Source organism: Bactrocera oleae, chromosome 3 (assembly GCF_042242935.1).
Source record: "Bactrocera oleae isolate idBacOlea1 chromosome 3, idBacOlea1, whole genome shotgun sequence".
Classification (NCBI taxonomy): domain Eukaryota; kingdom Metazoa; phylum Arthropoda; class Insecta; order Diptera; family Tephritidae; genus Bactrocera; species Bactrocera oleae.
The window spans coordinates 61,000,682-61,052,523 of record NC_091537.1 but is presented as its reverse complement, the minus strand read 5'-3'; the positions used below and the strand labels follow the sequence as shown (position 1 = coordinate 61,052,523).

The 51,842-nt window shown below is 42.8% G+C and overlaps 1 protein-coding gene across 6 annotated transcripts; it reads left to right on the top strand.

Moving 5' to 3' along the window:
* Nucleotides 1–13,458: 13,458 nt before the first annotated feature.
* swm (Zinc finger protein swm) lies at nucleotides 13,459–19,617 on the top strand. 6 transcript variants are annotated; one of them, XM_036364865.2, is made up of 6 exons: nucleotides 13,459–13,638; nucleotides 13,983–14,184; nucleotides 14,245–14,608; nucleotides 14,670–17,144; nucleotides 17,241–17,369; nucleotides 18,360–19,617. In XM_036364865.2, the coding sequence occupies exons 2-6, from the start codon at nucleotides 14,126–14,128 to the stop codon at nucleotides 18,597–18,599; spliced, it is 3,267 nt and encodes a 1,088-aa protein (XP_036220758.1). In that variant the 5' UTR covers nucleotides 13,459–13,638; nucleotides 13,983–14,125; the 3' UTR covers nucleotides 18,600–19,617. The 6 variants fall into 6 exon arrangements, with proteins under 6 accessions (XP_036220758.1, XP_014096440.1, XP_036220753.1 ...); XM_014240965.3 differs by having other exon boundaries at nucleotides 13,459–13,789; nucleotides 13,986–14,184; XM_036364860.2 differs by having other exon boundaries at nucleotides 13,459–13,789.
* The last annotated feature ends 32,225 nt before the right edge of the window (nucleotides 19,618–51,842 follow it).

The following is a 51,842-nucleotide window of genomic DNA, read 5'->3' as shown; positions in this document are numbered from 1 at the left end:
ACGAGGTAACCGATCAACGATTTTTTGGTAATCAATGGATAACCAAACAAATAACCTATGAAACAGCTTTCTGTAACTTAAAGGTAACCATAGAAATAACCAAACAAATTATTTTAAGTCACAGATAGCTAACCAAACAAGTAACAAATGAAAAGGACGCTGTTAACCAAAGAGTAACAGATAGTTGAAAGCAATGAGAAAGAGCGAGTAAGATAATCACACTGACGAGTAGAAGTAACCTATCGTAACTAGTTCATTAATAACTGATAACCTATCGGTAACCAGTTACCTAACTTTTACCCGTATTGTAGGGTAGTTAATTCGGGCAATTTATCGTCGATTCTATTTTGTTCGCACACCCGTGTTGTTGTTGTAGTGGCAGAAAGCATTCTTGTAATAATTTCGAGGAATGGTGTCGAGTTGACAGTCCTTGGCCATAGGCCCCATTGCTGTGGGTGTTCGTCACAGTACTGTTACTCAGTTGTTGCCGGTTTGATTCGATTGGACCAAAATTGGTAGTCTCATTGCCTTCAGTAGTTTGGTTGGTAAGCATATGGTTTTGGTAGGCAATATTTTTTATCAGTTGATCTTAAAATTTGTTCGCTTAAAATTTAATACTTTCTTATTTGCTATTCATATTAACTAAGAATTAGTCTAGAATGGAAACCATCTGCTTTATGTGGGGAAACTGTTAGATCTAATTAAAACTAAAACTGTGAAATAAAGGTGAAAAGGGTCAATAATTTGATATATTCGCGCATTTCTTTAACTTCATACATTAAATAAAAGAAAAAGAGGCACATGGCCAAGTAAAAACTTTAGTTTTACTTAAAATAATTGTTCAAATTGTAATTTCCAACTGTTTTTAAAAGTATAACAATAAGATACCTAAAACCTCCGCAATAAGCGGACAAAACTTTAACATTTGTAGGTGTGTCAATTAACAACTTGTCATTGTTGTTATTGTAGCGGTTATCTAATCCCTACTTAGGTGATAAGGTTGTCATCGAAGTCATCTCACCGTGGGCCCAGGAAACCTGCTGTTTTGACGGGGTCGGACTTTATGGAGAGTGGTGTTAGATGAGTGGGATTCATTGAGCATGCAAAGAGGTGGTTACAGTTATGCGTTCACTCGTTCCGTGCAGGATATATACATATTTAGTATGTTGAAGTCGATTCCGGATAAGTAGGAGTTTAACCTGCTACAGTATCCAGAACGAAGTTGTGCAAGGGTCACTCTAGATTCTCGGGGCAACTCGAGCTGTCCATCTGCTAAGTGTGGTAGATTGACTCCAAGTGCGACAATTACAGAAAAGGAGTAGGTGAAGATGTTGATGGCTCCACTGTGAATGGCGGATGTTTGTTGCGTCCATAGTCCGGTCGGCGTACTGTTCTGCGAAAACATCCCAGCAGAAACTGCTTGGAGTGGAGTGCATTGTGTTCCTTGAAGGGAGCAAGCATGCCTCACTATGTAGGTGTTCGACAGGAGAGAAGAGGCATCCCGTAATTGTACGAAGAACAGTGTTCTGACACTCCTGAAGCTTCTTCGACCGCTCAGATAGTTCTTGACAAATTTTTGTAGGGATGAATGCTCGCCAGACCTCCAAAGATAAAATTTCGTAGCTTAATTTAATTGACCTCTAAGGTTTATTTGTATGTACATATTTGCCAAATGTGATCCCAATGTTTTGATCATAGGAAAATTTGGTAGTTTTGCAACAAATTTGTTAGGCATTTTAGTACCTATAGCTTTCCTCAAGTGGCAACATTGCTCACTTGTCCGTTTTTTGTACGCAATGACCTAATATTGCCTCCAGCTCAATTACAAGTTTGGTATGTTTTATTCATTGCAAACAAATTTAACAATCTTAATTTGGCTATTATCTCACCATATAAAAAGATATTCTAAATAAAGTCTATACATAAGGGATAGGTTGTATTAACATTTTTGTCAAAATTAGTCAATATTAATTTGTACTAAGATTAATGTATGTGAATCATGGTATAAGGGAGTAACAAATGTCACCATTCTCTCTTCCGGAATATATATAGAAATAAAAGACTTTTTATATTTATCTGTTACCACATCTGCATCAGCCATTTCTCCTAGTGATATAAGTAATCTTTACCTATCTTCGATTCGCTATTTTTTTACTTCTTGTTCTATCGGCATTAATACAAAAAACAACATTTTAGTAACTCCTTAGCAGAGAATGTAAAATATAGAGACGGTCCAACTAAGGACCAGCGTGTGAAATGTCAAAACCTAACAAATTACAATGAGCGTGTTTCACCACAGCTAGCTCGGAAGGAGAAATTTTAACAGTAGCGCGTAAACAGAGCTGAGCATTGAATGTAAATTATGCTCAGAAGTTTTGCATTAATATTACAGCCGGATGTTAGCCTTTTGGCTTATATTTTTATACGTTTATATGCAATCATATTCATTAATATGAATTTCATTATGCGAATTTTTATGAATGCATGCAAAACTGATAAGACTATTAAATTATGTAATTTTGAAAATAATATCTATAGTCAGTTTGGGCATTTAATATTATTATATAGTTTTTACATAAAATGCATTCCCAATAAATATTTTGTATGATAATTGTATATCTTTTATCATATTAACTTTAAATAGTCATATGTACATATATCTGACCATGCGCATTTCAATGTACGCATTCAGAAATTCAAATCATAATTTTATCACTTATCAATACACTATATGTGCGGGCATTGATTTATATGTCAACATATATATGTATGTATATATAACATTGCCGAATAGCCGAAGCCCAAATTTATAGTAAATCACACAACAACAACATTTTCATTCATGAACGCAGGCGTACTTTCAACAAGCAACCTCGCTTCATTCATAAAAACAGACACCCTCTCCTCTCCTCTCCTCGAGCATGCCTACAAGCGTCTTTTCGCGACGATGGCAAAAGCTAAAAATCATAAATTGAACAAATTTCTGACGTTCCCTCTAGAAGGGAAAAGTTGCAACCCCGCAAACCCACAAAACACAGAAAAAATTGACAAAACTGGCAACAAAGCATTTGTCGATTTAAAATATCTTACAATTATAAAATATTTTCAGTGACTCAGAAAAATCTGCGTCAATATGTATGCATGCTCATATATAAACATATATATTTACGATGATTTGTGGGCAAAGCTGTTGGAGCGACAAGGGAAGCGGTGACAATCGGCGTTCGTTAATTTTTTTTCGGCACAGCTCGGATTTTCTACCAACAACACAATGTCGTGACGCTTTGTTTTCAGTACCCCTTCCAAAAGTGATGAAACACGCTCATGGTTTTCAGTTCCCCAGCGAAAAGTGAAATATTTTGATAATGGTTCACAGTGCCTTCTCTATAATCTACATTCTCTGCCCTTAGTTTCGAGCTGGTGCATGTCTTACGATTTCGATAAACAATCATAATTTCTAAAGTAAAGTCCGAATTTCAGTCACGGTTACGAGAAGCCATGGAAGCAGATATATAATAATTAAACAAGTAAGGAAGGGCTAAGTTCGGATGTTACCGAACATTTTATACTCTCGCAAAGTCAAATGGTATACTCGTTTGAGATTTCTTTGTGCATTGGCTGATATTTTCGGTAGAAGGTCAACTATAGGCACTGGGGTCCACATATTTAGTACTTAGGGGCTTGAACAGTTTTGGTTCGATTTAGACAATTTTTGGTCACATGGTGGCATACTTTAAACGTATTATTCACGCAAAGTTTTACCCCGATATAATCATTGTTGATATGCATAGTGGAAAGTGAAAGAATCAGACGGAATGTAAAATGGTGTTATATGGGAAATAGGCGTGGTTGTAGTCCGATTTCTCCCATTTTCACACTGTAACATAGAAATATGAAAATAACGTTATGTACCGAATTTGGTTGAAATTAGTTAAGCAGATCTCAAGATATGGGTTTTCACCTAAAAGTGGGCTGTGCCACGCCCACTGTCTAATTTTGAACGCGGTTCCTATAAAATCATCTCATACCAACCCAGAGATAAAATTTAATGTCTCTGGCGTGTTTAGTGCTTGATTTATCGCGCTTTTAGTAGTTTTTAACAGTACCGTTATATGGGGAGTGGGCGGAGTTGCCACCCGATAGAAGTGCTAAAAACATTTGCTTCTAGTGAATTTTGTTATTATAGCATTAGCGGTTTAGGAGATATGCACATTAAACCTATTAGAGGCGGGACCACGCCCACTTTTTAAAAAAAAGTTTTAACTGCAGATGCCCCTCCCTAATGTGATCCTGTGTAGGAGCTTAGTTATGGCAATTTGTTTTTTTTTGATTAATAGCGTTTTGTGGGCAGTGGTCCGATTACGCCCATCTGCAATACCAACCGTCTCACGATACCAAGAAACATGTCTACCAAGTTTCATAAAGATATCTCAATTTTTACTCAAGTTAGAGCTTGCACGGACGGACAGACGGACAGACAGTCACCAGGATTTCAACTCGTCTCTTCATCCTGATCATTTATATATATATAACCCTATATCTAACTCGATTAGTTTTAGGTGATACAAACAACCGTTAGGTGAACAAAACTATTATACTCTGTAGCAATAGGTTGCGAGAGTATAATAATCGAACTCAATGTAGAGCTCGATATATCGTGTAAATCAGCTACAATATCGCTTATTATTATTTGATTACCAATTATTATAAAATTATTTATAGATCAGCGGAATAAGATTCTTCTTAATTAATTTATTAATATTATTTGGAATTCCAATTTTAGAGTGGTAAGCTTTGTTTATGCGAAATATTATATCTTACTTATTCTTGGACTTGATTATATTTGCTTCTTTATGTATTTATGGATGATGGATTTTATACCCAAATATCGAGTGGCGTATAAATATGTGGCAATCACAAATACAACTCTGCAAGAGTTATTTATAAAGCAGATATGGCAACATTTAACCTTCACTATCTTTCATGCTGACGTACCCCCATCTTTCCTTTTCATCACGCACCGCCCAGCTGTAAGCATGTCATCACTATTTTTGTATGTAATCACATTATATCATTTTTTGGAAAGTAAATAAGTCGAACATTATTGTGGACATCCTACAAATACATAGCAATCATGAACTTATTTTTCTGTTGTCTAGCACAATAAAATAATATTTCATCTTGATTAGTTTTCGCCAACCTTTTGGTACATTCATAAACCATGTTCATAATTCAATAACGCCACGCTTGCCATTGGACTCGTCCCAAACGAAGCATTGACAATTATTTGTTTTTATGTTATATATGGTGAAACACATTTGTTTTTGATTTGTAGTAGATTACAGAGATTCCGCATTTTGGTAGTTGCATGACTGCCTGCAAATCATATACTGCTACAACCGCATTTTATTTTTATTTATCTTTTCTGTTATCTATTCGCGACAAATTTTTCTCCTCCAAGAGGTTTTCATGCACGGGTTTGTATATCAATTTTTCTTCTTCATTCATATTATTGTAGGCCTCGCATTGATTGCACTAAATCCTATTTTGGCATGAAAAATGAGATATTGATCTTCCGTAAAGGCTCTATAAAATGAAATGTACGTAGAAAACGCTTGATTTGGTTTTTTTTCCAGTTTTGCAATAACGATTCATATTGGCCGATTGTTGATATCACTTAGCATACTGCAGTTAGCAGCTCCACAATGTGCATACAATTAGCAATAAATTGTACGAGGAAAATATTTCTTTTGAGTTATTCTCGTTAAAATATTATGCACATTTATATTAGCAATTGTTACAAGGAGGTTTTATTTATCTTTCATCGCTATTGATTTTTTTTTTTTCAAATTTACATATAGCTCTTCATTGTTTCTCTTTTTCTTAATAAAGTTTGATTTCCATTTTTCTGGTTGTTTCTTTCTTTTTTTTATTTCTTCGCTGGGCTAAGCATAATGAGCGCAGAACTTTCTGATTTCGCAGTTGATGTGATGAGTTGGACATCAGAAGAAAGATTTTTAACAGGTGGCGTGAAAGATATTGGACCAGGAGAATCTTCTTAGGAAAATATATCATAATTTTCCAACGCCCATCATACGATTTGGGGTAGCTCCGACATCACTCATAGAGGTAAGTCTTTACTTAATTTTATCTTACAAACTATACTTGAGATAGCAAATTGAGGTGAGAAACCTACATATATCGGACCCACCTCCAGAAACGTCCTAGACATAACACTCTATACCAGTAGAGATTAAATGATAGAGAACTGGAAGGTGCTAAGCACTCCGCCATTTTCTGACCATAGGAACATCTACTTCTACATTAGATTTGAAGCAAAGATCAGACACGAGGTTAGGAGAAACACAGACTGGGATCTCTGCAGGCAGATACTATTAGGCAAAAGATATAGATTTTACGTGTATAGTTCGCATGAAAAGCTTGAAAGGGGTGGGATTGTATTCACGAATGCACTTGATACAGCTTTTCATTACGCGTGCCCTACGCTGTGACTCTGTGGAGACTATACTCCATACACTAGTATTGAACATCGAAAGGGCTCTTGAATATAAGGAACACGTTCTTAGAAGGTTTCTGGACAATTTCAATGCATTCAATAACGTGTCTACGGAATCTATTCTGAATAGTATCGAGTCAGTAGGTGTTTATCCAGCAATTTTATGCTGGATTAGAAGGCTCTTGCTCTATAGTAGGATAAGAGCAGAATGAAACGATTCTTAATCACCAAGGAAATCTGTAGAGGCACTCCGCAGAGTGGAGTGCTATCTCCGCTCCTAGGACATTAGACAGCAAATACCTTGGGGTAGCAAATACTAAAAATACGTGAGTAGTCTTTGACAGCTACTGCTGTGGAAGCACAATTTGAGTGAAAGAGTATAAAAGGCCAGCAATGCCTAATATGAGTGTAGGCAGATGTTCAGCACAACCAGTAGTGGGGGCGACAGGCTTATGGAAATCTACCTGCCGAAAGCCAATAGAAAGGGTGAAAAGGCAAAAGGCTCTTCAACTACTGTTAACCCTGCCACCTTTAGACCTCTTCGTTGAAAACTGCATGGTAAAATCGTCAGTTCGTGTTTTGGAAAGTAGGAAAGTAGTGGAGAATATCGCCAGAAGCAAGCGGGGTCACAAAGGCTTCAAGATTGGAAAAGCCATGCATTGTCTAGACGACGATCTGGGCAGGAACATGGCAAGGAAAATCAAAATGCGATGGAAGGATCTACTTGGATGTAAAACTACAAAAGTCCTGTGTAAAATGGGAAACAATGAAGCTTTTCACGGTATGAGACACTGGAAGAGGTAAAGTGAGGTCACAGAGTCTATTGAAATTCATGTCAAGTCCAGGCATCCTAAAGAATGGCTAGTCCTCATGGGCCGCGTACCCGAACTCCATCTGGTATCGCAAAGGACCTAACCGGACTATGCGTGGCCAAATAAAAAATTATATTTTCATAATAGGGAAATAACAAGCAACATATGTGGTTTTTATAAGCAGAAACTAAAAAACATTTGACATATATTAGACTTATGAATATTAAATAAATTTTATGTATGTGATCTACCGTTGTTGTAAATGTACTTAAAGTTATTACATTTCTTATAGCATACGGCAGATTAAAGCTTTTTTACAGCCATCTCGACAGGCAATATACATACATATTGCAATGGATTTCTTGATAAATCGTCTACCTTGAAACTCACACTTGAGTTCGATCACTGGATTGTTAAATAATGGCTATACACTTATCTTTATTCAATTTTTTCCCAATCTAATGGCTATACACTTATCTTTATTTCTAATTCCAACAACTTAACACTTATTATTCGTTATTCAAGTTTACAACTTATTGCTTATAGCTCAATTGCTCTTTACACTTCAACATTGTAATTAGAATTGTGTTTGCTGCACAATCCGGCAGCCCTTATATAGCAGAACTTTAACAAAACTGCGTCTCTAGAACACTCTGGCAACTACGAATTCGCTGTCTAGTTGTTTCTGGCAATTTTTCGTCGGTTCTATCATCAGTGTTCGTCACAATACGAAGAATGCCCAGCAAATCATGGCTATCGAGACTCCAATACATTGAAAAAATTAGCGCGGAAACTAACACATACACACTGTGCAACGACGAACGATCACATGTACACCAGAGTTTCGGTTAGAATTGTCAATTGGAATTTAAGGCTTAACTTATAGAAACTTTAATTGAAATATCAGGTAGCGATGTTACCCGGTGATTTAACCGATAGAGTGTTTGTAAGGGTGGTTTAATCAATATTTGGACATGCCTCAAGTCTCAATGGAATAGCATTGAATTTTATGAGTAAAGAGCTCTAAAAAGTCGTGAATGATGATATTAATGATTGATATTGCCATATTTTTCGTATGTCGAGCATACCACCCTTTTCTCAACAATAATGTAAATATTTTTGATAAATATTAACTGTCAGGGATATTTCAAATTATTTTTCATATACGTGTTTTTATTTCTTTTTAAATATATTTAGGGGAAACTTTAGTATACCCTCCCACGATTTTAGTGTTAAGAGAGGTATGGTTAGATAGAGGATATTCTCCGGAAACTTATAGTTTTCGATATATTTGCATTTTAATTTGAAAATTTCACAAATTTTATCTTACAATTTCTCGATGTATAGTTAACTTTTATTTTATATTATGCACTTATTATACACTAACACTTCATTACAATGTTTTTACATATTTATTTTGTATTAAATAATTTAATATTTGCTTTAAATTAGCATTTTATTTTTACACAATTTTCGTTATATGCATAATAACAAATGGGTTCCATATTGACAGATAATAAGTGTTGCCATATCCAAACGAATGAAAGCAATCAAAATAAATAAAATACCCAATTACTCTCTACAAAATTAACTTATATTCACAATATTTACCAATTCAATGACAAAACGGATAAAAAAGAAAGGTTTCCCCACTTAGTTGTAACAATATCCGTTATAATCCGTTATAGAATATAGAGTTTAAAGATAGTGGTATACCCTCTTTGACATTACTTGTTTTTGATTAGATTTCTTATTTGCATTGGCGGCCTTCGGCCGCGCTTCAAAAAAATAACCCTGGTCGACCAACACCATGTTTTATTAAGAGAAGGGAACGAACAAAATTATGGTTAATGTATTTGTGGTATAATCTTCTATTATTCATTTTAATTCGTTTGCAATATATAAATAATGGATATGGCAACACTTATTATTAGTCAATATGAAACCCATTTGTTTATGTGCATATGATAAATTGTAAGATAAAATTTGTGAAATTTTCAACTTAAAATGCAAATATCTCTTCTGTCCAACCATACCCCCTCTTAATCCAGAATCGGGCGGCAGAAATTGCTTTCGAGCTGCAATACACTCAAACTTTTCTACTTCTTTCCACACACTTTTCAAACTTGAAAGCCAGCCGTCTTGATATTAATTTTCTCATTTAAGTCAAGTGGCAAGTTGACGATGAAGTTTGAACAGCTGATCACATAGTTTTGCAAACAAATTACATGCAATTGTCGGGAATATGAATATTTCAATATATTCGTGGATTGCTATCAAACTAGAAGTGTTTCAATCCATTATATTATTAATTCCGTGCAAAACTTTCACGAATTTTAAGTAGTTTCTATAACAACGGAATCTTGAAAGAATTCAATATTGTTACGGATTTCTCGATAAATCGTCTACCTGTAACTCACTCTAGAGTTCGATCACTGGATTTTTAAATAAAAGTCCCAATTTAATGGCTACGCACTTATCTTTATTTTTAATTCCAACAACTTAACACTTATTGCTCGTTATTCGAGCTTACAACTTCTTGCTTATGTCTCAATTATTCTTATCACGACAACACTCTAACTAGAACTGTCCTTGCTGCACAATCCGGCAGCCCTTATATAGTAAATCTGTAACAAAACATTGCTTCTAGAACATTCTGGCAACTACGAATTCGCGAACTAGTTGCTTCTGGCAGTTTATCGTTGATTCGAGTTTGTTCTATCATCCGTGTTCGTCACAATATTGTAACGGATTTCACGATAAATCGTCTACCTGTAACTCACTCTTGAGTTCGATCACTGGATTGTTAAATTAAAGTCCCAATTTATTGCTATGCACTAATTTTTAATTCTAATTATAACAACTTAACACTTATTGCACGATATTCGAGTTTACAACTTATTGCTTATAGCTTAATTGCTTTTTACACGGCAATACTCTAATTTGAACTGTCCCTGCTGCACAATCCGGCAGCCCTTATATAGTAAATTTTTAACATAAGTTCGCTACTAAAACATTCTGGCAACTACAAATTCGCTGTCTAGTTGCTTCTGGCAGTTTATCGTCAATTCTGATATGTTCTGATACTCGTGTTCGCCACACTGCCCTCTACCTAAGTCTGATCGTCCCGATTAGACATATTTTCGGTACCAAACGCTGCAAGCCGTTCCAGATGAACCGCCTTCATTTTATTCCTTGGTCTTCCAATGGTCTGTATGCGATACACTACATCATTGAGTTATTATTACACTGTAATTTGGGAGACAGCCCTTTCTTTCGTTGTGGGTTATTTAACAATACCCAATCGCCTTTAATAAAACCCTCAGAGTTTATTGCCTTGTCGTATTTTGCTTTCATCTTATCGCTCATAATTTTGGTGCGCTGTCTCACCATAGCATGTATAGCCTCATCTCGTCTTCTATGATGCTATTAAATTCCTTAGTATTCCTTCCTCCGTTGTCGTTAATTCCAAATTTTAAATCAATCGGTAGTCGAAGATCATTACAAAAATTACCCTTGCTGGAGTCTGCCCCGTTGTTTCATGCCATCAGGAACAAGGATATATGGCTATCCCAATCTTTCTGATACTTGTCCACAACTTTCCTCAAATGTTCTTCCAAAGTTCGATCGAATCGTTCTACCATGCCATCGGACTGTGGATGTAGTGCAGTTGTACGGGTTTTCCGGATAGCCAGCTTCTGGCATATCTCCTGTATTAGAGCTGATTCAAAATTTCTTTCTCTGGCCATTTGCTGAAATAGTCCATGACTACCAAAACATATTTGTTTCCTAATTTACTGATAGGAAATGGACCAGCTACATCTATGGCTACTCACTCAAACGGCGCACCTGATTTGACTCCTGGACCGCGGCTCTGTAGCAGCAATGCACTCGACACAATTGGCGATTCACTCCGTAACTCATTGACGACAACCAACCCAATAAAATCTTTGTTTTAATTTCTCCAATGTTTTAGTGATACCCACGTGTCCTCCACTTGGACCGTTGTGCAGCTCGTTGAGAACTTCAGGATTTCTTACTTTTGGAACAATCATCAGAGCTCGTGACTTTGCCCATTTTCGCTCTCCCATACGCGATGCAAGCAGCCAGACAATAACTTCAAACTATTCCATTGTGCCCAATAAGCCTTTGCGACTGGGCTTTCTGCAGCTATTTTTTCTCTTGTTAGATGTTTATTCATCTCCAATCCATGTATTACACTTTTCAAATCTGGATCCTCTTGCTGACATTTCCGTAGCTTCTCCGGATCCCAGTCTGATGTTATGCTCATTAATAGGAAATCTATTATGTCTTCTTTGGCCTCAGCTTTTCGTTTCCGTCCAACTGGATTATTAGGCTTGTTACAGTTGCGTGCAATATGGCCACTTTTTCTGCAGTTGAAGCATTTAAGCACACCATCATTTTTCTAATGCGCTTCCGTAGATTTTTCCAGCGCTTTCTGCTTGTTGTCAATTTTTTCAAGTAATTGGTTCACCCAAGTGTGTTCCTCTATTTCTACTTTGTGAGCTTTAAATGTTTGATTGCAAAGCAGAGATGCAGTTTCCTGTATCAGAGCATACGAAACGGTTTCTGCAAACGTTAATTTTGGACATGCTAATGCAGCGAATCGTGTAGTGTTATCTCGTATTCCATTGACGAAAGTCTGAATTTTCGTGTCCTCGATGTATTCCATGGATTTACGTGCATAAGCTAAGTGAGCTAACCTCTCAATCTCTGTAGAAAACTCCTAGAGAGACTCATTGGCTTTCTGGCGGCGATTTCGCAACTCGATTTGAAAGATCTGCTTCCTGTGCTCACTACCATACCGTCTTTCTAATGCACCCATCAACGTTTCATAACTACTCGCTTCGCAGTTTGGAATTGTCTGTAATATCTCCGCTGCAGATCCTTTTAATGCAACGTACAATGCAGCTACTATATCTTCAGCGATCCAATTATTTGAAGATGCCGTCTTTTCGAATTGAAGCTTAAAAACGTGGAACGGAACAGTGCTATCAAAGGATGGAGATTTTACCTTGGCAGAAGCTGTTGACACAATTTGCCGATTTAATTGTAGCTCGCGGAGACGATCCTTTTATTCATCCATTTCAGTTTTATATTTATCCTACTCTTCCGAAATCTGTGAGGACACTTCTGCTATTTGTGAGGTCACCTGTGCTGATATACGTGCATCTTGCCCTGCGAACTGATCCTCCAACTGTGAGGACACCTTTGTTAATATACGTGCATCTTGCGCTGCGAACTGCTATTGCAACCGCGTTTCTAACGAGGACAATTGGGATTGTTGTGTCAACATTTGTGATGACACCTCTGCTATTTGTTGGTTATACATGCATCCTGCTCTTTAAATTGTGTCGATACTTCTGTTGATATCTGCGTTGACATCTGAGACATACGTGTATTCTGCTCTTTCCCCATCTGCGATATTGCACCAAAAATCATGTTTATGTCCACCATCTTTGACGAGCATTGAGCCTCTTCCTTTTCTTCTATCTTTGTTGTCTCTTCCTCTAATTCCATGTGAAAGACATAATCGTCAACATTAATATTTACCGCCTCCATGGCCTCTCTCAACCGTGATTGTAATTCAGTTTTTAATCCATTTGTCACCAAACCACGTTGTTTCAGCTCCAGCTCCTTTTTCAGTTGTGGAATCTTCAGATCGTTAAACTTGGCCATTTTCAAATAATTATCTACTTGGGAATTTATTTGACAATCCCACTTCTGACACCAATTGTAACAGATTTCTCGATAAATCGTCTACCTGTAACTCACTCTTGAGTTCGATCACTGGATTGTTAAATTAAAGTCCCAATATACACTTATCTTTACTTTTATTTCCAACAACTTAACACTTATTGCTCGATATTCGAGTTTACAACTTATTGCTTATATCTTAATTGCTTTTTACACGGCAACACTCTAATTACAGCTGTCCCTGCTGTACAATCCGGCAGCCCTTATATAGTAAATTTTTAACAAAAGTAATAGTAAATTTGGGGACTTCTGGGAACTACGAATTCGCTGTCTAGTTGCTTCTGGCAGTTTATCGTCGATTCTGATTTGTTCTGGTATTTGTATTCGCCACCATATATATAATTAAATTTTGACAAGTAGTTTGTGTGATCAACTTGAAAGCAAGTTCTTGATCGTGTAACTGCAGCGTAACTGTGTATTATGAGTTTAGCGACAAATATCGAATAAATGCTATCAGGAACTAATGTATCGCCTGTAATCGTTGGTAAATTCGTTCGTGTAGTAAGTGTCCAACGAGGTTGTCTAGATTTGGTAGGAAATTGAATAAATTAAAATATCGAAAATATATAAAATTGTTCACAACAGGAAGTATAGAGTTAAAACTTAAAGCTGTGAAATCAGAAAAATAAATTTCTTCAGAAATTGTGGTCTATTAGTGAAATTTTCTGTATTATCGCATATGGTAAGGTAATAACGAGTAGTAAAATCCAGAAATTTTTCACTCGTTGATTTGTGCACGCAAAAGTTGGGATCTCGATAGGTACGACGAGTGGTCGCCTATGTATATGAAACTGCTACTCCACAAATAATTAAAATTTAATTGTTCAAATATATCTAGTGTTCTAATTTAATAGTAATAGTTTTGTGTGTTTTAGAAGAAAGCTGCTTAAATATCTTGAAAGAAAATAAAATATAACGAAAGTGGAAAGAAAAACTTTATTTATAGTGTACATTAAATATCATCAAACGAAGGCAAGGATATTAATTTATGAAAAAACTCTGAGTTAATAGTATAAAGATGATCGTAAAAAATCAGGAAGCTCTGAAAAGCTGGCTTGTTGTCGTATTGGAACCTTTGTAAGTATGAGTACTCATTACTGAATAAACAGTTTATATATTGTTTCCCTTTTATTACAGATGTGATGCGGATTCTTCTGCCCTTGCACGTTATGTGTTGGCGTTGCTTAAGAAAGATAAACCAGAAAAAGAATTAAAAAAATTAATGATAGAACAACTTGATGTTTTCCTTGGTGAGGAAACACGACCTTTTGTAGAGAGGCTATTCAGTGCCATTAACAGTGAAGACTATTTTACTGATATCTTACTACCAACACCAAAATTAAGCGGAGATAATTTTGTTGGGGAAGAAGTCGTTTCTGATATGATGGATACTAGAAATGTATGTATTGAAGGACCAAACAATACAGAACCTCAATTGAAAATTGATAACCTGCCGAATACCGTTTGTGCCGAGAATGTTCAAACACCACCATTAGATGACGTAAGTTCGAAATTTGCGACTATAATTTGTATTCTTTCCTAATCATTTTTGCTTTTTGCAGAATAAAGCAAAAGAACTCGGCAGCAGCAATACATCGGATAATTTAAAGGAGGATATAACTGGCCAGGTTGTTCATTACCCTGCCACAATTAAAAGTGAGACGCCATCATCTAATCCTGCACAACATTCTCAAGCTGGATCTAACAGTCATCATGTACGCAGTGCAAGCCCTCCTCTAAGAACTAATGCTGACAAAGAGAACCAACCGCGAGAGAGCCGGCGTCGTCGTTCTTCCCTTAGATCCCGTTCGCATTCACGTTCACGATCACGATCTAATGAAAGACATTCGCGGCGAAGTCGTTCTCGTGATCGCCGAATAAATGAACGTGAAAAAATGCAACGTCAATTTCGCAATAAATCTCCACCGACAATAGACTTACGACATGTAGGATCTCATGAGCGTAGGCGAGGTGCCGGTGGTAGTGGCACCGAACGTAGACGTATTGGCAACAGTAGCAACATGACAGGTTCAGATGAAAGATCACCCCGTTTTCTAGGAAACGGGGGAGAAGGTGCTGGCCGCAAAAACCGTCTGAATCGGTCAAATTCATGCAGTCGTTCACCTTCTCTTGAACGGGGAGGTAGAAATAAAGGGTCACCGAGTGTAGCACGAGTCGTTCGCGGGTCACCTGATCGTCATGTTCACCATACACATTCACAACATGAATCAGAAAAGCGGCAACGTTGCCGTGATTTTGATGAAAAAGGGTACTGTGTCCGAGGAGAAACATGTCCTTGGGACCATGGGATTAATCCCGTTGTATTTGAAGATATAAATAATACCGGGTTAATCGGAATGTCCCTTCCGGAATATAACCCAGATGCTCCTGATATATGGATGAGATCTTCTGGGTCAATGGTTTCTTCTAACCCGCTATTAACTGGTAGATCCGCAGTAAGTGGTGCTGTTAATGCCTCGGGTATTAATCCGTTCACTGGTGTAGCGAGGGGAGGGGGAATAATTCCGGTTTCTGGAGTTGGAGCAGCCGTTGGGTTCCCTCCAATTGGTACTGTTGCAGATAAACAAAACAACTCTGGTTCAATTTCGGCAGACTATAGTGGAAATACCAATGCCAGCTCCGGCTTTAGAGTTGCTACCCCGATGCTTTCTTTTCCTTTCAATGCTTCTGCCGTTTCAGCTCCACTTCAACGAGAACTAATTCCAATTCCAGTAGTTGATGCAGGTAATCTTGGATCGGGTGGAGATATAAGTCAAATGGCACAGGGTAAGCGTCGTTTTGATTTGGAAGACTCGGTGGCTATTGCTGAGGGGCCCGTGAAACGTAAGCTGCCACTTAACAGTCGTCTTGGTCCGCGTTTACCAAGTATCCAAAGTAACTGTTCTCTGGAGTTACGAAAGATACCGCGCGGCATGAATACAATCGCACATCTTAATAATCACTTTGCTAAATTTGGCAAAATTGTAAATATACAAATTTCTTATGATGGTGATCCCGAAGCAGCTATTGTAACGTTTTCAACACATGCCGAGGCAAATGTTGCTTACCGCAGTACGGAAGCTGTGCTTAACAATCGCTTTATAAAAGTATTTTGGCACAGTCAAGATGCAAATGCATTAATCAATGATATATCCCCTATAACTATGGGTAGTACACGAAAAAATAGTCAATATCATTTAAATAATGTCTCCGCTGTTCCTACTCCCTCAGCTGATTCAGCAAAAACAGCAAATGAAAATGTTGCAAATCCGAGCGTTACTTCGTCTGGAAGTATACCTGTATGTGATACATTGAACGCAACAAACGTTAACATACCTGTGGCTGCCGCTCATGTACCGCCAACATCTTTGCGATTAAAAAATAACGTATCACGTAGTCACAACACAGGTCCGACAAATGCCATAATACGTAAGAAACAAGAAGAGCAAGCTAAAGCTGTTGTACAACTCGCCAACGGACTACGGAAAAGAAAACAGGAACTGTTACAAAGTTACGTAAAACAAATGAAATCGGCTTTGGAAATAGTAGAACGCTGCGAACCAAATGACCCTCAACGTACTAAAACCCTTGACACCATAAAAGTTCTGCAAGAAACTATTGATAAGTTACGTAAGGAGATTGCCACAGAACAAGAACAAATCCAAGCACAAATTCAAAACCAGCATCCACCTCCACCAAAGAAAACTAAGGAACAACAAAAGAAAGAATTGCTGGATATAGAATTGGAACTAATAGCTCAACAACAGGAGGGAAATGATACTACAGCCATACAAAAACGCCTTGAAGAACTGCAGCGCAGTCTTGGTGTCGTTCCTGGTAATGCAGCCGTTGGTGTTGTACCACCTCACCCGTTACCAATGGGGGGCAAAGTTCCTCACTTCGCCTCTGGAAGAACAAATCCCCGATCTCGTCCATCATTTCCTGAGGGATCCACGCGCGTTGACCGCCGACCCAAAACTATAGTGGTTACCGGTTTTACTAGTGGGGAGGCTGATTTTGTGTTAGGCCACTTTAAGGTAAGTTAAAAAATTCGGAATTTACACTTAGAGCAAGTTAATGTAATACTGAACTTTTTTTTTAAATAAAGTAACAAATTACTATTTATTTTTTAGCATTTTGGAGAAATAACTAAACACGATGTGGATAAAGAAATACCCCAACTAATATTATCCTATGCTACTCGGATAAATGCGGAGCAGGCTGTATTGCGTGGAAAGGTTTTTAAAGATAAACGACTTCAGGTAAAAGTTATAACTTAGTAACTACCAAATTTTTATACTTGTTCCTAAACTTCAAAGTATTTGTTTTAGGCTTCAAAAGAAAACAGAAATATGTAAGAATAAGAAAATACGCTTTGATTCATTAGAATAGGTTAATATAAAATGAGAAAACGAAAATGTTAACTGTGCTATCTCGTTCTAAAAGGGAAACAAGTCTATTTTTGCCACCAAACATGGCAACCAAGAGAGTTTAAAGTAAAGTATGCACAAAAACACTTATTTTTCAACAGCGCCCAACGGCTTGCCACTTTCTTTAAATCGTCTGAAAATGGGCCCCGTCTTGCAATTCGGCATAAAATAAGCTCAATAATGAAGCTTAGTACAACACCCCTCTCCATGTAGTTGATATAGATCACAACTTATGAATCTCAGAAAACGGTGGCTAACCTCTTTTCGTCCAATAGCACACTCTTCGCCTTCTTCAGTGCAGGTTCTCTGGGGAAGTCCACTGTTGGTTCCTTGGGTCTCTGGTATATACCAGTACCGACAGTTTTCTCATGACCAATATTCCAGTAATATCGCGCTTTTTCAATAGGCGGAATGCAATCTGACAAATTGTGCCTTTTGATTATTGTCTGCAACTGTCTAACAGCCCTGCTTGTAATGTTTACGCCATATTCCTCCTACATTGCAGCTCGTATTTGTGAGGAAGTTGTAAAAGGATCTTTCACTTTGACGAGATCACTGCACGAAATTTGGCACAGATTATTGTTCAAGGCAGCGGTACAGTCTCCAAAGAAATTGTTTAGAGATGGCTATAGCATATAGCTGCCAATAAACTGACTGATCAATATCAAGTTCTTGTATGGAAACTTTTGTATTTGTGAAGGGTATTATAGCATGGGAGCAACCAAAGTTACCTTTTTTTTTTTTAATAATAATCCGTAATTTATATATTCACATCACTATTGAGATATATGGTTATTAAATATAAATGTTTTTGTTATTTAGATAACTTGGGCTCCGGTCATATCAACAGCATCGGTAACTACGGGAATTTTGATGACTGATAAGGTGTGCAAGCCAGAAGAAAAGTTGAATAGTCCTAATCCAATAAAATCAGCCGCAGCTCAAAATAGTAATGATAAACAGAGTAATGATTCTGATGTCGGTGGAGAAACATTGCCAGAATTGCGGCTTGAGGACGAAGAGGAAGATGAGGAATCTGAGGATAGGTCATGGCGACGCTGATCGCAAAACAGTGCGAAGTCTATAGTACGATTTTGGTTTATTGTTTACTTTGTTTAAATAATGGGCATGTGTCACAAACACATACCAGTAAATAGAAAACTTAGCGCATAACTTGTTTGCATGAATTATGTTAAATATTGAAATATTTGTATTGTGACATGCATCCTGGTGTAGTGAAGAAAAAATTTGGAATGCACTGAAGGGACAGTAGTGCTATATTTTGTCTTCACTAATCATTTACAGAACTTCTGTATTTGAAAGATTTTAAATGTTTATAATTTTACTGTGATGCATGTACATAAAATTGAGCATTAAATAATATGAACGAAGCAAAATTAACAATGGGTATATGTATAAAAAAAAGTATATATGTACAAATGCTGCTTTTAGATTTAGCTACCATATTACTAGAAATCCTGTAATACTTATTAAAGTTAAATAAAAATAATATGCAGTAGTGATAGAATAAAAATATCTATAATATTTGTGTATTTTTTTAAGTGAGATTCGCATATATATCGCAATTGTACCAATTAAACTTTCTATTGTTACTAGATTTCTTGTAATTTACTATTTCTCATGCAATTAGATTAGTTAAGATTCTTATGTTGAATTAAAAAACGTCTGAAAATAAAATATTAAGTTAAAAAAGGTTACAAATACAAAATCTTTTTAATATTAATATATAAATAATCAAAATTAGTTATTAAATTGATTATAATGAAGCTACAAGCCAGTTGCACATATTTATTAAAAAACAAGATATATTTAGGCAATTCACAAGCTTCGTCTTATGTCGTATTTCAATAGTCTTAAAAAAAATACTTGTGACCACCCCTTAATTGTTGTATATTGTGTAATATTTCTACACTTCACCAGCTGGTTGTGGAAAATTAAGAATACAAAAATGCCACGAGCAAATGACAAAAATAAAATTACAGCTTCTTTATGTTGAAACGTCGGCAGCGTTTAAGTTTATATTGCAATAAAATCATTGCCAACGACAGAAACAACAAAATATTTTTATATTTCACCTTTCTTTAACTTAATTTACCTGAATATCGTGGCTTTCTTCCATATTATTAAAGAAATTGATGAAATTTATTAATTTTTTTAATTTTAGACACTAAACGTCAACAATAAAAAAGTGAACAGATACAACGGATAGAACGCACACTCAAAAAACATACCTCGCCGTGTTGTAAGTGTTGATATGACAGTCATAAAAAAATAAGACAATATGACACCTTGTGAATACTCTAATTATCTTAATAAAATATGATTAAATGTCCTAATTAAAACGAGTAAACGAAATAGGACCCCAATTACGTCCTCAATTACAAATATTGACTTTGGTACTAAGGGTTCATAAGGTTAAACCCAGATTTTAAAACTTTTTTGGTAAATATACATTGCATAAATTATCAACCTCTGCCAAGCATTTGAGTGTATTAAAGGGTTAGGTGTAGTCAGAGAAATGAAAAATTTTCAATTTTTTATAAAAGTATAAACATAGCATCATGAAATAAAGTTATGACTTGACTTGTCAGAATTTTTAAAAACAATATTTAAAAATATTAAAAGTAATGGTTGGTTGTTTTGATCTAGTTCCAACCGAAGCTCCTTGCGGTGACCATCACTAATCTTCATCTAAATATAAATAAAATTCGTTTTTCTAATATACCTATAATCTAGCGCCTGATCTCAGCTTTCTTTTAATTAACGAAATGGCGGTCTCTAGATCTTTGTAAAAAAGTCGACAGTTAATTGCATTGTATAAATCTTTAATTGTATATAAAAAATCGAAATTAAAAAATCCTTCAATTACGCCCTATCGGTTTTCGAGCTAAAGTGGTCACCAGTTCAATAAAAAAATTTTTGAGAAAAACGCATTTTAAGTTAATTATCGAATAACTCGAAAAATATTTTTCGGACGTACTTCAAGTTTCAAAGAATATTTCTAATATATTATTCTTTTAGAAAATGCAACAAAAAACCTTCTTTTTTTTTAATTCTGACTAATCCTAATACTAAAGACAGACATATGTTTTCCGTACTACAATAAAACGAGAGAAAAGATAACGTTTATTATACAGAAGATTCGCGATGCAGAGGATGTAAAAATATTTCACTTTTCGAAGGGGTACTGAAAACGATGAGTGTGTTTCACCACCGAAAGTTATTTGCGTGTTTCACTACAATTTAACATCAGTGGACTCGAATTTTTAGTGTTAAATGAGAAAAATAATGCTTTTTCCCATGTTAAGAAATGTACGCTTAGATTTCTTTATTTACAATGCGCAAACGACTCTGCATATAATTTTATATATGTATGTTCAAATTGACCTATTTCAAGATGAATTCCATTAAATCTCTGGAAATATACATACATATGTATAATAAAGTAAGTTTTGTATTATTACCTGAATATGTAGTTAATATAGGTTTGATAAGTTATATATCTATTTGCTTTGGGCATTAAAAGTTTTTATAACATCTTAAAAGATCAAGCGGGGGCTCATATGTACATATATGTTTTGGTTTTTTTTTTGTTTTTTTATAACAGAAGGGGGGATCTTCAGAAAGATACTGCCACTAATGACAGCATGCACGATTCATACCGTACGCTTAGTGCACCTCTTTCGAGACCACGCCCGGTCCATATTATTTAATATGCCGAACTCGCGCAGCGGTACGCCTACGTGCTAAGCCCTTAACTCCGTCAGCTCGGCATACATATGTGGTACTAGTTATCCGGTGATACGGGCTCTGCTATCTGGTGTTCATATGTGTCCGATTATTAAAAAAAAAATCGATAATCAAATATACACAGCCCGCGAAAAATCAACTCAACTTTTGCTTTGTACACACCTTGTACATATGGATGCAGGTTTGTGTATATATTATTTGTTCAGAAATTTCATACACACATACATACATATGAATATATGGAGCAGTGCGCGAGTTAAGGAAGATAACATTCCTTATCATACTCACGAACCCAAATACATCAACAAATCCTTATCAGCTGTAAACATAAAAACATGTCTCATGACATATACACAAATAAATATAAGTAATTATCAGTAACAGATAAGAACTTATCCAAATATATTTATTAGCTTAAAATAAGAACACAACAGAACAACATCAATGTTCTGTCGATAGTACAAATAGTTGTAAGCAAACCTAATGTTTTTGAGTCTTAGTATTGCCATCATACGTAAAGGTGGATATATTGAACTCAATAAATAAATAAAAATAATAATCCCAATATTATTATTATTTAACTGGGGGCTCAACCGGGATAGCAAATCAACTTGCTTTCCAGCCAGTCTTTGAAATATAAGACTTAAAAAACCAAAATCCACGGTCTTAAAGAAAGACACATCAGGTTCCTGAAAAATTGGAACAAAAACAGAATTCTGAGGAACCACTAAAAACTGGAGCACATCAAGAACTTCCGGAAGGAAAAAAGGGCAAAAATCCACTGCAGTCGTAGAAAATCAGAATCAGTTACGATGACATTAGAAATTGCACAACTACGCGCACACATCGACGTACTAACTTAAACTTTGCAGCAGCAAAGCATTGAGATGCAGAATCGACTATCAGAGATTGAATCAAGCCAATCGTTTAAAGGAGTATCGATGGTCGATCAACACGAAGCAATACGCTTGCACATAAACGACCCCATGGAAATTGACCTAGAATTATTCAAAGCGGTTCGATGGAAACAAAGATCAATATAGATCCTGGAGATCGCAAGTATGGACCTTTATGGATGGTATAAAAGGATTCACCAACCACCCTAGATACTACAGTGCACTTGGTATAGTACGCACAAAAATAACAGGAGTAGCAGCAGATATTCTTGCAAACCACAACACGAAGATGAATTTTTATTCCATAATAAATAGATTGGATTACACGTTTGCGGACCAAAGGCCACTATACGTCCTTTTAGAGGTAATGAAAAAGATCGTACAAGGAAGGAAAACTTTAGCCGAATTCCACAGTGCAGTGTGCAAAGCGCTTGATTTGGCATTATCAAAAATTGAGATGTCCGAAAACCAAAACAGTGGTTCTATGAAATACTATGCAAACCAGGAAGCAGTAAGGCCTTCATCCTAGGGTTAAATAGCAAAAATACAAGTGGGACATTGTATAGTCATAACCCTAAAGATTTGGAAACAGCTTACGCAGTAGCTAGTACTATTTACCACGACAATGTGAATCGCCAATTCGAGATACATTCTAACCTGCCAAGGAGGAACGAGCAACAACGATTCCATCAACCTGATGATAAAAGGAAATATAATCCTCGCTTCAACGAAGGCCAAGTTTACTCACATAGAAAGGACGGACAACATCATCAACAGACCAAACGTCAGAGTACAGAGGAATTATTAACCGCAACAACAACTTGCACCAGAACCAATGGAAGTGGACAGTTCGCAGCAGTATCAGAGGCCAACATATTACTTCAATCAACCAAGGAATCCGCCTCACCAACAAAATCCATTCAAAAGAGATAGGAACGTCTCGTCACAAAAGTTCCATCAACAAAAAATGCAACGCATCAATCAAACCGCACAAGCAGACTACGGACATTGTAACGAAGCTTTTTGTTGCCCCTGCTTCTTCTGGTTTGCTGAGGTATACTCGCCGCGTCCAGGGTTCGTTACAATATAAATTTGTAAACTATGGGGCTCTTTGCAAATCGCTTTTATTTAGAAGTGCACACTACCACACGTACTTTATTATATATTATTATTATAATCTCGGGAACTGCGTTCAAGGAGCGCCGCCCGTTGCTGGCGTTCCGACAGTTTCCTTCACACTTCTCTGGAACTGCGTTTTAGGAGCGCCGCCCGTTGCTGGCGTTCCGACAGTTTCCTTCACACTTCTCTGGAACTGCGTTCAAGGAGCGCCGCCCGTCGCTGGCGTTCCGACAGTTTCCTTCACACTTCTCTGGAACTGCGTTTCAGAAGCGCCGACCGTTGCTGGCGTTCCGACAGTTTCCTTCACACTTCTCTGAAACTGCGTTTAAGGAGCGTCACCCGTTGCTGGCGTTCTGACAGGGTAGTGGTTCTCGAAACTCGTTAGCGCGTCACTATCACGCGGAATTACGGAGGGCAGTGACAGCGGCCGCGATGCCAAACGTGGAGCAGGTCAGAGGATCGACTCACTACCCACTTCACGCGTGACTTCGGGCCTTCCCACGTTAAGGAGTGAAATGCCTGCCAGAGGATCGACTCACTGCGAGACATTCACTTCTTACCGCACGAAACGTCACTTACCTTTCCGCGCTCCCGTTGGATAATTGGTATACTATCGCGTATACTACCCTGCCAGCCTGCGTCCCGGGGTGACTTACCTTCCGTGTTTTAGCTCCGTTGTGCTCGCCTTCGCAGCCCTATCCTTCAAGCCCGCCAATCGTTGTGCTCGTCCTCACGGTCCTGAGTCGATCATCCGTCCAACGTTGTGCTTGCCTTCGCAGTCCGATCCTGAATGACCGCTGATCGGGCTGCTTGCTGCAGTGGAGTATCTTGGCCACGTCATTAAGCATAATAGGATTACTATGGATCCAAACAAGATTGAAACATTAAAAAATTTCCCAGTTCCAAAAACGCTTAAAGAACTAAGGTCATTTTTAGGATTAGCTAGTTATTATAGAAAATTTATTAGGAATTTTGCATTTATCACTAAACCCTTAACTATTCATTTAAGAGGAGATCAAGGAATGATAACAAAAAATCAGAGCTCCAAAGTAGACGAGGCAGCACTGGATGCACTGCAAAAAAGAAAAAGATAACACTTCAGGAACAAACAGAACTCTTTCAACCAGATTTCTCGAAACCATTTGATTTAACTACTGATGCAAGTAATTTTGCTATTGGGGCAGTCCTATCTTAAAATAAACAACCAATTGCCTTCATTTCAAGAACATTAAATGTTACTGAACAGAATTATAACACAAATGAAAAAAAACTATTAGCCATAGTTTGGTCACTTTAAAAGTTACGAAACTATCTATAGGGGGTAGCAAATTTAACTATTTACACAGACCATCAGTCCCTCATATATTCAATATCAGACAAGAATCCGCATACGAAATTAAAATGGTAGAAAAATTTAATTGAAGAATATGGAGAAAAACTCATTTATAAACCAGGACACCAAAATGTTGTAGCAGACGCTTTATCAAGACAACAAATAAATGCGACTACTGATTGTTCTCAACATTCGGCAGAAAGTTCACCTGTAGAACATTTCAAAAGGGTAAAACAACCATTGAATTCATTTATAAATCAAATTGTGCCTATTTATGATCCAGCCAACATAGGCGTATCAACGAAAACTATTTTTCCAAATGGAGTACGTCATACAATCAACTACAAAAACAAGAATTACCTAATAAAAAATTAAAAGAAGTTGCAAGACCGCACGAACCCTTTAAAAATAGACGAGGAAATATTATTTCATGTCAAAGATGACATTATTGCTAATTTTCCAACTTGCACATTTGTAATGTCACCAAATCTATTGATAGATGTTATAAACATAGACGAACAAAAGGAACTAGTAGTAAAGATTCACCGAAATTATAAAAATAATACACAAGAAATTTTACTTACACATTTTTGGCCCAACGTGAAGGAAATGTGTAGAACAGAAACAATAAAATGTGAAATTTGTTTACAACACAAGTATGAAAGACATCCAAACAAACAACCTATAGGAAAATCTCCAATTAAAACAAAAGTAGGGGAATACATACAGATAGATATATTTCACATGAACAACAAAATATACATCAGCTCTATTGATAAGTACTCAAAATATTGTTACTTACGAAGACTAGAAAACAAACTAAATTGTCATGAGTACATAGAGGAAATATTATCTCAAGTGTACCCCAACGCCAAACATCTTATGACTGACAACGAAAATGTGTTCGTAGGCGACGTAACGAAGGCAGTGTATAACAGACAAGGATGACATGATGCGAGACTCTCTCATTTTCGCTGATTTTTCTTTTATTCTCTTTCCCTGATTATTAAAATCAGGGAATTTCGAACAGTTGATGTCAAAAAAGGCGGGATGTCAGAAATAAACCAGCTAAAAAAAGCTAACAAAGCAGTGCGAAACGAAATTTCAAGAAACGACACAAATACATTTGAATAACTTGCAACTAAATTTTATTTGTTAATTTGGGTTGGGGTTGCAGATGGTATGTGAAGGGAGTCTGTGAAATACAATTTCAGTGGATTTAGCCGTCGGCCACCCTTCAAAAAAATTATATGAAGGGTTCAAATTTCGTGAAAACAGCATATTCCCAAATTCAACCCTGGTCGGTCAAAAACCGGGGTGTTCATAATTCAATCGCGTCAAACTCCTTTCTGCACTGGCGGCCTTCGGCCGCGCTTCAAAAAAATAACCCTGGTCGGTCCAAAACCGGGGTGTTCATAATTCAATTGCGTCAAACTCCTTTCTGCACAAACAGCAGCGAAAAGGATTTTGAATTATGAGCACCCCGGTTTTCGACCGACCAGGGATATTTTTTTGAAGCGCGGCCGAAGGCCGCCAGTGCGGAGAGGAGTTCGACGATCTCCGATATTCATTCATTCCATAAAAACGCGGCACAAAAGAAATTTTGACTATTACATTTCTTCAGTATATTTTTTTCATAAGAAAATGTTTAACACACTGAACTGGTAATTACAGCTAAGAGATCTGAATTCTACAGAATTTTGGCGCTACAACAACAACAACAACTAAGTGACTTGAATATGTGATATGTGCAAAGTGTGTAAATAAATATTAAAAAATATACATAAATTATTGAAAAAATTCACTTTCCGCTCACGGATTTGTAATCTACATAACTTTTTTTTAAGGGGTGACCGGGTAATTCCTTCGAATTCATGAAAAGGACACTTAATTGTGTCACCCCTTACAACCCCAACCCCCTACGAAGTGGGGGTCATTAAGTACATATTTACCTTTTTTTTTATTTATATGCAAATTTTTTTATGTTATATGATTTTTAAAAAATTTTATAATATAAATATACGTATATAGGAATGTATATGCGTTATAAAGGCCTACTCGGGGACGGAGCACCTAAAAATAATACTGAAATACCCAAAAGTTTTTTTTATAATACCCAATCCATTTTCTTTCGACAGTGGCATGATTGGCAAATGTTATAAAAAATGTGGGTTTTGACAGCTCTCTCTCGATTCAAAGAGTCTCGCATCATTTCATCCTTGTAACAGACTTCAAATTACACATGCATACACCATTCAACAACGAACATTGTATAAGCCTACAAGTAGCCAAAGAATCAGCTGTTTTCCTATATGTGTAAAACAGCCGTGATCGAAAAGGATGTAGTTTAACAATTTGTTAATGAACATGTATTTGTAACGGAAATAATAATGAAAACTTTCAAGAATATTTTCGAAACAAAGATTATTATATATTAATTTATTTTTCTCACCACCTCTGAGATTGCAATATAATAATTCCGCGCTCCCGTTGGATAATTGGTATACTATCGCGTATACTACCCTGCCAGCGTGCGTCCCGGTGTGACTTACCTTCCGTGTTTCAGCTCCGTTGTGCTCGCCTTCGCAGCCCTATCCTTCAAGCCCGCCAATCGTTGTGCTCGTCTTCACGGTCCTGAGTCGATCATCCGTCCAACGTTGTGCTCGCCTTCGCAGTCCGATCCTGAATGACCGCTGATCGGGCTGCTTGCTTTCCGCCAAGCCGTGTGTTGCTTGCTCGCCCGTTCGCAACATGATGCTTAGGATGGCGTCTGTTGCTAGAAGTGGCGTGATTTTCCCGTTGTGTCGCAACATGTTGCCTTAGGATGGCGTGTGTTGCTAGAAGTGGCGTGATGTAACTGTTGTGTTGATTTTATTTAACAAGGTGCGTCTTTATGTGTTGTGTGGGCTAAATTCCCTCTGGACATTTAGTTCTCACACTTCCCCCCCACTTCGGTGAATTTTGCATTAGGTTAGATGCAAAAGTTAATCTAAGTTACAATATTTCTTAAATCCAAGTCTTAAATTATATTACAAATTCTCTTTTATATATAATATATCTTTTTTTTTTTTTCTTTTGTTTGTTTTAACTTTCTGTTAATTCTTGTATAATCTTCACGTTCTAATACAATTATCTTTCTCCAATTCCATAGACTTATAAACTAGTTTTTTTCTTCTTACTTTAAGTATAGACTAAAATTCAATTAATTCACGTTATGACTTGTAATCTTTCCTGGGTATCTTCCTTCTCTAGTTGGGTTTTGCAGCTGTTTTTACTGATGTTGGCTTCCTCCGAATGTGTACGCACCACCGATACATGGCCACTTGATATCTGGTGGTACTAAATTTCAGCCGGTGCTTTCCTGTGCCGGTCGTGAGGTCTATGAGGCTCCTCCTGACTCTTTCGGCGATTTATGGGAAGGCCTCGAGTCCTGTTCCGAGTGCGTCGTTAATGGGCATTTTTATGCCTTCTGGCCGTCTTTGCGTCTTGATGGTGTCTGAAGGTAGCTAACATGTGAGCGCGCTTCTTTGCTGCCATCTCCGCTGTGAAAGGCTCGGAGATGCATCCGGGCGCTCCTTCACCTCGTCCTACATAGCGCATGACTCGTTTCATTGTCTCCAGTACGTAAATGCCGCAATCGTCCGTATTTTCTTGCTGTGGCACCTCTAAAAGGAGTTCCCGGAAATCGAATTTTCCCTGGCCGTACCTCTCCTTATATTCCCACTGGAGGAATTCGCGCCAGGCCGTGGTTGCATGGGTGACCTTGCCCCTCGTCCAGGAATCTGCTGTCCATAACTGGTGTGGTTGGCAACACACTGTGTCGGTAATGTGGTGCGTAAGCTCGCGATTGGATAGGGCGAGCACATACCAGTGATGAGCGATGTTGTGTGGTGCCAGAACTACACGCTGTCCGAAGATGTCGATGTTTCGGATCCAGCGGTGAATGCGGCGGAAATTTTCTTCTCGTCCCCCATGTTGGTTCAACTGCCAGACAACAAAGGGGCTGAGTATCGTGCCTCTCGGTCCAAATTCGGTCTCTAGGTGCTTCGCCCAGGCGTCGATTACGGTGTCTGTTAGCCAGGATCCATCTTCCAGGGAGAGTAAGTCCGCTCGGTACAGGGAGACTCCACCTTGTCCCGGTGGGAAGGTCAGTTCCACCCTATCCCTCTCAGGTTCGGTATTCTCCTGGTCCGAGGAGAGTTCGATCACCGGTGATTGTCGTGGTACCGTGGCATCATCTGAGCTAGACGTATCGTTACTAGCCTTGCTGCTGTCGTTTGGTGTTCTTCCACTCGTCGGACTCCCGTGGGCTTCTTCGTGATTTGGTTCACTTATTTCCTGAACAACTATTCGGCCGACGATGCATGGCGTCGTGGCTACGTGGTCCGCGATACTTCGTCTCATGGCGGCTTGTGTTGTTCGTCTTTCGATTTTACTTGTAGTGGGTTTGTGGTCGGTTAGTTGCGTAGTAGTGTTGACGGCCTTGGATACGTTGGCGGTGTTAGCGTTGGCCTCGAACGTGGGTGTCGCGACATGTATCAGCTTTAGGTGTCGCGACGCCGCGTGCATAGCGTCTGCACGCGCTGAGCAAGCACTTCTAGTACCTGTGGTGCTGGCTGCTTCCAGTGCCTGTGTCCTGGGGAGTTTTACCTTCTCCTCCTCCATCCGTTCACGGGACCGCTTCAAACTATTTTCCCACTTCTCGTCGTTATTCATATTTAATTTAATTTTAATTTTAACTTTCTTTAAAAAAAATGTCCGCTACGTCTTGCCTTGCTGACAGCTCGCGGTTGAATGAATGTGACTGTCTCGATTGGTCACCAAATTTACTCATTCAAATATTTTCCATTTCCCTGCTCGGGCGCCAATTGTAACGAAGCTTTTTGTTGCCCCTGCTTCTTCTGGTTTGCTGAGGTATACTCGCCGCGTCCAGGGTTCGTTACAATATAAATTTGTAAACTATGGGGCTTGTCAAATCGCTTTTATTTAGAAGTGCACACTACCACACGTACTTTATTATATATTATTATTATAATCTCTGGAATTGCGTTCAAGGAGCGCCGCCCGTTGCTGGCGTTCCGACAGTTTCCTTCACACTTCTCTGGAACTGCGTTTTAGGAGCGCCGCCCGTTGCTGGCGTTCCGATAGTTTCCTTCACACTTCTCTGGAACTGCGTTTCAGGAGCGCCGCCCGTTGCTGGCGTTCCGACAGTTTCCTTCACGCTTTCTGGAACTGCGTTTCAGAAGCGCCGCCCGTTGCTGGCGTTCCGACAGTTTCCTTCACGCTTTCTGGAACTGCGTTTAAGGAGCGTCACCCGTTGCTGGCGTTCTGACAGGGTAGTGGTTCTCGAAACTCGTTAGTGCGTCACTATCACGTGGAATTACGGAGGGCAGTGACAGCGGCCGCGATGCCAAACGTGGAGCAGGTCAGAGGATCGACTAACTACCCTCTTCAGGCGTTATTCATATTTAATTTAATTTTAATTTTAACTTTCTTTAAAAAAAATGTCCGGTACGTCTTGCCTTGCTGACAGCTCGCGGTTGAATGAATGTGACTGTCTCGATTGGTCACCAAATTTACTCATTCAAATATTTTCCATTATTATTTTATTATTATTTTATTTTTTTTTTTATTTTTTTATTTTAAACGGTTACAGCCATGTGGTACGGTTTCAATTCGCTGATGTTCACCGTTTTCTCCTTTCCGCCGTCAATTTTTCGAAGTTCTACGATCACTGGTGAGGCATACCTGAGAATTTGATAAGGCCCATCATACCTCGGGGCTAACTTTGCGGCGAAGCCCTCAGTGGCTGTAGAGAGGTGATGCTCTTTCGCGAGAACTAGTTCTCCGATCACGGGGGTCCATTTTCTGCGTCTCAGGTTATAATGCCGGGCTTGATCCGTTGTCGCCCTCTCCATATTTTGTCGAACAATTTTGAAGGCCTCCTGCATCCTATTGGACTTTTCCTCAGCCGTCGTGGATGTCATGCCGGTGCCGATATTAACTTCGTCGAAGAGTGCCTTTGGCAGTCGTGGCTCTCGTCCTTGTACGAGGAATGCTGGGCTATATCCCGTGGATGCCGAAATGCTTGAATTCACTGCGAGCTCGATCTCTGGGAGAAAATCATCCCATCGCTGGTGTCGGGCCTTACTGAGTTGTGCAATAATTCGCTTAATTGTCCGATTGGCTCGCTCCGTATGATTCTCTTGAGGGGTGTAAGGTGCGGTGAATTGCTGACGTACCCCTAGTTCCTTAAGGTAGTGTTGCCACAGCGTACTAGTAAATTGCACGCCGTTGTCCGAAATAAGAATCTTCGGAACGCCAAATCTTGCGAGGATTCGTTCTCTAAATGCGCGACGAAGTCCTTCTGCTGTAGCGCGCCTCATGGGGACTAATTCTACCCACTTGCTGAAGCGGTCGAAGAATACTAGTAACATAGTATTTCCATGCGTGGTCGATAGCAGCTCATCGATTTCATTATTGATAACCGCTTGCATCGCTGGATTTCGTGGGAAATATCGTTGCTTGATGGGGCGGTTGTCGGTCATAGTGATTTTATGCTCCGCCACTGTCGTCACTCCACTCATGGTTTCAAATTTTTGAAGCTCCTCTGCTAAGAAGTCGCGTATGCGGGCCACTTCGTTTCTCTCATTGATGGTCGATCTGGGCTCGACTCTATTAATCCTCCTGCACTTTAGTTTACGTCTTTTGTTGCACTTCGTTCTACTGGATTTTTGTAGTCGGCTCTTTGGTGTGGTTGGCGTTGCGTTGCCTACCTTTTCTGGTGGCATGGTGTAGGAGGCCGCTAAATGTTGAGCATCTGGTGCTGTCAGCACTACCTGATGACCTCCGCAGGATATCTTAGCTCCCATGCTCCCCAGTGTATCTAACCCGAGTATGACGTCATCAATCGCACCGGGCATAACATGCAACACTGCTTGGAGCGATGACTGTCCGAGTTGGATGTTGGTTTCAACGGCGTCGTAAATCTTGCTGGTGGTACCGTCGGCCATTTGTATTTGCATGGCTACGGTTACCTTCTTACCACTCCCGGTCGTGCCCATGCGTTCTGCAAGTCGTGACGACACGAAACTTTTTGAGGCACCGGTGTCGATGACGGCCTCCGCCGTTTCTCCGCCAAGCTTGATTAAGGCGTATAAGCGGCCGCGTTCCTGACGCATAATTACTGGCGAGTCGGCGCTGAGTTCTGTGGGTCCGCCGCGCCTTTCCCCTGGCGGAACCCTCGGCCGTTTCCCTGTCGTTGGCCGCAACATTCTTTGGTTAGCACATCCGCTCGACCACACTCCCAGCAAAATATCTTTCTGGGATTACGGCACCTCCTAGCGTAGTGTCCTTCCTGTCCACATCTCCTGCATGTGTTTCCAGGCATAAAGGTTTGGTTCGTGGATGGTTGTTGGTGATGCGCATTTACCGTCGTATCGTGTTGAGAAACCGTGTGACGCTGTTGCGAACGTGCTGATGCGGACTGGACGGGTGGATGGTCTGGCCGTGATGTACTTCTTACCTCATGGTCACCTATGATGTGTCTCGTCATCTCGCGGCGTGCCGTCTCTACAGTTCTCCGATGTCCTTCATGGATGCCCTCGTACTCTTCTGCAAGCGTGATAAGTTCGGCTAGTGTCTCGACGCCGAATGTAGAGTAGGTAATCGGTGTGGCTGTTGCGGAAGATCCTTTCCAATCGCTGCTCATGATTATATCCAGCGTGTCTCATTAGGTTCTGCATAGCGAGAACGTAGTCTTTGTACTTTTCCCGCACGTGTTGTCTTCGTTGCCGTTTGTCATCTTCGAGGCGTTCGAAGTAACGTGCTGGTAAGAAGAATCGCAGAAAATCCCTTTTGAAGGTACTCCAACTTCTCCAATGTTCGTTGTTGTTGCGATACCATTGGAGAGCGGTACCGCACAGTAACTCGGGCATGGTTCTTGGAAGAAGGTCTGTGTCTATTACGTATACCTCGGAAAGCTCTTCCAATCGTTCGATGAACGCTAATGGGTCTCTTCCGCCGCCGTACTTTACGGACCACTTCCTCACCTGGTCGATGATAGGTGCGAATGCAAACATCTGGTTCTGTTGCATCGACATGCCGTTATTCGGCATGCTTATTGGTGGCGGCAGTCGTCGTGATGATTCCGCAAAAATGTCCGCAGTTCCTCTGCCTTGATCTGGTGGATGTAGTGTCTTCTGATCGCCTTCGTCTCGTGTAGCGAACTCCTTTGTTTTGTATGACGCTTCCATCTTTGATAATTTCTCTTGGATTTCGGAGTCCTCGTGCACCTTGGCTGCCAGTGCAGTTATGCGCTTCCGAATTTCCCGCGTGGTGCCTATGTGGTCAACGCCCAAATTCTCTGCGAAGGAGATTAGTTGCTCCTTAGATACGTTGTCCAACCACACAAGATCTGTCATTTTCCTGATGTTATACGATTTGCCGAGTCCCTGCTCGGGCGCCAATTGAAACGAAACTTTTTGTTGCCCCTGCTTCTTCTGGTTTGCTGAGGTATACTCGCCGCGTCCAGGGTTCGTTACAATATAAATTTGTAAACTATGGGGCTCTTTGCAAATCGCTTTTATTTAGAAGTGCACACTACCACACGTACTTTATTATATATTATTATTATAATCTCTGGAACTGCGTTCAAGGAGCGCCACCCGTTGCTGGCGTTCCGACAGTTTACTTCACACTTCTCTGGAACTGCGTTTTAGGAGCGCCGCCCGTTGCTGGCGTTCCGACAGTTTCCTTCACACTTCTCTGGAACTACGTTTCAGAAGCGCCGCCCGTTGCTGGCGTTCCGACAGTTTCCTTCACGCTTTCTGGAACTGCGTTTAAGGAGCGTCACCCGTTGCTGGCGTTCTGACAGGGTAGTGGTTCTCGAAACTCGTTAGCGCGTCACTATCACGCGGAATTACGGAGGGCAGTGACAGCGGCCGCGATGCCAAACGTGGAGCAGGTCAGAGGATCGACTCACTACCCTCTTCAGGCGTTATTCATATTTAATTTAATTTTAATTTTAACTTTCTTTTAAAAAAATGTCCGGTACGTCTTGCCTTGCTGACAGCTCGCGGTTGAATGAATGTGACTGTCTCGATTGGTCACCAAATTTACTCATTCAAATATTTTCCATTATTATTTTATTTTATTTTTATTTTTTTATTTTAAACGGTTACAGCCATGTGGTACGGTTTCAATTCGCTGATGTTCACCGTTTTCTCCTTTCCGCCGTCAATTTTTCGAAGTTCTACGATCACTGGTGAGGCATACCTGAGAATTTGATAAGGCCCATCATACTTCGGGGCTAACTTTGCGGCGAAGCCCTCAGTGGCTTTAGAGAGGTGATGCTCTTTCGCGAGAACTAGTTCTCCGATCACGGGGGTCCATTTTCTGCATCTCAGGTTATAATGCCGGGCTTGATCCGTTGTCGCCCTCTCCATATTTTGTCGAACAATTTTGAAGGCCTCCTGCATCCTATTGGACTTTTCCTCAGCCGTCGTGGATGTCATGCCGGTGCCGATATTAACTTCGTCGAAGAGTGCCTTTGGCAGTCGTGGCTCTCGTCCTTGTACGAGGAATGCTGGGCTATATCCCGTGGATGCCGAAATGCTGGAATTCACTGCGAGCTCGATCTCTGGGAGAAAATCATCCCATCGCTGGTGTCGGGCCTTACTGAGTTGTGCAATAATTCGCTTAATTGTCCGATTGGCTCGCTCCGTGGGATTCTCTTGAGGGGTGTAAGGTGCGGTGAATTGCTGACGTACCCCTAGTTCCTTAAGGTAGTGTTGCCACAGCGTACTAGTAAATTGCACGCCGTTGTCCGAAATAAGAATCTTCGGAACGCCAAATCTTGCGAGGATTCGTTCTCTAAATGCGCGACGAAGTCCTTCTGCTGTAGCGCGCCTCATGGGGACTAATTCTACCCACTTGCCGAAGCGGTCGAAGAATACTAGTAACATAGTATTTCCATGCGTGGATCGCGGTAAGGGTCCAATGAAGTCAGTGCAAACTGTGGCAAACGGTTCTTGTGCCACCTGCGAAAGCATCTTTCCTGCTGGTTTCTGCTGACCTTCCTTGTATTTCTGGCAAGACTCACACTGGCATACGTAACGGCTAATGTCGCGGAACATCCCTGGCCAGTAATATCGGTTAGCCACCCGGGCTACTGTCCGGCGTATACCCATATGTCCGGCGCTAGGTATATCGTGGTTCTCTTGCAGGACTCTTAGGCGGAGGGGTTTAGGCACACATAGCTTCCAGGGTACAGCCTCTTCATCCTGGGATCGACACGGAATATGGCGATAGAGTTGGCCATCCTTTTCCATGTAGTCCGCGTACTTCTCGGGGTTTGCGCGTACTTCCTCTGCTCGTTTTCGCCACCAGTTGCATTGTGGCGCCACCGTCGTCGCTTGTCGTACGGTCTCTAGCGGCTGACGGGACAGTGCGTCCGCTACTAGGTTGAGTTTCCCTTTGCGATATTCGATGTCGAAAGTATGTTGCTGTAATTCTAAAGCCCATCGTGCTATACGACCGGAAGGGCTCTCTATGGAATTCAGCCACTTCGGCGACATGTGATCCGTTATCACCTTGAATTTATATCCCTCTAGATAGGGTCTCATTTTCCGGATTCCCCAGACTATGGCGAGGCACTGCTTTTCGGTTGCCGAATAGTTGGTTTCCGCCTTATTCAATTTGCGCTAGCGTAAGCTATTACGCGTTCACCTCCTTCCAGTTTCTGTGTTAGCACTGCACCAAGGCCGATGTTGCTAGCGTCCGTCTGCAAGGTAAATGTCTGGCTGAAATCTGGACATGCAAGGACCGGAGCCTCTGTTAGCTTACACTTGATGCTTTCAAACGCTTCTTGTTGTTCAGCTCCCCATTTCCAGTGTCTCCCTTTCTTTAATAAAGCGGTGAGCGGCTGGCTTATCATCGCGAAGTCGGGTACAAAGCAGCGATACCAGGAGGCTATCCCAAGATATTGGCGTACTTCTTTTACGTTAGTTGGCGGCCTCAGCTCCTGGATTGCTGCTACTTTCTCGGGGTCGGTGTGGATGCCTTTGTCACTGATCACGTGACCTAAATACCGAAGTTCCTTCTTAAAAAACTCGCATTTCTCAGTATTGATACGAAAGTTGGCCTGCTGTAGTCTCTGCAGTACCTTTCGCAGATTCTGTACATGTTCCTCGAATGTAGAGCCTATCACGATTATGTCGTCGAGGTAGGCGAAGGCGTGTGGGTTCATCTCTGGGCCTATGACCTGGTCGAGTACCCTCTGGAACGTCGCAGGTGCCGAATGTAAGCCAAATGGCATGACGCGCCATTGGAATAGGCCACGCCCAGGTACGGTGAAGGCTGTGTATGTGCGGCTGCCTTGTTCCAAAGGTATCTGCCAGTAGCCGTTCTTGAGGTCCAGACTACTAATATACCTTGCTCGTTGTAACTTGTCTAATATGTGTTGTATCCTAGGTAAAGGGTATGCGTCGGGTACTGAACGGGCGTTGAGTTGCCGATAATCCACGCATAGACGCCACTTACAGTTTTTTTTCCGGGCCAATACAATCGGCGCGCTGTGTGGGCTGTGAGACGGCTCGATGCATCCCTTCGATAGCAGCTCATCGATTTCATTGTTGATAACCGCTTGCGTCGCTGGATTTCGTGGGAAATATCGTTGCTTGATGGGGCGGTTGTCGGTCATAGTGATTTTATGCTCCGCCACTGTCGTCACTCCACTCATGGTTTCAAATTTTTGAAGCTCCTCTGCTAAGAAGTCGCGTATGCGGGCCGCTTCGTTTCTCTCATTGATGGTCGATCTGGGCTCGATTCTATTAATCCTCCTGCACTTTAGTTTACGTCTTTTGTTGCACTTCGTTCTACTGGATTTTTGTAGTCGGCTCTTTGGTATGGTTGGCGTTGCGTTGCCTACCTTTTCTGGTGGCATGGTGTAGGAGGCCGCTAAATGTTGAGCATCTGGTGCTGTCAGCACTACCTGATGACCTCCGCAGGATATCTTAGCTCCCATGCTCCCCAGTGTATCTAACCCGGTGACGACACGAAACTTTTTGAGGCACCGGTGTCGATGACGGCCTCCGCCGTTTCTCCGCCAAGCTTGATTAAGGCGTATAAGCGGCCGCGTTCCTGACGCATAATTACTGGCGAGTCGGCGCTGAGTTCTGTGGGTCCGCCGCGCCTTTCCCCTGGCGGAACCCTCGGCCGTTTCCCTGTCGTTGGCCGCAACATTCTTTGGTTAGCACATCCGCTCGACCACACTCCCAGCAAAATATCTTTCTGGGATTACGGCACCTCCTAGCGTAGTGTCCTTCCTGTCCACATCTCCTGCATGTGTTTCCAGGCATAAAGGTTTGGTTCGTGGATGGTTGTTGGTGATGCGCATTTACCGTCGTATCGTGTTGAGAAACCGTGTGACGCTGTTGCGAACGTGCTGATGCGGACTGGACGGGTGGATGGTCTGGCCGTGATGTACTTCTTACTTCATGGTCACCTATGATGTGTCTCGTCATCTCGCGGCGTGCCGTCTCTACAGTTCTCCGATGTCCTTCATGGATGCCCTCGTACTCTTCTGCAAGCGTGATAAGTTCGGCTAGTGTCTCGACGCCGAATGTAGAGTAGGTAATCGGTGTGGCTGTTGCGGAAGATCCTTTCCAATCGCTGCTCATGATTATATCCAGCGTGTCTCATTAGGTTCTGCATAGCGAGAACGTAGTTTTTTTACTTTTCCTGCACGTGTTGTCTTCGTTGCCGTTTGTCATCTTCGAGGCGTTCGAAGTAACGTGCTGGTAAGAAGAATCGCAGAAAATCCCTTTTGAAGGTACTCCAACTTCTCCAATGTTCGTTGTTGTTGCGATACCATTGGAGAGCGGTACCGCACAGTAACTCGGGCATGGTTCTTGGAAGAAGGTCTGTGTCTATTACGTATACCTCGGAAAGCTCTTCCAATCGTTCGATGAACGCTAATGGGTCTCTTCCGCCGCCGTACTTTACGGACCACTTCCTCACCTGGTCGATGATAGGTGCGAATGCAAACATCTGGTTCTGTTGCATCGACATGCCGTTATTCGGCATGCTTATTGGTGGCGGCAGTCGTCGTGATGATTCCGCAAAAATGTCCGCAGTTCCTCTGCCTTGATCTGGTGGATGTAGTGTCTTCTGATCGCCTTCGTCTCGTGTAGCGAACTCCTTTGTTTTGTATGACGCTTCCATCTTTGATAATTTCTCTTGGATTTCGGAGTCCTCGTGCGCCTTGGCTGCCAGTGCAGTTATGCGCTTCCGAATTTCCCGCGTGGTGCCTATGTGGTCAACGCCCAAATTCTCTGCGAAGGAGATTAGTTGCTCCTTAGATACGTTGTCCAACCACACAATATCTGTCATTTTCCTGATGTTATACGATTTGCCGAGTCCCTGCTCGGGCGCCAATTGAAACGAAACTTTTTGTTGCCCCTGCTTCTTCTGGTTTGCTGAGGTATACTCGCCGCGTCCAGGGTTCGTTACAATATAAATTTGTAAACTATGGGGCTCTTTGCAAATCGCTTTTATTTAGAAGTGCACACTACCACACGTACTTTATTATATATTATTATTATAATCTCTGGAACTGCGTTCAAGGAGCGCCGCCCGTTGCTGGCGTTCCGACAGTTTCCTTCACACTTCTCTGGAACTGCGTTTTAGGAGCGCCGCCCGTTGCTGGCGTTCCGACAGTTTCCTTCACACTTCTCTGGAACTACGTTTCAGAAGCGCCGCCCGTTGCTGGCGTTCCGACAGTTTCCTTCACGTGTGACAGGGTAGTGGTTCTCGAAACTCGTTAGCGCGTCACTATCACGCGGAATTACGGAGGGCAGTGACAGCGGCCGCGATGCCAAACGTGGAGCAGGTCAGAGGATCGACTCACTACCCTCTTCAGGCGTTATTCATATTTTATTTAATTTTAATTTTAACTTTCTTTTAAAAAAATGTCCGGCACGTCTTGCCTTGCTGACAGCTCGCGGTTGAATGAATGTGACTGTCTCGATTGGTCACCAAATTTACTCATTCAAATATTTTCCATTATTATTTTATTTTATTTTTATTTTTTTATTTTAAACGGTTACAGCCATGTGGTACGGTTTCAATTCGCTGATGTTCACCGTTTTCTCCTTTCCGCCGTCAATTTTTCGAAGTTCTACGATCACTGGTGAGGCATACCTGAGAATTTGATAAGGCCCATCATACTTCGGGGCTAACTTTGCGGCGAAGCCCTCAGTGGCTTTAGAGAGGTGATGCTCTTTCGCGAGAACTAGTTCTCCGATCACGGGGGTCCATTTTCTGCGTCTCAGGTTATAATGCCGGGCTTGATCCGTTGTCGCCCTCTCCATATTTTGTCGAACAATTTTGAAGGCCTCCTGCATCCTATTGGACTTTTCCTCAGCCGTCGTGGATGTCATGCCGGTGCCGATATTAACTTCGTCGAAGAGTGCCTTTGGCAGTCGTAGCTCTCGTCCTTGTACGAGGAATGCTGGGCTATATACCGTGGATGCCGAAATGCTGGAATTCACTGCGAGCTCGATCTCTGGGAGAAAATCATCCCATCGCTGGTGTCGGGCCTTACTGAGTTGTGCAATAATTCGCTTAATTGTCCGATTGGCTCGCTCCGTGGGATTCTCTTGAGGGGTGTAAGGTGCGGTGAATTGCTGACGTACCCCTAGTTCCTTAAGGTAGTGTTGCCACAGCGTACTAGTAAATTGCACGCCGTTGTCCGAAATAAGAATCTTCGGAACGCCAAATCTTGCGAGGATTCGTTCTCTAAATGCGCGACGAAGTCCTTCTGCTGTAGCGCGCCTCATGGGGACTAATTCTACCCACTTGCCGAAGCGGTCGAAGAATACTAGTAACATAGTATTTCCATGCGTGGATCGCGGTAAGGGTCCAATGAAGTCAGTGCAAACTGTGGCAAACGGTTCTTGTGCCACCTGCGAAAGCATCTTTCCTGCTGGTTTCTGCTGACCTTCCTTGTATTTCTGGCAAGACTCACACTGGCATACGTAACGGCTAATGTCGCGGAACATCCCTGGCCAGTAATATCGGTTAGCCACCCGGGCTACTGTCCGGCGTATACCCATATGTCCGGCGCTAGGTATATCGTGGTTCTCTTGCAGGACTCTTAGGCGGAGGGGTTTAGGCACACATAGCTTCCAGGGTACAGCCTCTTCATCCTGGGATCGACACGGAATATGGCGATAGAGTTGGCCATCCTTTTCCATGTAGTCCGCGTACTTCTCGGGGTTTGCGCGTACTTCCTCTGCTCGTTTTCGCCACCAGTTGCATTGTGGCGCCACCGTCGTCGCTTGTCGTACGGTCTCTAGCGGCTGACGGGACAGTGCGTCCGCTACTAGGTTGAGTTTCCCTTTGCGATATTCGATGTCGAAAGTATGTTGCTGTAATTCTAAAGCCCATCGTGCTATACGACCGGAAGGGCTCTCTATGGAATTCAGCCACTTCGGCGACATGTGATCCGTTATCACCTTGAATTTATATCCCTCTAGATAGGGTCTCATTTTCCGGATTCCCCAGACTATGGCGAGGCACTGCTTTTCGGTTGCCGAATAGTTGGTTTCCGCCTTATTCAATTTGCGGCTAGCGTAAGCTATTACGCGTTCACCTCCTTCCAGTTTCTGTGTTAGCACTGCACCAAGGCCGATGTTGCTAGCGTCCGTCTGCAAGGTAAATGTCTGGCTGAAATCTGGACATGCAAGGACCGGAGCCTCTGTTAGCTTACACTTGATGCTTTCAAACGCTTCTTGTTGTTCAGCTCCCCATTTCCAGTGTCTCCCTTTCTTTAATAAAGCGGTGAGCGGCTGGCTTATCATCGCGAAGTCGGGTACAAAGCAGCGATACCAGGAGGCTATCCCAAGATATTGGCGTACTTCTTTTACGTTAGTTGGCGGCCTCAGCTCCTGGATTGCTGCTACTTTCTCGGGGTCGGTGTGGATGCCTTTGTCACTGATCACGTGACCTAAATACCGAAGTTCCTTCTTAAAAAACTCGCATTTCTCAGTATTGATACGAAAGTTGGCCTGCTGTAGTCTCTGCAGTACCTTTCGCAGATTCTGTACATGTTCCTCGAATGTAGAGCCTATCACGATTATGTCGTCGAGGTAGGCGAAGGCGTGTGGGTTCATCTCTGGGCCTATGACCTGGTCGAGTACCCTCTGGAACGTCGCAGGTGCCGAATGTAAGCCAAATGGCATGACGCGCCATTGGAATAGGCCACGCCCAGGTACGGTGAAGGCTGTGTATGTGCGGCTGCCTTGTTCCAAAGGTATCTGCCAGTAGCCGTTCTTGAGGTCCAGACTACTAATATACCTTGCTCGTTGTAACTTGTCTAATATGTGTTGTATCCTAGGTAAGGGGTATGCGTCGGGTACTGAACGGGCGTTGAGTTGCCGATAATCCACGCATAGACGCCACTTACAGTTTTTTTTCCGGGCCAATACAATCGGCGCGCTGTGTGGGCTGTGAGACGGCTCGATGCATCCCTTCGATAGCAGCTCATCGATTTCATTGTTGATAACCGCTTGCATCGCTGGATTTCGTGGGAAATATCGTTGCTTGATGGGGCGGTTGTCGGTCATAGTGATTTTATGCTCCGCCACTGTCGTCACTCCACTCATGGTTTCAAATTTTTGAAGCTCCTCTGCTAAGAAGTCGCGTATGCGGGCCGTTTCGTTTCTCTCATTGATGGTCGATCTGGGCTCGATTCTATTAATCCTCCTGCACTTTAGTTTACGTCTTTTGTTGCACTTCGTTCTACTGGATTTTTGTAGTCGGCTCTTTGGTGTGGTTGGCGTTGCGTTGCCTACCTTTTCTGGTGGCATGGTGTAGGAGGCCGCTAAATGTTGAGCATCTGGTGCTGTCAGCACTACCTGATGACCTCCGCAGGATATCTTAGCTCCCATGCTCCCCAGTGTATCTAACCCGAGTATGACGTCATTAATCGCACCGGGAATAACATGCAACACTGCTTGGAGCGATCGTGCCCATGCGTCGTGACGACACGAAGCTTGATTAAGGCGTATAAGCGGCCGCGTTCCTGACGCATAATTACTGGCGAGTCGGCGCTGAGTTCTGTGGGTCCGCCGCGCCTTTCCCCTGGCGGAACCCTCGGCCGTTTCCCTGTCGTTGGCCGCAACATTCTTTGGTTAGCACATCCGCTCGACCACACTCCCAGCAAAATATCTTTCTGGGATTACGGCACCTCCTAGCGTAGTGTCCTTCCTGTCCACATCTCCTGCATGTGTTTCCAGGCATAAAGGTTTGGTTCGTGGATGGTTGTTGGTGATGCGCATTTACCGTCGTATCGTGTTGAGAAACCGTGTGACGCTGTTGCGAACGTGCTGATGCGGACTGGACGGGTGGATGGTCTGGCCGTGATGTACTTCTTACTTCATGGTCACCTATGATGTGTCTCGTCATCTCGCGGCGTGCCGTCTCTACAGTTCTCCGATGTCCTTCATGGATGCCCTCGTACTCTTCTGCAAGCGTGATAAGTTCGGCTAGTGTCTCGACGCCGAATGTAGAGTAGGTAATCGGTGTGGCTGTTGCGGAAGATCCTTTCCAATCGCTGCTCATGATTATATCCAGCGTGTCTCATTAGGTTCTGCATAGCGAGAACGTAGTTTTTTTACTTTTCCTGCACGTGTTGTCTTCGTTGCCGTTTGTCATCTTCGAGGCGTTCGAAGTAACGTGCTGGTAAGAAGAATCGCAGAAAATCCCTTTTGAAGGTACTCCAACTTCTCCAATGTTCGTTGTTGTTGCGATACCATTGGAGAGCGGTACCGCACAGTAACTCGGGCATGGTTCTTGGAAGAAGGTCTGTGTCTATTACGTATACCTCGGAAAGCTCTTCCAATCGTTCGATGAACGCTAATGGGTCTCTTCCGCCGCCGTACTTTACGGACCACTTCCTCACCTGGTCGATGATAGGTGCGAATGCAAACATCTGGTTCTGTTGCATCGACATGCCGTTATTCGGCATGCTTATTGGTGGCGGCAGTCGTCGTGATGATTCCGCAAAAATGTCCGCAGTTCCTCTGCCTTGATCTGGTGGATGTAGTGTCTTCTGATCGCCTTCGTCTCGTGTAGCGAACTCCTTTGTTTTGTATGACGCTTCCATCTTTGATAATTTCTCTTGGATTTCGGAGTCCTCGTGCGCCTTGGCTGCCAGTGCAGTTATGCGCTTCCGAATTTCCCGCGTGGTGCCTATGTGGTCAACGCCCAAATTCTCTGCGAAGGAGATTAGTTGCTCCTTAGATACGTTGTCCAACCACACAATATCTGTCATTTTCCTGATGTTATACGATTTGCCGAGTCCCTGCTCGGGCGCCAATTGAAACGAAACTTTTTGTTGCCCCTGCTTCTTCTGGTTTGCTGAGGTATACTCGCCGCGTCCAGGGTTCGTTACAATATAAATTTGTAAACTATGGGGCTCTTTGCAAATCGCTTTTATTTAGAAGTGCACACTACCACACGTACTTTATTATATATTATTATTATAATCTCTGGAACTGCGTTCAAGGAGCGCCGCCCGTTGCTGGCGTTCCGACAGTTTCCTTCACACTTCTCTGGAACTGCGTTTTAGGAGCGCCGCCCGTTGCTGGCGTTCCGACAGTTTCCTTCACACTTCTCTGGAACTACGTTTCAGAAGCGCCGCCCGTTGCTGGCGTTCCGACAGTTTCCTTCACACTTCTCTGGAACTGCGTTTTAGGAGCGCCGCCCGTTGCTGGCGTTCCGACAGTTTCCTTCACACTTCTCTGGAACTACGTTTCAGAAGCGCCGCCCGTTGCTGGCGTTCCGACAGTTTCCTTCACACTTCTCTGGAACTACGTTTCAGAAGCGCCGCCCGTTGCTGGCGTTCCGACAGTTTCCTTCACGTGTGACAGGGTAGTGGTTCTCGAAACTCGTTAGCGCGTCACTATCACGCGGAATTACGGAGGGCAGTGACAGCGGCCGCGATGCCAAACGTGGAGCAGGTCAGAGGATCGACTCACTACCCTCTTCAGGCGTTATTCATATTTTATTTAATTTTAATTTTAACTTTCTTTTAAAAAAATGTCCGGCACGTCTTGCCTTGCTGACAGCTCGCGGTTGAATGAATGTGACTGTCTCGATTGGTCACCAAATTTACTCATTCAAATATTTTCCATTATTATTTTATTTTATTTTTATTTTTTTATTTTAAACGGTTACAGCCATGTGGTACGGTTTCAATTCGCTGATGTTCACCGTTTTCTCCTTTCCGCCGTCAATTTTTCGAAGTTCTACGATCACTGGTGAGGCATACCTGAGAATTTGATAAGGCCCATCATACTTCGGGGCTAACTTTGCGGCGAAGCCCTCAGTGGCTTTAGAGAGGTGATGCTCTTTCGCGAGAACTAGTTCTCCGATCACGGGGGTCCATTTTCTGCGTCTCAGGTTATAATGCCGGGCTTGATCCGTTGTCGCCCTCTCCATATTTTGTCGAACAATTTTGAAGGCCTCCTGCATCCTATTGGACTTTTCCTCAGCCGTCGTGGATGTCATGCCGGTGCCGATATTAACTTCGTCGAAGAGTGCCTTTGGCAGTCGTAGCTCTCGTCCTTGTACGAGGAATGCTGGGCTATATACCGTGGATGCCGAAATGCTGGAATTCACTGCGAGCTCGATCTCTGGGAGAAAATCATCCCATCGCTGGTGTCGGGCCTTACTGAGTTGTGCAATAATTCGCTTAATTGTCCGATTGGCTCGCTCCGTGGGATTCTCTTGAGGGGTGTAAGGTGCGGTGAATTGCTGACGTACCCCTAGTTCCTTAAGGTAGTGTTGCCACAGCGTACTAGTAAATTGCACGCCGTTGTCCGAAATAAGAATCTTCGGAACGCCAAATCTTGCGAGGATTCGTTCTCTAAATGCGCGACGAAGTCCTTCTGCTGTAGCGCGCCTCATGGGGACTAATTCTACCCACTTGCCGAAGCGGTCGAAGAATACTAGTAACATAGTATTTCCATGCGTGGATCGCGGTAAGGGTCCAATGAAGTCAGTGCAAACTGTGGCAAACGGTTCTTGTGCCACCTGCGAAAGCATCTTTCCTGCTGGTTTCTGCTGACCTTCCTTGTATTTCTGGCAAGACTCACACTGGCATACGTAACGGCTAATGTCGCGGAACATCCCTGGCCAGTAATATCGGTTAGCCACCCGGGCTACTGTCCGGCGTATACCCATATGTCCGGCGCTAGGTATATCGTGGTTCTCTTGCAGGACTCTTAGGCGGAGGGGTTTAGGCACACATAGCTTCCAGGGTACAGCCTCTTCATCCTGGGATCGACACGGAATATGGCGATAGAGTTGGCCATCCTTTTCCATGTAGTCCGCGTACTTCTCGGGGTTTGCGCGTACTTCCTCTGCTCGTTTTCGCCACCAGTTGCATTGTGGCGCCACCGTCGTCGCTTGTCGTACGGTCTCTAGCGGCTGACGGGACAGTGCGTCCGCTACTAGGTTGAGTTTCCCTTTGCGATATTCGATGTCGAAAGTATGTTGCTGTAATTCTAAAGCCCATCGTGCTATACGACCGGAAGGGCTCTCTATGGAATTCAGCCACTTCGGCGACATGTGATCCGTTATCACCTTGAATTTATATCCCTCTAGATAGGGTCTCATTTTCCGGATTCCCCAGACTATGGCGAGGCACTGCTTTTCGGTTGCCGAATAGTTGGTTTCCGCCTTATTCAATTTGCGGCTAGCGTAAGCTATTACGCGTTCACCTCCTTCCAGTTTCTGTGTTAGCACTGCACCAAGGCCGATGTTGCTAGCGTCCGTCTGCAAGGTAAATGTCTGGCTGAAATCTGGACATGCAAGGACCGGAGCCTCTGTTAGCTTACACTTGATGCTTTCAAACGCTTCTTGTTGTTCAGCTCCCCATTTCCAGTGTCTCCCTTTCTTTAATAAAGCGGTGAGCGGCTGGCTTATCATCGCGAAGTCGGGTACAAAGCAGCGATACCAGGAGGCTATCCCAAGATATTGGCGTACTTCTTTTACGTTAGTTGGCGGCCTCAGCTCCTGGATTGCTGCTACTTTCTCGGGGTCGGTGTGGATGCCTTTGTCACTGATCACGTGACCTAAATACCGAAGTTCCTTCTTAAAAAACTCGCATTTCTCAGTATTGATACGAAAGTTGGCCTGCTGTAGTCTCTGCAGTACCTTTCGCAGATTCTGTACATGTTCCTCGAATGTAGAGCCTATCACGATTATGTCGTCGAGGTAGGCGAAGGCGTGTGGGTTCATCTCTGGGCCTATGACCTGGTCGAGTACCCTCTGGAACGTCGCAGGTGCCGAATGTAAGCCAAATGGCATGACGCGCCATTGGAATAGGCCACGCCCAGGTACGGTGAAGGCTGTGTATGTGCGGCTGCCTTGTTCCAAAGGTATCTGCCAGTAGCCGTTCTTGAGGTCCAGACTACTAATATACCTTGCTCGTTGTAACTTGTCTAATATGTGTTGTATCCTAGGTAAGGGGTATGCGTCGGGTACTGAACGGGCGTTGAGTTGCCGATAATCCACGCATAGACGCCACTTACAGTTTTTTTTCCGGGCCAATACAATCGGCGCGCTGTGTGGGCTGTGAGACGGCTCGATGCATCCCTTCGATAGCAGCTCATCGATTTCATTGTTGATAACCGCTTGCATCGCTGGATTTCGTGGGAAATATCGTTGCTTGATGGGGCGGTTGTCGGTCATAGTGATTTTATGCTCCGCCACTGTCGTCACTCCACTCATGGTTTCAAATTTTTGAAGCTCCTCTGCTAAGAAGTCGCGTATGCGGGCCGTTTCGTTTCTCTCATTGATGGTCGATCTGGGCTCGATTCTATTAATCCTCCTGCACTTTAGTTTACGTCTTTTGTTGCACTTCGTTCTACTGGATTTTTGTAGTCGGCTCTCATGGTGTAGGAGGCCGCTAAATGTTGAGCATCTGGTGCTGTCAGCACTACCTGATGACCTCCGCAGGATATCTTAGCTCCCATGCTCCCCAGTGTATCTAACCCGAGTATGACGTCATTAATCGCACCGGGAATAACATGCAACACTGCTTGGAGCGATCGTGCCCATGCGTCGTGACGACACGAAGCTTGATTAAGGCGTATAAGCGGCCGCGTTCCTGACGCATAATTACTGGCGAGTCGGCGCTGAGTTCTGTGGGTCCGCCGCGCCTTTCCCCTGGCGGAACCCTCGGCCGTTTCCCTGTCGTTGGCCGCAACATTCTTTGGTTAGCACATCCGCTCGACCACACTCCCAGCAAAATATCTTTCTGGGATTACGGCACCTCCTAGCGTAGTGTCCTTCCTGTCCACATCTCCTGCATGTGTTTCCAGGCATAAAGGTTTGGTTCGTGGATGGTTGTTGGTGATGCGCATTTACCGTCGTATCGTGTTGAGAAACCGTGTGACGCTGTTGCGAACGTGCTGATGCGGACTGGACGGGTGGATGGTCTGGCCGTGATGTACTTCTTACTTCATGGTCACCTATGATGTGTCTCGTCATCTCGCGGCGTGCCGTCTCTACAGTTCTCCGATGTCCTTCATGGATGCCCTCGTACTCTTCTGCAAGCGTGATAAGTTCGGCTAGTGTCTCGACGCCGAATGTAGAGTAGGTAATCGGTGTGGCTGTTGCGGAAGATCCTTTCCAATCGCTGCTCATGATTATATCCAGCGTGTCTCATTAGGTTCTGCATAGCGAGAACGTAGTTTTTTTACTTTTCCTGCACGTGTTGTCTTCGTTGCCGTTTGTCATCTTCGAGGCGTTCGAAGTAACGTGCTGGTAAGAAGAATCGCAGAAAATCCCTTTTGAAGGTACTCCAACTTCTCCAATGTTCGTTGTTGTTGCGATACCATTGGAGAGCGGTACCGCACAGTAACTCGGGCATGGTTCTTGGAAGAAGGTCTGTGTCTATTACGTATACCTCGGAAAGCTCTTCCAATCGTTCGATGAACGCTAATGGGTCTCTTCCGCCGCCGTACTTTACGGACCACTTCCTCACCTGGTCGATGATAGGTGCGAATGCAAACATCTGGTTCTGTTGCATCGACATGCCGTTATTCGGCATGCTTATTGGTGGCGGCAGTCGTCGTGATGATTCCGCAAAAATGTCCGCAGTTCCTCTGCCTTGATCTGGTGGATGTAGTGTCTTCTGATCGCCTTCGTCTCGTGTAGCGAACTCCTTTGTTTTGTATGACGCTTCCATCTTTGATAATTTCTCTTGGATTTCGGAGTCCTCGTGCGCCTTGGCTGCCAGTGCAGTTATGCGCTTCCGAATTTCCCGCGTGGTGCCTATGTGGTCAACGCCCAAATTCTCTGCGAAGGAGATTAGTTGCTCCTTAGATACGTTGTCCAACCACACAATATCTGTCATTTTCCTGATGTTATACGATTTGCCGAGTCCCTGCTCGGGCGCCAATTGAAACGAAACTTTTTGTTGCCCCTGCTTCTTCTGGTTTGCTGAGGTATACTCGCCGCGTCCAGGGTTCGTTACAATATAAATTTGTAAACTATGGGGCTCTTTGCAAATCGCTTTTATTTAGAAGTGCACACTACCACACGTACTTTATTATATATTATTATTATAATCTCTGGAACTGCGTTCAAGGAGCGCCGCCCGTTGCTGGCGTTCCGACAGTTTCCTTCACACTTCTCTGGAACTGCGTTTTAGGAGCGCCGCCCGTTGCTGGCGTTCCGACAGTTTCCTTCACACTTCTCTGGAACTACGTTTCAGAAGCGCCGCCCGTTGCTGGCGTTCCGACAGTTTCCTTCACGTGTGACAGGGTAGTGGTTCTCGAAACTCGTTAGCGCGTCACTATCACGCGGAATTACGGAGGGCAGTGACAGCGGCCGCGATGCCAAACGTGGAGCAGGTCAGAGGATCGACTCACTACCCTCTTCAGGCGTTATTCATATTTTATTTAATTTTAATTTTAACTTTCTTTTAAAAAAATGTCCGGCACGTCTTGCCTTGCTGACAGCTCGCGGTTGAATGAATGTGACTGTCTCGATTGGTCACCAAATTTACTCATTCAAATATTTTCCATTATTATTTTATTTTATTTTTATTTTTTTATTTTAAACGGTTACAGCCATGTGGTACGGTTTCAATTCGCTGATGTTCACCGTTTTCTCCTTTCCGCCGTCAATTTTTCGAAGTTCTACGATCACTGGTGAGGCATACCTGAGAATTTGATAAGGCCCATCATACTTCGGGGCTAACTTTGCGGCGAAGCCCTCAGTGGCTTTAGAGAGGTGATGCTCTTTCGCGAGAACTAGTTCTCCGATCACGGGGGTCCATTTTCTGCGTCTCAGGTTATAATGCCGGGCTTGATCCGTTGTCGCCCTCTCCATATTTTGTCGAACAATTTTGAAGGCCTCCTGCATCCTATTGGACTTTTCCTCAGCCGTCGTGGATGTCATGCCGGTGCCGATATTAACTTCGTCGAAGAGTGCCTTTGGCAGTCGTAGCTCTCGTCCTTGTACGAGGAATGCTGGGCTATATACCGTGGATGCCGAAATGCTGGAATTCACTGCGAGCTCGATCTCTGGGAGAAAATCATCCCATCGCTGGTGTCGGGCCTTACTGAGTTGTGCAATAATTCGCTTAATTGTCCGATTGGCTCGCTCCGTGGGATTCTCTTGAGGGGTGTAAGGTGCGGTGAATTGCTGACGTACCCCTAGTTCCTTAAGGTAGTGTTGCCACAGCGTACTAGTAAATTGCACGCCGTTGTCCGAAATAAGAATCTTCGGAACGCCAAATCTTGCGAGGATTCGTTCTCTAAATGCGCGACGAAGTCCTTCTGCTGTAGCGCGCCTCATGGGGACTAATTCTACCCACTTGCCGAAGCGGTCGAAGAATACTAGTAACATAGTATTTCCATGCGTGGATCGCGGTAAGGGTCCAATGAAGTCAGTGCAAACTGTGGCAAACGGTTCTTGTGCCACCTGCGAAAGCATCTTTCCTGCTGGTTTCTGCTGACCTTCCTTGTATTTCTGGCAAGACTCACACTGGCATACGTAACGGCTAATGTCGCGGAACATCCCTGGCCAGTAATATCGGTTAGCCACCCGGGCTACTGTCCGGCGTATACCCATATGTCCGGCGCTAGGTATATCGTGGTTCTCTTGCAGGACTCTTAGGCGGAGGGGTTTAGGCACACATAGCTTCCAGGGTACAGCCTCTTCATCCTGGGATCGACACGGAATATGGCGATAGAGTTGGCCATCCTTTTCCATGTAGTCCGCGTACTTCTCGGGGTTTGCGCGTACTTCCTCTGCTCGTTTTCGCCACCAGTTGCATTGTGGCGCCACCGTCGTCGCTTGTCGTACGGTCTCTAGCGGCTGACGGGACAGTGCGTCCGCTACTAGGTTGAGTTTCCCTTTGCGATATTCGATGTCGAAAGTATGTTGCTGTAATTCTAAAGCCCATCGTGCTATACGACCGGAAGGGCTCTCTATGGAATTCAGCCACTTCGGCGACATGTGATCCGTTATCACCTTGAATTTATATCCCTCTAGATAGGGTCTCATTTTCCGGATTCCCCAGACTATGGCGAGGCACTGCTTTTCGGTTGCCGAATAGTTGGTTTCCGCCTTATTCAATTTGCGGCTAGCGTAAGCTATTACGCGTTCACCTCCTTCCAGTTTCTGTGTTAGCACTGCACCAAGGCCGATGTTGCTAGCGTCCGTCTGCAAGGTAAATGTCTGGCTGAAATCTGGACATGCAAGGACCGGAGCCTCTGTTAGCTTACACTTGATGCTTTCAAACGCTTCTTGTTGTTCAGCTCCCCATTTCCAGTGTCTCCCTTTCTTTAATAAAGCGGTGAGCGGCTGGCTTATCATCGCGAAGTCGGGTACAAAGCAGCGATACCAGGAGGCTATCCCAAGATATTGGCGTACTTCTTTTACGTTAGTTGGCGGCCTCAGCTCCTGGATTGCTGCTACTTTCTCGGGGTCGGTGTGGATGCCTTTGTCACTGATCACGTGACCGAAATACCGAAATACCGAAGTTCCTTCTTAAAAAACTCGCATTTCTCAGTATTGATACGAAAGTTGGCCTGCTGTAGTCTCTGCAGTACCTTTCGCAGATTCTGTACATGTTCCTCGAATGTAGAGCCTATCACGATTATGTCGTCGAGGTAGGCGAAGGCGTGTGGGTTCATCTCTGGGCCTATGACCTGGTCGAGTACCCTCTGGAACGTCGCAGGTGCCGAATGTAAGCCAAATGGCATGACGCGCCATTGGAATAGGCCACGCCCAGGTACGGTGAAGGCTGTGTATGTGCGGCTGCCTTGTTCCAAAGGTATCTGCCAGTAGCCGTTCTTGAGGTCCAGACTACTAATATACCTTGCTCGTTGTAACTTGTCTAATATGTGTTGTATCCTAGGTAAGGGGTATGCGTCGGGTACTGAACGGGCGTTGAGTTGCCGATAATCCACGCATAGACGCCACTTACAGTTTTTTTTCCGGGCCAATACAATCGGCGCGCTGTGTGGGCTGTGAGACGGCTCGATGCATCCCTTCGATAGCAGCTCATCGATTTCATTGTTGATAACCGCTTGCATCGCTGGATTTCGTGGGAAATATCGTTGCTTGATGGGGCGGTTGTCGGTCATAGTGATTTTATGCTCCGCCACTGTCGTCACTCCACTCATGGTTTCAAATTTTTGAAGCTCCTCTGCTAAGAAGTCGCGTATGCGGGCCGTTTCGTTTCTCTCATTGATGGTCGATCTGGGCTCGATTCTATTAATCCTCCTGCACTTTAGTTTACGTCTTTTGTTGCACTTCGTTCTACTGGATTTTTGTAGTCGGCTCTTTGGTGTGGTTGGCGTTGCGTTGCCTACCTTTTCTGGTGGCATGGTGTAGGAGGCCGCTAAATGTTGAGCATCTGGTGCTGTCAGCACTACCTGATGACCTCCGCAGGATATCTTAGCTCCCATGCTCCCCAGTGTATCTAACCCGAGTATGACGTCATTAATCGCACCGGGAATAACATGCAACACTGCTTGGAGCGATCGTGCCCATGCGGTCGTGCCCATGCGTCGTGACGACACGAAGCTTGATTAAGGCGTATAAGCGGCCGCGTTCCTGACGCATAATTACTGGCGAGTCGGCGCTGAGTTCTGT

Coding starts and splice junctions, on each gene's coding strand:
- swm (XM_036364865.2), top strand. CDS start 14,126: ATGATCGTAAAAAATCAGGAAGCTCTGAAAAGCTGGCTTGTTGTCGTA. Junction 14,185..14,244: donor GTTGTCGTATTGGAACCTTT/GTAAGTATGAGT, acceptor CTTTTATTACAG/ATGTGATGCGGATTCTTCTG. Junction 17,145..17,240: donor TTGTGTTAGGCCACTTTAAG/GTAAGTTAAAAA, acceptor TTTATTTTTTAG/CATTTTGGAGAAATAACTAA.